Source organism: Arachis hypogaea, chromosome 11 (genome assembly GCF_003086295.3).
Source record: "Arachis hypogaea cultivar Tifrunner chromosome 11, arahy.Tifrunner.gnm2.J5K5, whole genome shotgun sequence".
In the NCBI taxonomy this organism is placed as follows: Eukaryota; Viridiplantae; Streptophyta; class Magnoliopsida; order Fabales; family Fabaceae; genus Arachis; species Arachis hypogaea.
Genome location: NC_092046.1, coordinates 135,984,012 through 136,056,100, shown reverse-complemented (window position 1 = coordinate 136,056,100; position 72,089 = coordinate 135,984,012). Strand labels below are relative to the sequence as shown.

Genomic DNA, 72,089 nt, shown 5'->3' with positions numbered 1-72,089 from the left:
GAAACTATGTGATAAAATACAATATTCATGCAATAGAGAGGACTTACTAGTGGTCGCACTTCTCTTGTGCCACTGTCGAAACCGCCATTGCTGCCTCCATTATCAGGTGCGTGCTCCATATGAACCCTAAGAGGTTTCAGATTTTCTGGTGTTTTGTTAAATTAGTCATTAATATAATTTTAATTGGCCCAATAAAAAAAATAGGGATATGATGGTAAATGATTAATATTGGGTTATTCTTGTAATAAATAAGAGATATAGTACTGATGTTATAATAATTGACTAAGGGTGTTTTTGCAAAAAAAAAAAAATAATTGTGTTAGACAAACATTAAGAGGGACCAACGTAAATGCCTCCCAGTTTAGGAGGTATTTATTACCTCTTATTTAGTTAAAATAAAACAAAATTTTAAATCTACTATCATAAAGTCAAATCTAGTAACTAAATAAACAAAATTAAAATACATTAAATTAAAACCAACTTGAGTTGGCCTAATAATTAGCTCATTAGTTTGCTTAAGATTCGAATCTTATACATGCAGCAACCCATTAGTTAGCAATAAATTCTTAAATGAAGTTCAATTCCACAACGGATTAGTACTTGACTTGCTAGGCAGAGAATACTATGGAAAACAACAAAAAATATATGAAATTAAATTGAAGATTCTAATTCTTAAAAATATAAACTCACAATCCCACTAGGTGAACAATGAAAAATGCAAACAACATGAACAACATGCTCCATTTTAGACCCACTACCTATCCAATTTCACTTTCACCTTACACCCACTACTTTTACCTAATTATACCCCCCTTTTAACCCAAACTCCCTTCTTACCGCAGCCAGCCGTTCGTCACCTACCCCAACATGCACGCAGTCGTCCCCCTCACCGGTGAGATGGAGGTGCGACGAGGCTGGACTACATGTGGTGGTTGGGGAAACGCGACAAAGCACGGATGCCTGTGGAAGTTGCGGATGCCGAGGAAGCCAGAATGCGTGCGATGGTTCGCGAGAGACGGCGGGAACCGGGGAGTTGTGGAGAGCAAGGGTGGGGCGCGGTGCAGGTGGAGAGAAAGATTTGTTGTTATTGAAAGTTAAATTCAAAACAAAGATTATATCTAATTAATTCAAAATTTAATTTTTAAAATTAAAATTAATTTTCCGAATTTAACATTATATTACAAACAGTTGAAGCAAGTTGAAGCACGTATCACACTTCGATTGACAAAGGCATTCCGAATAACATGCTCAATCACCGATTAAAAGGACCATATAACCAATGAAAACGTATTCTCGGTCGATATCGGCTACAATGTAAAACTGATTTTCCAAGTTCCAACTACGTGTTCGTGTTCGTGGTCGTGGATATAAGAATAAATTAAAGAACATGTAATAAATTATTTTCATTCTTTTTTAATCGCAACAAAAATTCTTAGAGAAACGCATCACCATCACCATATATGTAAGGATGCGGATTTAAATAGTCTGACAAATCACCATCAAGCAACTGCATAATATGTGATACAATATCTACATTCTTATATTGGCCCTTATCGAGGACAAAGCATTTCTCTTTTATAGGTGTATGATACTTTACTTTAAGCTTCTATTGAAGACTATGCTCCATGTCATTCATGTTTTACCTCTGCAGAGACTTGTACAGCACCACAGTGACGTACTTGGCAAGAAACCGATGCGTTGTGCCAAGCGCAACCACTGAAGGAGTGCTCTTTCTTTTCTGCATGTAAAGATGATTGAGCACTCCATGTTGAGGTCTTGACATAGGAGGTTGCGTTTCCATATTTGTCACTGGAACATTTAGCAATGTCATTTGCAAGTGTGGGGGAACCAATGGTGGTTCCTTTGCATAATCATCAGAACTAAGATGTAAACTGCTATAACTTGAGTCTGGTGATTGAGGAGGTTCAAAACTAGAGATGCTTTCAATGTCCTCAGGAACATAATCCTGCATATATCAAACAAAATAATGTGTCTTGATTTAGACATACCACTGCCAGAAATTGTAAACCTTTACTGCAACCATTTCTGAGTTACTACTATAGTGCCATGAAAATAATTGAAAAATATGGAGCTGCATAAAACTGGAATAACAACAATTTGTGTAACCACAGAAAGTCAGAAACTATAACAGAAACCATTCCATCCACATTAAAAGGTTAGCTAGCCAGTGATCATAACTTATGCTTAGTTACATTTTAAAAAGAAAAATACGAAGCAACATGTTATTGATATAAGATAATTAACCGATTCTTAGTCATAGGTAGTGACTACTGTTTGTGGTATAGCATCATAAATCATGTATTCTGTTCAAGGCCGTTCAATGTTAAATACAATGCTGTTATGTATTATTGAGGGGGGAAAAAAAGGTAAATGAACAAATGATTCATAATCCCTCATGGAACAAAATTGCACAAATCCTAGGTTACTGAATCTGAAAAATGAAAAGGCTAGCCCTTTTACAACTTGATCGCAAGGCATTTACTTTGTGAAATGTGCACATGCCATTAATTATCATGTTATCGAAGCAAAGCTCCACTTTACCATAAATTTGATATTAACAATGTTTTCTATGCAGATGGTGATCGTTATATACCAAGTTTGACTGCAATTTAACACTGTCAATAATAATACCTGCAAGTCTAAGATATTGTAAGCATTCCCTGCATCATCTTGTGTCCATGGCGAGTCCGGAGTGTACCTCCACCGTCCATCCACAATAAATCTATATTGGTAAACACCAGAAGGCAGTACCTTCATTATTGTGAAGTCTTTCCCTGACCTCTGCAATGGTATTCTGATCAACAAGGAACATCAGAATCTGACTAAGTTACAACAGCCTTTGAAGAAAAACATGATGATACCAGAGTTTCCAAACCTTGTTTTCCAACTATCCCAAGACCCTTCCACAGCTACTTCTTTCCCACCATAACTCCAGGTAATCATTGTTGGAATTCCGAGTTCACTGTACATGTCTTCATACCCTGAGGTAGATTGCAACCAGGATTGACTTGGAATATGCATCTCATCTGGTCTCTGTAGTGGAACCACCGGAGCCTATGAAAAGAAAGGGAAATGATTGTCAATTGATGAAAACGTAGATTCTCAAGAACAATATATAAAACAAGGACCACACCAATAACATGAACCTGTACTCAAAAGGAACAAAATCAAGAACAAAGTTTAGAAGAGGGTAGAAACCAAATGGTACAACAGCATAAATTACAGATAATGAAAACTGCGAAAGCTCAAGTATCACAATCAGTACTGTCCCCAACTTGGGCAAGGAAGGGACAGCACAATTTATTCTTGATTCGGACAAGAATCTAGAAAGCTGTTTATAACACTGTCCTTAAAAAAACAATTCCAATAGACCAATACCATAAGCAACTTGCTTCCCACTCAGCAAATTTTAATTTGGTTCCATACAGTGATATTGGCTGATTGCCAATACCAAGTCTTAGGTCCATAGGTTAGCATGTCATGGACCTCACCTCCTCTCTTGTTCCAGTGACCAAATTACCCAAAAATCACAACCACATGGTGAAGGAATTAGTGGAACTGTAAAGTATTAAATGAAATAACCAAATAAAAAGAGCTTTAGAAGTTAGAAACTTGGTTATCGACATCAGGACTTGCATCAAACAGGTGGTATGCGCAGAAAACAAAGTCTGTCTGAGCTTAGTGCAAAATTTAGGTCCCAAATTGTAACGAGTGGGAAGGAAAACATTGAATGAAAACCTGTGTGAATTGCTAATAAATGATATGGATAATCTACATGATTTGAAAAAGGGTTTTAGATAAATCCCAATAATAAAGAATTAAAGGGAGAAAAAGGGAACTTACTTGAGGAGCGAAGATGAAGGGAGAATGGGTAGCTCTGGGGCTTGTAGGTGGAGATTGACCTATCAATTCGGTGGGAGGTGTGGGAAGAGTACCCGAAGAAGAAGCTTCATCGTCTTCGTCGTCTTCTTCTGAATGAGTAGCACCGTTATTATTATGATTATTGACATTCACATTCCCCATGGTGGGAAGAGAAGAATCGATGTGATGAGTGATGAGTAATATACTAATACGAGAATGTGATTATTATTCTGCGAATAAAAATGGAACTTTAAAAGAAGCACTTGGAGAGTGGGAAAAAAGGAGTAATAATTAGAAAAATTCTCCGACGAGTTAGGAACATGGCGATGATTGTGGTGACGTCATCACATCATGTACTGGTATGGTATACTATGCATCTGTTGGTGTCGGGATCCATGGGAGCCACTGCTAAGGGGGCAGCTGGTAGTTTTCCCTCTCCTCCCTCGCATCACCATTCACCACACCTCCTTTCTTTTTATAGCAATTTTCCTCCAATAATTTCATCTTTCACAAATTTAATTATCAAATTTATTTTTAAATTTTTATTTTATTATACAAATTATCACATCAAATTGTTTGTTTACATAGAGTGATTTATCTAAAAATTTTAAAAATTATTATATCTTTTATTAAATGGTATGTATTTAATATTTTATTAAAATCTAACGTTAAAATTGATATGTCTAACTAAATAAAAAATTAAATATTAATTTGGTGATTAAAATTTTTTGAAAATTAAGTTATCTGACTACAAATTTTTTAAGAATCGATTTGGAATATTATTTTTTTATTTTATATATAAAAAGTAATTTTTCATTTTTAATAAAAATATACAAAAAATAATATCTATATATATATACAACGTTATTTATTTTAATTTAAATTTCCATCTTTATACTTGAATCGTTATTTTGATTATACATATTCTTTTTTTTTTGGGTAAGATTATACATATTCTTTTGAAGAAGAAAGATCTATCTCTAGTGTTGTATTGTATTCATCACCAAAATATATAAATGATCAACTTTACTTATTCTTCGTTCTAATGTGAAATAAAATAAAAAATAAAAGGTGTTTTTTTGGACATGAATAAAAGGGGTTAATAAGATGTGTTGTCCTCAATTTAGAAAAGGCTATATTCATGGGGCGAGGCAGCAGTCCAGAATCCAAATCCTGTAGGTCCATGGGATGATGATTGGATCTATATTGGGCTATGCTTATAGATCCATGCTTTCTTCCTTGCTTCCTTTGTTTCATTACTTTTTTATGCAAATATGCTTACTTTATTGACTCTTAATTGATCGCAACGTCACCTCACATGACATTCTTCTTCAAATAAATCGCTTCACGGACGGAAACTGTCCAGAAATCAATTTCTATATAGAAACGAAATTGATATAATCCACTAATATTGGCCATTGGTAGGAGATATGTGTCTGTCCTAGCAGCAGTTTTTTTGCCATTTGTTGAAAAACGAACTGATAGAAAGTTTTTCTCAATTTGTAAAATGGGTTTAAAAAAATAATTATACTTTTCACAATTTGAAAAAAAAAAAAACTTCTAGATCAATAGTTACTTTTCACCATCTGCGAATTGTGTTAGCTATGTTTGCAAGTTGCGAAAAGAAATATATCATATGCAGATATTTCACTTAACAGATCCATTTTAGTAAAAATATATCAATTTTAAATTCATATTAAATTTTTTTTACCCGGTATGCACATCCATTGTATTGCACAAGGATTTCTACAATAAAGGAAATTGTCCTAATCTTATGGTATTTATAGAGCGATAAAAAAATACATGAAACTTTAAGATAGACAAATATACATTCTAATCAATAGAAATATTTATTGTATTCCCAACCGATGAGTAAGGATAGAAAAAAAATAACATATTATTAGTGGGCTCCTTGTCGTTAAATTTAGTGTCTACCAAACTAGATAGGATGAGTAGGTGACAAAATGGATCTTTAGTGAGGTTCAAGTGAAAATAATCTCATTTAACAAATTGAAAAAAAAAAAAAAAGTTCCAAATAAAATTGGGTATTCCAATTTCTAAATGAACTCTATCTCTTATTCCAATTGTAGTGGTTTGCAAAATCGAGAGATTAGAGATGAAACTCAGTCCAAATTTAAAAATTAAATAAAAACTAATATGTGAGTAGAACAAAAAGAAACATCCTTTTAATAGTGATAAATGTTACCATGACATATATGATATACTACTAAAGTCACGAACAGTTAAAAATTCAGATAGATGGTTCTTACGATACTCGCATTATAAGATATATATATACACTAATTGTTGTGCTTCATTGTTAATAAAAATTTTGGTTGATGCTGATTCATTCTCTACAGAAAGACAATGCAAATATCAATGAAGAGAGGAATAGGAATGACACCAATATAAAGGTGATGTTGAAGTTGATTGTTAGAATAAATTTAGAAATTAGTAACCAAAAGACATTGATAATTAGTTTGTACATTGATTTGGAATGTTGGGTTTGATGAGTTTGTATAAGTTGTTAAAGTGATGTATATAATTAGGGCACCCAATTTTATTTAGAATTTTATTTAATTTGTTAAATTTGGTTATTTTCACATAAAACTCACTAAAGAGTCTATTTTGTCACGCTACACAGTCACGTAGGCACTAAACTTAATAGAAATAGAACTTCACTAATGATGTGTCACTTTTGTCCATTGTTACCAATTTTTTGGGCAGTATATTGAGTATTTTGATTGATTAGAATGTATATTTGTCCATCTTAAAATCTTTCATATATACTTTTGTCCATTTATTTGATATTTATGACATAAAAATAATGTAATGTAATTTATAAAGAAGATGCTCTGCTAGGGTTATATTGCACCTCTTAGAATTACTGCTACACGACAAATTCACACCAAGTCAATCACCAATCATTGATATGCAACATGGATGACCTGCGAAGAGACCCTGATGTAGAGAACAATGACAGTGGAGGAGATGAGGTAGATATCGTAGTGCTAGAAGAGACGGATATCTCTTATGGTGTAAAGGCATGCACAAAGAGCTTAATAGGTCGAATTTTTTCGGCACAAAAATTCTCGGCAGGTACTATGGAGAATGCTCTGTCCGCAATCTGGGATAAACCAACAGGGTTCAGAGTAGTCAATCAGGGAAATAACCAGTTTCAGTTCTTCTTTGATGAAGAGAAAGATATGCGGCGTATTGAGAAAGGATCCCCCTGGATATTCAAGAATTACATCCTCCATGTGTGATAATGGACTGACACAAGAAATTCTGAAGATAATACAGATTCAAAATTTTTCATTTGGGTAAAATTTTGGGGTGTTCCTGAATGCTATAAGACATTGGAAGCTGGGCGAAAACTTGGAGAAAAATTGGGAGAACTCATGGAGATAGGAATGTTTGAAGTCAGAGGTAAAGAATCTCGGATACTTAAAGCTAAAATCATGCTTGATGGGGATAAGGCAGTGAAGGATAGTCTCAGGATGAAATGGTCAAACCAATGACTGGTGGAGGTGGGGCTGAGGTATGAACGCATCGGGATCTTTTGTACGTACTGTGCCCACATTGGGCATAGTATGAAGGTGTGCAATATTCTATTAGAGGATGCAGCCACAAACAAATTGAACCAAGACTTGGTGGGAGAATGGTTGAAAGCTGATCAAGTTGGAAGAATGGTGAATGTACGGGAGAAAGATCATCAGGGCAATGATAAACAACATATGCATTCAGCACCAAAACTAGCAAAGAAACCAGTCCCATCATGGCTACTTGATGGCTTTGCAAAACTTGAAGTTAATAACCAGGAGCAGCAAAGCAGTAGTCTTAATACAAGTAGCAGCACTAATCTAATGGGAGAAATTAGGGGCAACCGAGAGACTATAGTGGAGAGCGTACGCGTGGATCCACTGGTTCTTGAAGACATTACCTCTGCTACAAACATGGAACTAAGGAGCCCAAATTTCCCTGTTCAAATGGCAGAACCAAAGAAGCCAATGAAATTGAAACAAAAGGCCCGTCAGGGCAACAGCGAAGTAATACCGATCATTGGAGGTAAACAGAATCTGGAAAGGAAAGAAAATGATGGGAGCCATAAGCGAATATGTATAAAGGACATGCTCATAGAGAATGCAAAGGTGGGGGATGCCAGCCTCAAAATGGCACCCGAGAAGCTATGAAAATCCTAATGTGAAACTGTCGGGGTTTGGAGAGACCCCTGACAATCCACAATCTTAAAGGGATCATTCGATCTCACTCCCCCGAGATTGTATTTTTGTGCAAGACAAAAATTCCTTCTCGAAGTGTGGAGCAAAAAGTTGAGAGGATGTGGATTCAAAGACTGGAGTCTAGTCAACTCGGAAGGAACAGCAGGAGGATTGGTAATAGCATGGAAGGAAGGTTTGGAGGTAACGGTTATCAATTCTACTCATTTTTTCATTGCTGTCACCGTTAAAGATGAGGTTACAAATCATTATTGGTGTTTGCTTGGCGTTCATTTAAGTATTAACGACCATATTCGATCACAGCAGTTTGTGGAGTTATCATTAATATTGCATCATGTTCATGGGGAAGTTGCAATCATCGGAGACTTCAATGCCATCACAAACCAGCGTGAAAAAGAGGGCGGAAATGAGAAATCCCCAGCTTCCATGGCATGTTTTAATAACTTCCTTAATGACTGTGAACTGGTGGACATTGGTATGATTGGTAGGCCGTTTACATGGACAAACAGAAGAACAAGATGAGACCTTATCCAGGAGAGACTTGATAGAGTGCTCGCTGGAAGTGGGTGGTTGCAGAAATACCAAAACTCAACTGTTCTGAGACTTTCTGAATCTGGTTTGGATCATGCACCACTACTCCTAGACACAAACCCGAGGTATGAACAGTCTAAACGACGATTCAAATCCATGAGCGATGGTGTATGGTTTTGGATGTTAGGAATATTATTCAGGATACGTGGAAAGACGAAGTGGGGGTTCATCTATATATGGCTTGGCCCAAAAAGTCAAGAAATGCAGGCACAGGCTCGTAGCATGGCATACCAGGAGCAGGTCAAATTCTAAAGTGAAAATTGATGAGCTTCTTCAGTAAATTGAGGGTTCGCGAGCCATAGAGACACACAGTGGTGAGGAGATGGTCGAGTTAGAGCGTAGTTTGGAGATAGCTTACCACGATGAGGAAATGTATTGGAAGAAAAAGTCTAAAGTTGAATGGCTTCAGGCAGGGGATCAAAACACGAAATTTTTTCACCAGAAGTTTAAGACTCGAGCTCGCCGGAATCGTATATGGAGATTGTTTGGTGAGAATGGGGATGTTGCGACCACAAACACTGACATTGCAAAAGTGGCTGAACAATATTTCAAGAATATGTATTCACCTCCACTTGCCATATAGATCCAACACCATTCTTTACTGATTTTGAGCCTAAGGTCACAGCTGCCATGAAACGACGGCTCTGTAGACCAGTTTCTAGGGAGGAAGTCAAGAGAGCAACATTCAGCATCCACCCTCAGAGTGTCCTAGGTGAAGATAGCATGACGGAGAAATTCTTTCAATCTTACTAGGATATTGTTAATGAAGATGTCTGTCGAGCTGTGCAGAGTTTCTTCACAGGGGGAGGATTCTTAAGAGATTTAACCACACTCGGATATGCCTTATTCTGAAGGTTCTAGATGCTAGCAGTATGACTTAAAATTCAACCTATCAGTCTATCCATGGTTATCTATAAAATCGTGTCAAAGGTAATTGTTCACAAACTCCAACCTACTATGAACAGCTTGATTAGTCAGTCTCAGAGTGAATTCATTAAAGGGAGGCTTATTTCGGATAATATCCTTATTGCTCATGAGTACATGCATTATCTTAAGAATAAGAGGCAAGGGCTTGAGTATGAAATGGCGGTTAAGCTGGACATGAGTAAGACTTATGATAGAGTTGAGTGGGCCTATTTGTGGTTCATCATGGAAAAACTGGGCTTTGAAGAGATATGGATATGATGGATCTGGGAGTTAGTCACTACTGTTTCTTATTCCATTAATGTGGAAGGTCAACATTTTGGTTATTTCAAACCAAATAGAGGTATCCGACAAGGAGATCCTCTATTGCCATACCTATTTCTTTTTTGCGCTAAAGGATTATCCTTTACGCTACACAAGGCGGAGCAAAATAGACTAATTCAAGGAGTTCAAATTAACAGGAGGTGCCCTCGCGTCAGCCATTTATTATTCGTAGACGATTCGTTACTCTTTAGCAAGGCTACAATTCCAAACTCTGAGAGAATTTTGGATATTTTGGAGCATTACCGAAGTTGCAGCAGCCAGCAGGTCAACTTGAGTAAGTTAGCAATCTTTTTCAGTCACAACACCCCAATGGAGACTCGGTGCCAGCTGGCTAATGCTCTCCAGATTGACCACATTGGGACGCAAAATAAATATCTTGGGCTTCCAGCTGTGGTTAATAAATCCAAGTGGTCTACATTCAACTTGATTAAAGAAAAAGTTCGGAAAAAAACCCAGCATTGGAAGCGCAACCTCCTCTTGGCGGGTGGAAGACATGTTTTAATTAAGGCTATAGGAGAGGCTATACCAATTTATTCTCTGTCCTATTTTCGATTGTCGGATTCTCTGATTATGGAGATTCATTATATCCTAGCTCAATTTTGGTGGGGTCAAAAGGGGGAAGAATGTAAGTTGCAATGGGTTAGTTGGGATATTATGACATGACCTAAGAGTGAGGGAGGACTGGTACTAAAAGACCTCAGAGCCCAAAATCTTGCTCTCCTATGAAAACAATGCTGGCGATTAATTACTCATCCTAATTCACTCCTAGCTAGAATCCTCAAAAGTAGGTACTTTAAATACTCTGATGTAATGAAAGTAGATGTTGGAGTATTACCTTCTTGGGGATGAAGAAGTGTCATCGAAGGCAAAAAAGTGGTGGAGAAAGGGTTGCAATGGAGAATTGGCACTGGAGAGGACATCCAGATTGTTGGCGAGCCATGGCTTCCTCTACCATACCCCTGTATATTACCTCTGGCAGTGTACCTACAAAACACAACATTACTAGTGTTCAAAGTGAAGGATTTAATAAACTAAGATCATAAAAGTTGGAACCAACAACTCATCCAAGAGATTTTTCCTGTGGACATCAGTAATCGAATACTAACAATCCAATTGGAGAAAAATGAAGACAAGCTACACTGGGCTCTATGTAATACGCACCAATATTCTGTTGCATCAGGGTACAAAGTCGCCTATTATTTCTTCCACAGCCTAATCGAAAGCTGCCTAGACTACTTCAGACAAAGATCCATGTGGAAAGGACTATGGAAACTCCTAATCCCTCACAAGAGAAAGATTTTTCTCTGGAAGCCGCTGCATGACCGCCTCCCAGTTCTACAAAATATCCACCGCAGGTTTCCAGACACATCGAGGGAGTGCCCCCACTGCCTAATCTACTATACCGAGGCTCAAGAAGTGTGGAAGAGAACGCCTATTAACTACTTATTACCGCTGCAAAGAATGACGACCTTCCGGGAATGGTGGACACAAATGAAAGAAAAGATAGCACAACAATACCATAGCGAATTTGAGCTTATTATTCTGGCTATCACCTATTGGAGTGTCTGGAAAAGCAGGAACCTGAGAGTCTTTGAACAAACCAACAACCCAGCCACTGCAGTGGTGGAATCGGTAGTGAAACTATGCAACGAACTTCAATGCCACCCACAGAGGAGTTTTGAGCCCTAATCTTTAAAAGATCTTCTTTAATTTTTTGTTCCCCTTTCAATTATTCCAATGCTACGCTATTGTTGCTTTTCACTATTGCTAAACAATCTATGAGAGATCTCCAAATTCTGATTGTAAGTCCAATTTGGACATTTCAATTATTTTAGTAATAAAATAATATATGACATTGTCTTTTGAAAAAAAAATTAATTTATAAAGTAACCTCGCTCATTTATCTCTCTCATATGTTGACCTTACTTAGTTACAATCTTTTTTCAAGTAATCAAATAATGCAAAGCATAATCAGCAGAATAATTGGATTAATTAACAAGTATGATATAAAACTGCGTTTAGAAGAGAGATTGAAAGTGAGAGACGGAGATCAGAAGATAGAGATTGTGAGACTAAAACTGAATTAAGTTTCTATAGTGTGTTTGGTGTAAAATGTATTAGACTGAGTTATGTCTAAGTATCATATTTAGTTTAAAATAAATATAAAGATTGAGAGTTAGATTTGACTCTATCTTCATTTTTTGGAGGGTAATAAAAAAATTAAAATTTGTGTATCGATATTAAAACTTGTTTCAAACCACCAATTTTAATTTCAATATCTAAAAATAAATACTCCTTAAAAGTATTTGTAACCCACCTTACTATGATATATGACTATTATATAACACAGAATTCTTCAATGTTTACAAAAATCTTGTCGAATTTATCGAAATCTGAGTTGATTGAGGTGGGATCTATTCTTTTATATTTGATTTTAACAAGTGAAATATAGACTAACATACCTATATATTATAGTAAAGTGTCTCTGATCTGTTGCTGACTATAAGACTTTGAAAAATCTCTCTGACTTTTCAGTTGTTAGTTTTTTTTTAATTGGTTGAGCTGTGCTCTGCCGTAATAATGTTAGTTGAACTTCTTGTTGCTTCATTAAGGTGAATACTCCATTAACTAGTTTATCTTTGTTGAACAATTTTAGGACACTATAATTTTCTTCAAGACCAAAATATTTTTAAAAAAAAATCTCAAATATGAGGCAGGCACGTATATATATTTTACAAATACAAGAAGAAGAAGAAGAAGAAGGGTGCCATTTTTGTACCATGTATGGGAGGGTTTTGTAAAAGACAAGCAATGCAACCCAATAACTGTGACTAAAGCGCCATCCTATAGGGTGCTCTCTCTTAGCTTTCTAGTTACTAATATAACAATACAAATAATAAATGTGAATGATTATAATATAAGTAAGTAATAACGAAGGCTTCAATTGCTGTGTTTGAATGGTGCATGATGGAGCCTAATGTCTCCGGCAGAGTAGGTACGGATGCCATTCCCAAAGGAAGTGAGGCTGAGTTGCTGCTTCTTCTTCTGTCTCTTGTTCATCACACCACACATTGATCCCTTTGGAATCTCATTTATTTTCACTCTACATATCTTTTCCAAGTTAGGAATTGCGTGCAAGTAGGAAGGCAGCTCCACCATGAAATCTCCAAACTCATCCGTCACGCCTATTGCTACCGCCGCCGTTCTGCCTCTCCGCTTCCTCCCATTGCTGTGGCAGTTCACAGCCACAGAAGCCCCTGCATATATATGAATCTTACAATTAGCATTAAAAAATTATAGATATCTACTTACTTAAAGATGTATGTTTTCGTGTAAAGTTATACAGGTGATCGCCAAAGTATGAATAAATACACATTATATTAAATAATTCAATCAAAATATCAAATTGAGTTATGGGTGAGAAAGATGATACCATGTCCGTACAAGATTAGTGAACCACTGAAGTATTGAAAAATGAGAAATTTTTGGAGCAAGTAATATTTATTAATTTTGATTATTATTTAATCAGATTAAATATTAAATTATTTTTAAAAAATAAAATTTATTAATTTATGTATATAAATTTTAAAAATATATAAATATAAATTATATTAATTTATTTATGTAAAATTTTAATAAATATAAATATAAATTATATATTCTTTTATAAGTAAAATTACAAAATACTGAATAAAAATAATAATATTTACTATTTATGTAAGATTATTTTTAAAAAAAATTTTAGGAGCCTTATTATCAGCTATTACCATCCTTGTCAACTTAAAAGTCATATGGCTGGCTTGCAATATATAACTTGATTTTGACCTCTTTTATGAGGTATTAATATATGATAATTCATATTTTATATATATTCAACAATATAATAATGTGCTATGGGTCCATGACATTGATCAAAATCAAATATATAGCCGAAGGTGTTCTTTTCTCCTCAATGCAAAACATGCATGTGTTGTTGTTCATATATTATTATTTTTTATCCATTGTATGTCTTTGACGAATTATCTTTTTTAATTATATATTTTACTTACTGCTGGCATGTATGATTATCTTATGAAGATCGAGATGAAAGCTTCTCAATTTTAAAGATTATATATCCCTATATTTGATGATATATCTTGGCACGCTATTATTTAATTAATTTGAGATTGAGTGCAATATCATTTTTCGTTATTAAACATGGTAGACATAACATAGTTGGCAAAATGTAGCATTCAGTAAATATAAAGGAAAACGAAAATACAAATAGACATACGACGTATAAAATGTAAATATATATGCAAGGTGCATATTAAAGCTTTATTTTTTAAAAATAACTTATAAAAATTAATTTTAAAAGAAAACTTTTTTATAATAAATTACAGTATTTATATTTAGTAAATTAAATTAAAAATATTTTCAATAAACATAAATAATAATAAATATATTTTATAAAATAACTTTTAAAATTTAAAAATACTATAATAAATATTAATATAAAAATTAAATTTAGATATTAATTAATATATGAAATTATATTAAACATTTTAATTTTAATAAGCATAAGTTAATTTTAAAAAATCAATTCTTAAATACTTTTAAAACCACCCATGTATTTGAAAAATTATAAACATAAACATAAGTGTATTATCTTTTCGATTTATCAAACATAAAATAAAAGAAAAAATTTTACCAAATCGGACCAAAAAGTAATGGATTATTGTAACAAGACTCTCCCTTGATCATTACTATTTCACTTCTTTCTCTTACCACTTAGCAGCAAGCATGTTAATAATAACTTAATAGTCAATACTATCTATGTTATAACATATAACATACTATATACGTACAAATACTTATTTTTTTCGTTAGAGACATCAATACATACTATATTATTACATTATTTAATTAGTTAAATTATAGAAATTTAACAACTATATCTAGCACACCTGAACCTATCATGAAAAGCAATCAACTACTAAAATGACCACACATGAAATAATAATCTATATTTTACAAAATCATAAACTATTCATTCTTTATCTGATGGTTAAAACGTAAAAGTATACCATTAACATTTTGAATGTATAGCACCACACTTTATTGGGAGTGAAATTTATCATCATTTTAAAATAACCTTTATTTTTTATTATATATCTGTTTCTCATTAGTTATAATTAACTAATTAATTATATCCCTTGATGCCACTATCATGATAATATAATAATAGAGAATTTTCCCTTAGATTGTTGGCTTTTCATGCATTATTCAAAATTAAATGGCACCATATATCTTTATTTCTTTTTCATTTGTATTGCAATCAATCATAGACATCTCAGCAGCCAGCAATAATAATAATAATAATATTCTCCAATGCGATTCATCAGTAAACATACATGAAACAAAAAGCTTTATCTTTAAATCTTTAATTTCCCGAAGTAGAAATTTTACCAACTTGGCGGTAAATCAAGACCTTTATTTTGTTTGTCACCAAACAATGGAACACCAACTGCCGAATTCGTCTATCATGGAAAATAATAGTATAACAGTCCTTCTTCTTCAATTCTTCTTATTCTTTTTCTTTTCGATTTTCAATTTTTTAAACCGTAGATAGCAAGCTAAGAAGAACCTTACCCGCCCTATATATCTATGTATTACTTATTCTTTCAATCTTAATTTGATTCAATCAATATATATAATAATGAAAAGGTGATGAAAACTTACGTACAATTATTTATTTTTATGTAAAGTTGATAATTGAAAATTGTTAAATTGACAATTTGTCAAATTATCTAATAATTTTCGACTATTAACGAAGAGAACTGCATATAAATTTTCACTTAATGAAAAACATATGTACGGACCGGAGGATCCTAATATATAACCTTATTTATTTGATATATAATGTATGTATTAATGTGGAATATAAAATAAGAAACAAACTTGATTAATTAAAAGTAAAGGGTACCTGGTATTGGCCATGCATGAGGTTGGTCTTGATCTGGAATAGTGGCCTGATGACAATTAAGGGAACCAGTGATGAGGACAGTGGAAAGCTTCTCCTCTCCATAGCCATTCATTTGCACTACTTCATCTCTGCTTGAAAACTCAAACAAAGGGTTGTTATTAATATCTTCTCCATTAGATGATCCAACCATGAAGAGGAACAGGATCAACATAGAAATAAGGGTGTGGCAGCAGCACCGAAGAATAATATCAATGCAGCAGCTCATCGTCTTCAATTTGCGCTTCTTGTTTTGTGTTTACGTAAAGATATATAGGAATATGGAGATCCAACACACATTTGAAATGAGGCACTTCTTCCTTCGCTTTTAAATAACACACCTCATTCCACCTATGCCCTCTCTAGTTTCCTAAAATTTCACTTTTGCCTTCTTTTATAGGTTTGACCCTTTTTTTTATTATTATTATAATAATAAATTTAATTTGTGCTACTATATGTGAAATGACAAGTTTATTTTGGAGGAGGGGCTACAGGATGCACGATGATAGGAGATAAGAGAGTAAGTTTTTTTTTCTTTTATCGAGCTAAATTTAAAATTTATTGTTCACATTGTTAAGATTTTTTATTATTTGTCTAACGGAATTGATTTATTATTTATACACTATATAATATGCCAATCAAAACTAAAACAAATCATGGTTCTGAAAATCTAACCAATAATTAAATTTATAAAACTAAAATTTAAAGAATTAAAAATTTAACTCAATCTGAGATAATAATATAATATATTTATATATAAATATATTTTTTATTTTTTTATATTTTATTATTTTAAACTAATTAATTATTAAAAAATTAAATCAATTTAATCGATTAAATGATATTTTGATTGATTTTTTCAATGTTTAATTAATTTATTACGATTCATTTTTATTTTAAAATAAATTGGTTTGATGGCTGATTTTCAATTAATCTAGTCAAATCGATTTGATCTAACTCTCAAAATTATGCTGGAAATCAATAAAACCTAATTTATCTACAAATTCGACTTGGTTGTAGGATAATTAATAGGAGGAAGAAGACAAATAATTATGGCGATTGTTGATGTACTAGAGTTATTACAAATTATATATTTCTTGTCATTTTTTATCCTTCATTAATTTCCCGTTCGATCAATAATAATAGTATAATTTACCATGTTCACTCTGTATAGTACTGCTGATAGTTATAGCTAATTACGAAATTCATTGATGTTTGTTCTTGAAGGGCAACATAGGCACATAAAAAATCCAAATTAAATTTGAGAGGGTAAATTGGGTATTTCAGACAAAGGAATGCAAGCAACAGAAGTAAAAGAAGTTGGGAGTTAGAAAGGGAAGTTAAGGTATATTAGGTTGGTAGCCTACTCTTATCGTCTACGTATTCATCAGCTCTAAATTTCTTAATAATTTAATATAAATTAAGTTTAAGAGAAGCAAGACACTAAAAATCGTTTACAGAAAAGCTTTAAGAAGGGACAAGTGTCACATTCACAAAACAATAATATAATAATATTACTGGTTGCTAATCTTAGAGGTTCTCTCCACTTTTGATGTGTTATTTTTTCAAGCCTGTCCCAACGGTTTTTTCTCCATATATGCAACACAATTCTTGTGTAACTACTTTCCCTAAGTTAGTCCCCAACCCCAACTTCCATTTTCAAAACGAAACTAGAACCCTCGTTTAACTTTCCAAAATGTCAAAACTCCTTAAAACGCCTCCTTTTTAGAGTTCAACTTACTTGTTCAATCTGAAAGATAAAAATTGGTTTTTTCAATCGGTAATTTCAAACATTTGGGAAAACATAGCATTATTATTAATGTTTAAGCCCGTCAGCAACGCTTAAAATTCAATATATATTGTAATGATTGATATTCACATGATAACGCTCTTGTTAAGATAGACATATTTGCGCCACGTCAAATATTTAAAGACATATAATTGCGGCCTTTATTTTTTGAATCCCTTCACTTTCATGTTGCCTTCGTAAGTCGTAACTAAATGAGTCCTTTTATTGTCACAACGATAATAACTTCAGAGCAGAATAATGCTTCATATTAAGGGGTAAATGTGGATGAAACAGGGGCTTTATGTATAATTTTCGGGGTTACAAATTTCACATATGGGCCTCGTATTGCAGTCTTTTTCCTCTTTCTTTCTTTCGGCCATGAATGCGAGTTCTATCCAAATTTCAAATCATTTTGTTGGTCAAGAAAAGAAGAAAAAGATATTGGGTGGACGGGAAATTGAACCCGACGTGAATCGAACACGCAACCTTCTGATCTGGAGTCAGACGCGCTACCATTGCGCCACGGATCCACCGGTTGCAAAGATATGCATGCTTAAAAATGAGCCCGTCATTACAATTAATTAGAGCAAATTTATGGGAGGTTAATGTATTCTGTTCTAAATTAATTAGTGGTTGTACATACATTGAAATTGCAATCATTTTTTAAATAAGGGTTTAGTTAATATTTAGTGGAAGGTTCTAAATTTTTTTATTTAATAGATATAAAATAAATGTATTAAAAATTTAAATTTTTTTATATTTTTAATAAAAGAAATTTAATTTATAATTTTAACCTATGTCCTTAGGGCACGAGATAAATAAATCTTTTAAATAAAAGTTTGAAATTGACATGAGTTATTATATGAAAGGAATTATAGATAGCATAGTTACAAATCAAAGAGCATACCATTTGAATTTGGCCATTTGCTATGCAAGTATATTATCCTGTCCCAAAAAGAAATTTTGAATATGATTGATAAAAACTAAAAAATAAAAGACGAAGAGGAATACTGAGGACAGTATAATTTATTATTTTTAACTAGTAATTAATTATTTATATTTAAAGTATAAATTAATAAATAAAAATAACTAATTCTATTAATTTTTTAGTATTTTTAAAAAATGAGCCTATCCTTACCATTAAGAATTCATCATTGTTTTCTTATCACATATAATGCTTTAATAATTGGCTTGACATTAATATGAACTATGAATAACGGATACTTCGATGACTTATTGTATCGGATACGATATATATTGATATTTGTCAAACAAATATGTTTTATAAGAGTGGTAAAGCAGGCCGACTTGTCTCGTCTAGACTCGCATCATACATGGGGAGGGCTGTTCGTCCCACCAATTAAGGTGGATTTAAAATGTTAGTCCGTCTCGCTTTTATGATGGATTGGCGGGACGGCGGGTTAGTCCGCTTGACTTTTTTTTTAAATAAAATTTATTAAAATTAAACAAAAATAATAATTAAAAAAATTAAAAATTAATTTTTAACTTCAATAAAATTGTTCAAAATAATATTTATCAATAAAATAATCTTTATTTTAAAAAATAAATCACATAATTTGAGCATATATATAAAATTATAAAATAAATAAATAAAGTTAATAACAAAAAAAGGAATAAAAACACAAAATGAAAAAAAAGTGTTTGAGAATTATATAATTATTAATTTTGTAGTAGTAATCACTCTTTTATTTAATAAAAAAAATAAAAATAAAAATCTTTAGTCCGGCGGTGCGGATTTGGCGGATATTTTTAGTTTGACAGGTTCCAAATCCGAGCTCGACCTGCATTTTTTAGCGAATTCGGCGGGTCGGCCCGACGGGTTCGACCTTTTTGTTACCTCTAGTATCTTACTATATCTAATCGTATCTTAATAAAAAAATAAAAAAAAATTTGAATACGTTTAGACACACTTAAATATCATTACGTGTCAGCGTATCCAACCATATTCTTAATATGTATTTTTAAAATAAATTTAAAAATAATATATATTATTATTTATTAAAATAAAAACATTTTAAAATATTTTATATAATTAATATAAAATTTTAAAATAATTAAAAATTAATTTATATTTTGGGCAATTTACCTAAATAAAATGGTTGGGAGAAATCTTTACTCAAATACAACAATTGCAATTCCTTTACTTGCGTGTCCTGATTCATTATTATGTAAACTGTGGTAAGTTACCACGTTTTACAATTTACACATAAACCATGGCAGGTAAGCACGGTTTATGAAGTGACCAAGATGAGCATAAACCGTGGTAAATAAGCACGGTTTATGAAGAGAGAACTTTGATCATAAGACCTTGTTAGTTCCCACGATTATGAAGGGATATGTAAATGCAAAAATCTTTGTTGCTTGCCACGGTTTATGAAGAGAAAAATTCTATATATATGAGTGAGATTTAACCTGTTGAAGAGAAGTATTTTCACAATGACAAGTGAGGAAGAGAGTTTTCTTGTCTTAGTGCATTGCTCTAGAAAAATTCAAAGAAGCAAAAAATACGGTGTGAAGTTCATTGACAGAGAATCGTTGAGTGTATTTATCAGTTCATCAAGCACATTGTCAGATGTAAAGAACAGTATCTTGCAGAAGTTTGGAGTATTTGGGAACAAGTGGGTGAAGAAGCTATTCTATAAGATTCCCATCGCAGTTGTGTCGACCGGTGTTAAGTATGATACGTTTGTGATAGCGGCCGATGAAGATATTCGGGTTCTGTTTTATTGTGTTAGGAGTTTTTCAAAGGTCAGAATACACAAGCTGTATGCAAAGTTAGAGGTTGGTGTTGATAGTTCTGGGGCATCAGGTCCGGTTCATAGCTCGACTGCGGTGGGCGGTGCGTCTAGTTCGATGCCTGCGGCCGCACCAACTGTTTCGCAGGTAGAATTCCCATCCTTTGCGGCTGATTTAGATCGAACGGAGGTAGTTACTTTGTACCGTTCAAGAATCGTAGAGTCCGACAGCAAACATTTGAGGTGGATACTGGTCATGGCATTATTCACGATGTTCAAGTGTTCGGGGAACCTGATCGAGTTGAGAATGCAATGCAGGACAATGACTCAGACCAAGAGCCTGTTGATATAATTGGGGAAAGCGACGATGACACAGATGCCAATCCATATACACAGCATGGCCCTTCAAGTTCCGGCACACAGCAGTACCCTCCGCACTTCTCCACTCTAAACTTGGAGGCTTTGGGGCAACAAGCAGACGGAGGTGCTACTATTGGGGGTTCTTCTACAGAGTTTCAGATTGGACAATCATTCCAGAATAAAGATGAAGCTGTTTTGAGTGTGAAGGACTATAGCATCTGTCGAGGTGTTGAGTACAGAGTCTTAGAGTCGAATCATTTGAAGTATCGTGGGAAATGCAAGGAGTTCGGTAAGGGTTGTAGTTGGTTGATTCGCATGTCGCTTCGTGCACGAAAGGGCACTTGGGAGGTTAGGAGATACAATGGTCCGCACACTTGCTTGGCCACCTCCATTTCCAATGATCATCGGCAGCTTGATGACCACGTTATCTGTGCGAGGATTTATCTGTTGGTTAGGGTGGATGCTGCGGTACCAGTAAAGGTCTTGCAACAAGCAACGGAAGCCGATTATGGGTTCAAGCCTAGTTACAGGAAGGTTTGGATGGCAAAACAGAAGGCAATAGCACAAATATATGGAGATTGACTTTATTCGGCGACGGTATCTCGCCAAACAATTTCCGAAACCACTCCCATGCTGGTCTTCCGTTGTCCATCAGATTCTCAAAATCAGTCAGGCACCCACTAACGGCCTCTCCATCAATGGGCAAACCCAGCTGATATGCCACATCTTGCAAAGTGACAGTGCACTCCCAAAACGGCATGTGAAAGCTGTGGGTCTCAGGGCGCCACCTCTCAACGAATGCGCTAACTAGAGGCTCATCAACCCAGAACCACTGACTGTTTAGCCTAGCCAAGTGATACAAGCCCGCGGTCTCCAGATACGGTATAATCCGTTCGTGTAGAGGCATATTCTGTTGTCTCCTAACACAGGTAATAACCCTAGTAGGTTGCAACATGTGGATAAGAAATTATTTCAACACTCAAAAAATCTAAAAAATTTACGATTCATTAATGACAAAACTAATTTGCCATATATCAAAACATAAAACAAAGTGGTTCACATATATCATGTAATCCTCATCATACTTGCAATAATAATAAGAGTAAATATAATTTAAAAAAAATAGTATAAACATACAACTTGAGCATACATATTCTTTATCCATAAAAGAAACACGACATTTTTTATTTCTCATATTGGTTTCCTATTTTCTCTAATAATAACAATAATAATAATAATAACAACAATAATAATAATAATAAAAATAATAATAAGGTAGTATAACTAACTTCTTGGTCGATGTTTTCAGCCACGTGCGCAACACCATTTAATCGGTACATGCGAGCTGCGTCTTCCATGGCTCCACCACCCAAAGGCTTCACCACCCCCAGTGACGGATCCAGAAAATTTTAGAAGTGGGGGCAAAATAATATAATAAAATACATAAAAAAATATATATTAATATTAATATATTTAGATATTTAAATTTGGAGTATATTAGCTAATCAAATTTTTAATAAATAAATATAATTAATACATTTAAAAGTATAGTAATTTAATTTAAAAATATTTTTTCATTTCAATATTTCAATAATATTGCACGAAAAACATTTATTATTAATACTTGCGCTTAGTCAAGCATCTAATATCCGTCAAATTACATTTAAATTAATTATTTTTTATATGATACAAAAAAATTATAATTCAATAGCTAAAAAATCTATAAGGAATATAATTCGAATGAACTAATTTAAAATTTTAACTATTTTTTATTTTGATGTCTAATTTTTTTCTAAAATTATGTGAAAAAGACAAAAAAAATTATAAAAAAAATAAAATTTTAAATTAAACAATTACAATTATCTTTAGAGAAAATAATATATTTTTTCTATTAAAAAAATATCAAATAATTTTTTGATATTTAATTGCAAAGTTGACATTTTATAATATTATAATATTTTTTTAACGAAAACAATATTATATGTATGTATAAACAAAATTAAATTAAACAAAACAATAAAAAGTAAATAAATGATACATATTATAAAAAAGTATTAAACACTCATAACCTCATTTATATTTAAAAAATTAAGCTTAACTTTAGGTAATTAAATAATTAGATTATTATTAGTTATTATTAATATTTGTTTTGAATTTATATAATACAATAATTTTTATTATCGTATTAATATCTAATAATATAAATGTTTCTTACATATAATTTTTTTTGAAGTGTGGGGCAAATAAATTATTGTAATGGAGACAATGCTCCACACATATATATACTTACTATTAATTTTTTGAAAGTTCAACGGGCAATTGCCCCCACACCTCTACATATAAATCCTGACCACTCCCAAAGACTTCTCTGGATTCTCTCTCAAACTCCCAGAGTTTCAAAAATTTTGGCCCACCACATATGAAATCCGTCAAAACTTAACGCAGATTATGTATTTATATTACTCTACCCATAAACTGTAGTAACTTAGGGAGTTTTATGATCACACGGACTACTCATAAACCGTGGAAATCTAGTACGATTTCTACCCACGTTATTCATGCATAATCCGTGGTTACTTCCCTTTATGCTCATTTTGTCTCATTCATAAACCGTGTTTACCTGTCACGGTTTATGAGTAAAAAATAAAAGGTGGTAATTTACTACGGTTTACATAATGAATGAGAATACGCAAGTAAAGAAATTGTAATGGTTGCATTTGAATAACTAAATCTCCCACTAAAATATTAAAATATTATTAAAAAATACTTTATATTTTTTATATATATTTGGCTGTATTTGTGTTACTGTGTACGCAGGATATTAAAATGAAAATTGTACTATAGATTTTCTCACACACATTATTATTATTTTTTTTTATCAAAGATAGAAGACTCGAACCCATAATTTTTTAACTGAATATGAAAAGACTATGCCATTTGAACTATTACTCCTTAGCTTCTCACACACATTATTGCTGGTTGAGAAATGCAACGGATTTACCAAGGCTATTGTTTTACTAAAGCATATTTAAATCTCACAGTAATTATTTCAGTAATATATATTTACGTTTGGGCCTATTGGAAAACAAAGACAAAATGCTCTGCAAGTGGGTTATCCAACATACGTCATCAAAACACCAACCAATTAGTGTGTAATTAATGACTAATGACACATGTAATTATCGTACCCACGAGTGAAGTGTTCGGTGTTCCATTAGTATTATCCATGTTAAAAATAAATGAAAAATTCATGATGTGTATCCAGCATTTGATATGAGTGGCACTTAGCATTTAGCAAGGTGGCAATCATATATTGCTTATTGGGCCAAGAGAAAATCTTCGTAGTCATGGTGTACTTGAGTAGTAGATTATATTCCACTTAAAGATGGATACAATGACACGTCCAAAAAAAAAAAAAGATGGATACAATGAAATTTTAATATTAATTAAACCAAAATGACTTTTCATCATAAATAAATGTTATTTTGTGAAAGCATAAATATTTCTAAAATTTAATTGAGAAATCAATTATTCTTAAGTTAATATTAATCAATCTTTTAATTTTAAATTTTAAATATTAAATTATAATTTTTAATTAAAAATATTAAATTTTAGAAAATAAAATATAATTTTATAATAAAAATTAATTAAAAATATTTAATAAAAAATAATTCTTATAATTATTCATAATTCTTTGGGCCATTCTTTATTAATAGCAATCAAGCGAATTAATAGGTATGATTTATCATATCAATTTTATGCAAGGTATATATTTAGTGATTAATTTATTAGTCTACTAAAATATATATTGGAGATTTAAATTCTATTTGTTGTATGCAAAAACTCATCAGGTGAAGAAATTCTGTGGCACATATATATATGTTGTCCACACACTTTTTAAGTTTTTATCACTATTATTACTATTTAATTTTGGTTTGATAAAATTTTTATTTTTTAAAAATAATCTATAAAATTTAGTTTTTAAAATATAATTTTTTAAAAGATATACTATCTATCTATACTTGGTAAATTAAAATATTAAATTAAAATAATTTTTAATAAACACAAATAATAATTAATATATTTGATAAAATAATTTTTAAAATTTAAAATTATTATAATAGACATTAATATAAAAATTAAATTTAGATATTAATTAATGTATGATGTTATATTAAATTCTTTAATTTTGATAAATATAAGACAATTTTAAAAAAATTTACTTATATATTTTTAAAAACATTCATAACTTTAAAAAACAGGTCAATAGTCAAATTAGTCTCTAAAAAATAAAATATTTTTTAAATTCGTTTTTGAAAAATTTTTAACAATTAAATTGATAAATTTTTATAAACATATTTAATTATCATTTAATTGGATATGTTAAGTATTATATATACTATTACTTAATATTTTATGTCATCAATTATTAACAAAAAGTATGAGTGCTTTGATAAAAAAAAAAAAGAAAGAAAGTGTGGGTGGAATAATTGAAAAACAAATTTAATTAATTTGTAATATTTAAAAGATCAATTTAATTAAAAAATATATTAAAAATAAATTTAAAAAATATTTTATTTTTTAAAAATTAATTTAACTATTAATTATTTTAAAATTATTAACAAAAATATATAAACTTTTAATTTTATCAAACCAACCCTTATTACTTGCCAAGCCCAGCCAATTGAGAAGCATGTAGAACTTTAGGCTATTTGTTGTGTGATTTTATCGATGAATGTGGATCACAATACTTCTCTATCTAATACACGCACCATTAGCTTAATTAGTTACAACAAAAACCGAGATATGTTAGCCATCTAGTAACAGAGTTACAAATATTACGGTTAAGAGATAAACATAATTGACCTATTCAATCAAAGTATTGAACTGCTGTTATAATATTTATATATACACTCGTAAGCACTTAAAAATATAATATTGCACCCAACAGCAATGGCCTCAAATCCTCCACACGTGTCACAATTAACCAAAGCAGAAAACCAAACAATCCAAATGTGTAACGAAACCTTAATGAACCCGATTTAATAAACAAGTCACATTATCTTAATTAACAAATAGCGATATATAATTAGGCAAAAGTTTTCACTTTTTAAAAATATAATTAAACCCCACACACTTCTCTCCAACCAAACAATATTGCTTTTTCTGCCTTTCTAAAGCCCTATATTCTCCTCTAATTGATCTATCCCACTCACCATCATCATATATATATATATATGAGGAGCGCAGAGCAGCTGTTTTTGTATTTTGTAATTATTAATTAATTATTAATAATATTTTTAATAATATAAAATTATATTTAATAATAAAAAAATTATTTTTTTAATAATTAAATATTAGTTAAATTTTAATAAAAATCCTATCCTTTAAATTTTTTCTATATATATATAATTAAGCTAATTAATTGTCACTAAGAACAACAAACGGCTAGCACTAGCCATATGAAACCAATCAAGAAAAATAAAAATAAAAACAAAAAAAAATCTAATTCTAATCTAAACTTAATTAAATCATTATATATATAAAGAATTGAATTTTAATATACATGTAAAGTAATTTTACTTATATAACATTATATAAATAAAAATAACTCTTTTTTAGTGGTCATATAATGTTCATTTAAAATAATAAATATAATTAAATAATTATATAAAATATTTTTAAATATGAATATATTGATATTAAATTTTTAAAACATTTTAAATATTTTAATAATATCAAAATTATAATAATATTAACCGTTAATTTTAATTATAAAATATTTATAATTTAGATCAACCATCGCAGAATTACTGGAATACAATATTCCTGCAATATTTTAAAATTTTGTTCTTTTTTTTTTTGGTGACTGGTTGTTAAATTTTGTTCTAAAGTTTCGTATAAAATACAAAATAGTACTAGTGTATTAATTAAATAGCATATTATAACAACCTCTCTACAGAAGCGCAGTACGATTTTTCCTACTGGCTAGCCGCTAGCAAGTTAAATAATTAGGGTTGCAAGTTGCAAAGTAAGTAAGAAAAGAGGTTGAGAGAGAAGAGAAGAGAAATTTGAAGCGAGTTTGAATGATGGGTGAGTCAGATAACGAGTCAGGAGGTCAAGGAGGGAACGAGTTCTCATCATCATCAGGAGGTAGTGGACTATGCAGAGAACAGGACCGCCTTCTTCCGATTGCCAACGTCGGCAGAATCATGAAGAAGGCACTTCCGGCGAACGCCAAGATCTCAAAGGAGGCCAAAGAGACGGTGCAAGAGTGCGTTTCTGAGTTCATAAGCTTCATAACAGGGGAAGCTTCTGACAAGTGCCAGAAGGAGAAGAGGAAGACCATCAACGGTGATGATCTCTTGTGGGCCATGACTACGCTCGGATTCGAGGATTATGTGGAGCCTCTCAAGATTTATCTCCATAAGTACAGGGAGATGGAAGGTGACAAGACTCCCATCGTTGGTGGCGGCAGACAGCACCACTCTGATGATCACGCCGGTGATGACGCTGCCACCGCCGGAGCCCTTTATGGTGGTGTGCCTTCTACTATGATGATGATGATGGGGGGACACGTGTATGGATCTGCGAATAATGGATCAGCATCTTCTGGAAGAACTACTAGGTAGCACTTGTTCGTTACCTCTTTAATTATTATTATTTTTTGTTTTTTATGACTCTAGATTACACTACTTTCTTGCTTGTAATCTTGTTCTTAATTAATTAAGATATATATAGACATTATTGTGGATTATTCTGGATGGCGATTTAGTTTGGAATACATATATACATTAGGCTTGTATAGTTGTATTTCTTTATTCACTCATTTTTCTTTCTGCAGTAAGAGTAAGTGAGAAGAGTAGTTAAGCTGTTAAGAAAATTGGAAATTCTGAAATTATTGAATATATTTATCGAATTACGAAGCTAGTTAGCTAGGCAGGCTCTTTTTTCTGTGTAACTGCTGATAACTGCTGCATCTTTGTTTTGTTTGTTTGTTTTCTCCATTTCTAGTAGTTTTGAACTTTGGATGTGGGATGCATCTCTGCTTTGTATAAAAAGTATTATGTGTATATTAAAATTAATTGTTATAAATTGTGTATATATATATAGTTATTTAATTTATTTTTAGTATTATTTTATATTATAATATATATTTTATACTAATAATTAATTTTAGTATATATGTGTCCTGTATTCATAATTGCTGGCATGTTTCCCTTAATTGGCAACTTGGTTATGACCATGAATGAATAAGCCCAGATAATGAATGAGGTGGATCAATTTTGTCATGAGACAGCATCCCCCTTTCAGTGTACACTTGGCGTTAATGTTCTAGACTTCTAGTGCCCCATGTGTTGCTTGAAATGTTTGCTTTCTAACTCAAGCTCAAGAATGGTTGTTTTATGGAGAATAATAATATTTGAGTTGTTATTTGTATTTAGCTTGTTTTATGTATTGTATTGACACATTCTTTTTAGTTTTATATTAATGTGTAGTAAGAAATAAATACAATAAGTAATATTTTTATAATACTTTTGAAACTTTTATACTTTTAAAAGGTAGATTTTTAAACATAAAAAGATAAGGTATGGTCTTTACACGGTGAGTCTAGCCTTCTTATCTTCTTGGCGAAAGGGTGATTAAAATAGATTATGTTTCGCCAAAATTAGTTATTAATATAAAATATATGTTAAAATATAAATATATATTAAAAATAAATTAAACCATATATATATTTATACATAAATATGTTAGTGACTAATTTTAGTAGTTAATTTTAGTGTATAAATAATATTTTTAGTTCAAAATCAAATCAACTTTAACAAAATCGGCGAACCAAATATAAAAAAATTTAACAACCTAAAAAATTAAAAATAAAAAAAATCAAATTTTTACTTATTTTAATCGGTGCGATTTAATTTTTATTTTTACGGTAAAAATTAAAATCAAACTACACTAAACCAGTCTTCTTTATATATAGTTATCTTTACATATAGTTCTTTCATAAATTTTTAAAAATATCTTTATGCTCGTTAATAAATTAATATATATATAAAATAAGATTTAAATTCTTAATATTTATTTAAATTAAGATAGAATAATAAATTAATTATTTAACCAATTTAAATTAATTAGCGGGATAGAAGTATTTGAAGTAATTAAGACTCTCTTGAAGACACCAAAACAATTATCCAAGTCCAAGACATAGAAGCCATTACATGTTTTCTTATTGGGGCAAAATATCAGTAATCAGTAATGTTACACTAAAACTTGGTTTTTGTATGGATATTTATTCAAATTGTACCATTGCTGTCTACCCTATTGATCCTTCGGTTTTTATTTTATTCTTTTGGGTTTAATTTATTGTTGGAAGAAAGGACAAAAGTACATTTGAAAATTTGTACGCTGGACATAATTATACTTCAACTATTTAATGAGTCACGCGTACATACCATTTATACACTCTGACGGATACAATATTTTTTATGTTTATTTTGTTTAGAAAGAAGGGACAAAAATACATCTAAAAGTTCACACAATGAACACAATAACACTTCAATCATTTAAAGTTGTCACACACCGATGATCAGAAAGATAAATGTGTCTGTTAAAATGTATAAATAATGTGCACGCGTGACTCATTAAATAATTAAAGTGTAATCGTATCCCGTGTGTGAATTTTTAGGTGTATTTTTGTCCCTTCTTCCTTTATTGCTCTACACATACACCATCATTGTAATTCTGTATGAAAAAATGTCCAAAATTATTATTTAAATGTATTTTTGTGAAAAGTTTTAAAATATCTAATAATTAATAACTTTAGTTAAGCCCTCCCTTTTTTGATTAAAAGAATTGGATGGTTCAGTAGTCGAGAGATCCATAAAAGAAACGAGAATTCATTTTTCATTTATAATGCCAGATTTTGATATCTGATCAAGATTCAGTAATGATTAATTAAAAATTTTAAAAGTATCAATTTATAAATTTATTTAATTTAGTAATAAATTATCTTTTAAAGATATAAAATTGATTTATTAGATCTTAACTACACATGAAATTGCTTATAGAAAATTTTATAATTGGATGGAAGAAGGTGGAACAATGACATGTCAATTTTTTTGCTATGTGAATATTGTCTTCCTCCAAATTAAGATCAATCGACCCCTTCTAATTTTAGAAATGGCATGTCAAAACTGTTTTAAATTTTCATAAAACCCCATTCTTCTTTGTCATTTATACTTTACCCTAAATCAGATAAATTCTTCATCTTCATTCCTTCAAAAAACTATACCTAACGTTGACGACCTGTGAGTTAAGGTATGTACTCATAAACTTTCAGGGACGATGAGTTTGCGACGACGGTAATGCATTACAAAGTAGTCGGACACGGTGAGTGGCATTTCTGTTCTTCTTTCTTTTTCTTCATGTTTCACTTAATGTGAGTGAAGAACATCAGATAGGTCGTATTCTGTAATAGGATGATATAATGAAAAATTTGTACTGGATGAGAAATCAATTTGGTTAGGGTTAAATTTTTTGTAATTATTTATCTGCAAATCAGGAAAATCACAATTTTTTATCCTTGTTACGTTTAAATTTTGTAGATTGAAGTTCCAAAATTTATGTTGGTCGATATTTTAAGGTGTATATAATGTTATTTTTTAATGTGATGCAGATGTTTGTTTTTTGTTATGCTTGTATTTTTATTATGGTAATAGATTTATTAGAGATGAAAGTGAAATTGTACGTTATAGAGATGGGAAGGTGATAAGATTTCTTTCCATGAATGTAAATCTTGTGAATAAGAAAAACTTGGAAGAAGTGCTTAAGAGCTTAGGGTATCTGGAGTACAAGACAATGTATTGTGGTCTCAATTTGGAGGAACCACGTGGCGAAAACCAGAAACTGACATGTTATTACTACACCTTTTTAAATTTGGTTGCATGGTCCGCTATAAGTAATTTCGTGTGTGGTTGGAATTCGATAGATCAATTTTACATCTTCAAAAAACACTTTGTACATTATTCAAATAATTAGGATAACACATGATATAATTGTCCAATTTTAATAACACATATTCATCAAGTAATGGTACAATTTAACTTTTAAAATTGTAAGTATGATTAATTAGGATTATTTTATAAAATTTTAAAAGCATCAATATAATTTTAAAAATTTACATTTGGTAAGTATTCTTTTTATCATTGACTCATCAATAGATAATCAACCGTTATATTTTGTTGCATGGTATATGTAGTAGTGATATAATATAATTAGTAGGTTATTTTTTAAAATTTAAATAATTAACATAAAATATAATAATACAAAATTAATATTTATTTAATTAATAAAAAACTACATCAATTTTTGTTTCATATTTTGGATATGAAAAGAAATTATTTTTAAAATGAGTTTAATTTTAATACATTAACAGTATAAAGCGTTCTATACTGTCGTACAATCACATCTGTTCTTTTAGATGATTATTCACGTGGTTAATGTAAAAGATAAAAAATAGTTATTTTTATTGATATGACGTTATGTAATTAGATGCATATATAAAATTATTTTACACTAATAGTACATCAAAATTAATTTTTTTAAATAACATTTCAAAAACTAATTAAGTCAAAGATTACCTCAATATTCTTCATCTTTTAAGGAGTTACAATTTGAAAAGACATTGTCTTAGACTTTTAGGCTCCATGTAGAAAGAAAATTAAGATTAAAAGACAGACACAGATTGATAATGAGTTAAATTTTTATATTGTGTTTGGTGTAAAATATACTAAATTGAGTTATGTTTTAGTATTATGTTTAATTTAAAATAATATAAAAATTAAAAGATAAATTTAAAAATATTATTAAAATTTTAGTCTCTGTCTCTAAAATTTTAATCTTCTATATCTCTATTTTTTAAAAATACTGAAAGACTAAAATTTTGTAAATAAAAACTGAAATTTTAATTTTAATTTCTAACCACTAAATACAATATTAAATCTCAATTTTCTAATTTCAATTTCAGTTTATGTGACCAAACGCTACCTTATAGTACACAGACTTCCAATCCTATATAAGTTGAGGTCTCTGATTGAAGTTAGTAAATTCATATAGAGTCTCATCCGAACGAAAGAGGTGGGCAAGATTTCTCCATAAACTTAAGAGCAACAATAACTTAAGAAGTTGAATTGTGGTAAAAGCTACCGAAACAAAGCAATGTATTTTGATAGGTGAAAACTTAATTATTGTGCAGATAATTTTATGTGAATTTAATAAATAAAAATTATTAAATAATTTGATAAATTTAAAAAAAGTAAATAAATGACTCTTAATGATTAATTTTATATAAAATTAACTACACCTAAATTTTTATCATTTTGATAAGTTTTTAAGTGACATGCCTAATTCTATATGGTCATATTGTATATTATGTAAAAGAGATAAAACCGCTATTAAATGAGTAAATATTATTATTTTAGATTAATATTTAGTTATCTATATTTATAAAAATTTATACACATAAAAATACATAATTTTTATATATATTTATTAGAATTTATAACATAAATTAATATCATTTATATTTATTAAAATTTATACACATAAATTAATAATAATAAAATTTATTTAATAAAAAGTAATTTAATTTTTGTATCGGCTAAAATTATCAAAATATATATCGGACTCAAGATTTTGAATTTATTTGGGTGGATTTTAAAAAAAAATATTTTTTTTGTGTTATCTTTTTTTAAAAGATTTTATAAAAAAATTAAAGTAATTTTATATTTGAACATATTGTGTAAAAATATTTTTATTAATTATATTTAGATATAATAATATAAACATTTTTTTTAATTATTTATCATGCAAAAAATATCTATTTTGAAAAAAAATCTTTTAAAAAATATAAATTATAACTTTTATAAAACATATTTTTTTATTTTTTAATATTTTTATTTTTATTTTAAAAAATTTAGTAAATATACTAAAAAATAAAAAAAAGTTTTTATTAAAAAAATATATATTTTTTTTATCAATGACGCCTACACAAACACTTTAACATATAAAAATGAGTAGTTTTGGTTTCATGTAGATTCATGTTTCTGACACAGCTATTAATTTTTGTTTTGTTTCGTAACTTGCCTCCACGCTTCTTGATCTCATCTATCTCTATGTGTGCAAGTGTAGAAGATCTAAGGAGGAGAGAGAAATCTAGAGACAGCGACATCAGATCACCATCAATGACTATTAGGGAGTGGTCTTTGGTCAAAGCTAAGTAATAGATTTGCATTCGGTGTAGCATTCTCTAAAGTAATTATAATTTATAAATTGAACCCAAAATTCATAACCGTTAAATCATAAAAGTTTCTCTGCATTTTTTTTTTTACGTTTGAACCCTCTTTCGTTTGTTCTCTTCTCTTGTTCGAGGTCGGGGCTTATCCAGTTACCCTCAACACAGTGAATGACGCTTCAACGCAATGTGAGGGCACGCAAAACTCCAAATTCCAAATCACCATTTCAACAACGGGATCGATTTTGTTGAATATTGTCAAACAAGCAATGGAAGATACCTTTGAAAAAAGTACATATTAGTTTATGAATTTATATATTATATTACAATCAGGATAATACGCCAAAGAGTGAAAAAAATTTCTTTAGTCGCCATTATGTTTGGATAAAGTTCATCTCTTTTATTGTAAGTGAATATAAATAAATAATAAAATTGTATTCATCTGTGAATTTTTAAAAACTTTTCACTACTTGAGAAAGGATAAATAATAGATAATTAAAATTTAGTATAAAATACTGTCATTATGCATCTAGAAGAACCTAGATGAGTGGGACTGCAACACTGCTACTTTAATAACTTTATGCATGTACATTGTTTATTGAATCATGGTGCAGAAGGCCGAGAGGCCAATAGTTTTGACTTTTGGTACAATTTTGTAGTGCAGTGGGTATATACAGTTGATTGATAATTCAACATCAATCTTTTTGTTTAAAAGTTTATTTTTTCAAGTATAGGAATTACCCGAACGAAATTATAGAAAATAGGTTGGAAACATGAGGTTGTTGTCAACTCATCATCCTCCAATTCTAAGTTTTTAATGTCCCAATGATAAGGAGTGTTCTTACAAATATTCCAATGCTCAAGTTAGCATGGTTTGGAAGAGAAACTAAATTAGAAATCATACCTTAATGCAAATATTTAAAATAATACATATATTGTGAGGTTGTAATGTCATGAACTCCTCTCTTTATGTTCTTAGGCTACGGAGTTGATTTTCAAATTAAATTGATTTAGAAGAATGAGTTATTATTCTCGTAAATTGTTTGATACTTTGTTATAGTATCACATGTTCATATGATACTTAGGTTTATTTGTAGCTGATGTTGTTAACAATCTTTTTAATAGTAGAATGATGATTACAATACGGAAAAGCTCTGCATACAAGCCATTAGGACTTGTATGCTTTACAAGTTCATTAAACAATAAAACCAAAATACGCGCTCCTCCACATACGTTGATTACACGCGCTATATAAGATCCCGCGTATATCTAACTACCAAATTTAAAATATTTGTTTCCTTCTTCGTTTTCGTTATTTTGAGATTTGGTTGTTCTTCTTCTCGCGCGTCTTCCCTGCTTCTTCTCCATCGTTTTTTTCCTCTCCTTTTCTCACTGGTATGTTCTTCGTTTACGTTACCTTTTTCTCTCTCTGCAACTCGAGCTTCGTTTTCTATTTTGATTTGTTGTTTTCTGAAATCAAAGTTTGAACTCGTTTTGAAGATAATGGATCATTCAACCTCAGATTGTCAGCTGAATCCAGGCGAAGTGGATTATGAATTTGAATCTAACGAAGTTCCTAAGATTTGATTTACATAATGAATTTTCTTTCAGTAATTTGTATAGCATTGTGTAGTTGAAAAATTGCTGAACATTGACTGTGAAACTAACACGTTAACATGAATCTGTCGATTCAATGTATTAGTTGTGATTAATTACCTGGAATTTATAGCAGACGCTCGGGTGTAGATCAGGTCTTTTTTTGGGTGTATTCTTCCTTGAAGTGTGGGTGTATCTACAGTACTGGTTTTGTTATTTTAATTGAGTTGTTGTTGTTCAGGTGTATTATATCAGACATGATTGGGTGTGTTTTTAGTTTTTGACATGGTGTATTATGCAGCCTGTGTATTTACAGTTTATGGCTTTAAAGGTCATTGTGTAGTTGAGTTGTTGCGGTTCGGGTGTATCATATTAGACATGATTGGGTGTATTTGAATCATATCTATGGGTGTATTCACAGTTCTGACACGGTGTATTGTGCAGCCTCTCTCGGTTGTTGATGACGAGCTTGTTCCGAAGGTCGGAATGACCTTTACCACCCTTGAAGATGCTGGAAAATTTTACAGGAACTACGCCAAGGCTGCAGGTTTCTCTACAAGAGTTCGGTGCACAAATAGGAAGGGAAACGAGATTAAGAATCAACTGATTACATGTAGCAGAGAGGAAAAATGGAAATCTAAAATATCTCCGACCGAGAAGACCAATCCGACAGCCGGTCTAAACTGTCCTGCAAGAATTTATATACACACATTGAAGGATGTCGGTGCTTGGATCATTTCAAAGGTTGTGCTGGATCATTCACACCCCCTGCTGTCCAAGGAAAGCAGAGATGCTCAAACAGCACAGGGAACTAAGCATGTCCATTCGTCGTACGATAGAGAATAACGAGGAGGCCGGTATCAGACCAAGCAAAACCTACCAATCATTTGTTGCGGCTGCCGGGGGTCACCGCGAGTTAAATTTTATCGAAAAGGACGTGAGGAATTACATTACCAGGGAAGTGCAGAATGTTTCCGAACAAGAAGATACAAAGGAATTCGGGAAATATTTGTTAAGAATGAAAGAGAAGAATCAGAATTTCTTTTTTGAGCTCCAACTCGAAGAGGATCAATCGATTAAGCTGGCTTTTTGGGCCGATGCAAGAAGCAGAGCTGCCTTTGAGTATTTCGGAGACGTTATTTCATTCGACACCACCTACAATACAAACAGGTAACAAACTGTCCCTGTTTATGATGCTAAATTAATTTATTTTTACGAATCCGCAGCAGAGGTGTATATTGGCTGTTTCATTGGGTGTATGCGAAGCATTTGTTAGGGTGTACCTAATGATTTTGCATTCTGGACCATGGTAATTTGTTTCAGGTATAATTTGGTCTGTGGTTCTTTTGTCGGGGTGAATCACCACGGTCAGTCAACACTTCTCGGATGCTCTTTGATGAAGAACGAAGAAATTGAATCATTCAAATGGTTATTTCAATGCTGGCTTCGTTGCATGGGAGGAAACGCTCCGAAAGGGTTTCTCACCGATCAGTGCGCATCAATGAAAAGGGCTTTAGAGGCCTGTATGCCAACGACAATTCACCGTTGGTGTATTTGGCACATCATGAAGAAGATTCCAAGCAAATTAAACGGGTACAAGGGACATGCCGATATCGAACAAGAAATTAGCCAAGTTATTTGGAACTCTCATAGCAAAGACTCATTTGATAGGAATTGGAATGATTTTCTGCTGAATTTTGGTCTTGTGGACAACAAGTGGCTTTCAGGTAATGTCTTTTTAAAATCTGCAGCAGAGGTGTAAATTGCATGTTCCCTCGGGTGTATTTATAGTCTGTGTTTGGGTGTATTATGCAGATCTGTACGAAGACCGTCACATATGGGTTCCTATCTATCTGGATCACCACTTCTGGGCAGGGATGAGAAGCACACAAAGGAGCGAGAGCATGCATTCATTTTTTAACAAGTATATCACCCAGAACAGCTCGCTTATTCAGTTTGTCAAACAATACGATAATTGCCTCGGAAGCAGGGAGCAAGCAGAGAGAGAATCAGATGCTGCAGATTTTCATACGGTCATACCGTGTGCAACCAAATCCTCCATTGAAGCTCAGTTTCAAGATGCGTACACTCACGCAAAGTTTAGGGAAGTCCAAGCGCAATTCAGAGGAAAGGCGAATTGCATCACCAGATTAAAGAATTCTGCTCTAGGCTATTCAGTATACGAAGTCGGAGAACAAGTTTCCAGCTCAATATTCAACAAGTTCGTGGTTACTTACGACTCAGTTGCAGCCGAGGTAAAATGCCAATGCTTATTATTCGAGTCGAGAGGGATACTGTGCCGTCACGCACTAAGCGTGTTAAGCTTCGAACAAGTAAGCCAAGTGTCCCCTAGATACATACTGGAACGATGGAGCAAGAAGGTAAAGAGGCGACACACACACATCAAGAGCAGCCACGACGAGCCACTAATGGAGCCAAGAAGCAAGAGGTTCGACCAATTGGTTTTTCGTTCGCAAAATATTTGCGAATTTGCCTCCGAATCGGAGGAACTGACTGCAATTCTGCACCGTGCGTACGATAACGTCATGGCCGAGATGGAAGCCTTAAAAGCCAAAAGGAAGGGGACATCTTCTTTATCCCACGAAGAAGCCAACTTGGAATCCGTTAACGAGCTTCAAAGCCCGCCAAGGATTCGAACAAGAGGACGTCCAAAAAACAGGCTAGGTTCAAAGCTGGAGAAACAGATCGCAAATGCCACAAAGAAGAAGAAGACGAAAGTTTTAAGCGAGGTAAAAGTAATGTTCTTTAAATTTGTGGCGATTGAGTTTATTTTTCTCGTTAATAGGTTAGCTAATGTGTGAGTGTTATATTCAGATAAACCTGTTTGATGCTGCATCAGCGGCGCATTCAAATTCTAGCCAATATCAAGGACACGTTATGAATTATCAGTTCAGGGTACCAGCAGCAGGGGATAACTCTTTGGGTGTATAATTTTATAGAATATGGGTGTAAAAGCACTGTTTTTTTGGGTGTATTTTTGTTAATTCACAGTTTACATATAGACACATATATAGATACATATAGAACAAAAGCTGTAAAAATTCGCAGGTTATGGGTGTATATTTGATTTGATGTTTTTCTTCATATTTTAGTACATGTAATTCATACATTTTGAATACAGCACAGACAGTTTGGGTGTATATTTTATGCAATCTTGGGTGTATTATTAGACTTGCGTTGGGTGTAACAGTTTATAATTTGCGTTTATATATGCCTTAATTTTTTCCTTCATATTTTACCACCTGTAATACAGCTTTTGAATACATCACAGACAGTTTACCAGCACAGATAGTTTAACTATGGGAAAAAATATACATGGAATAGAAGTTGTTGATAAATGGCAAATATTTACATCATTTGTTCAATTTACAAACTACCCAGCAGTTGGATTACGCAGTTTCTATATCAGCAGAATTAATCTGACAAAACGGACTCAATAATACAGAGGATGGCTTCGACAGCCTTATAGCACTACTCTCTCTAATTGCCCGATCTCTTTCTTTATTCATCTCACTGAATAGTATCCGGGAAGCATACTCCACTCTATAATGGTCCACCTCCTCCTACAATTAAAAAGTATATTCTGTTTAAACAGTAATATTAATTCAGTAAAGTAATACAGAGTTATATAGTTCTAAAGACAGTTACCTGTGGCCAATTATCCCATTCATACTTCCCCTTATTGATGTTTTCCGGCTCAATTAACTCCATCCACTTCATAACGTAGATAGCGCAGTCATAGCTGAAAACGAAGAAAATAAATTACAAATCTCATTTACGAAAGTTTAATGTTCAAACTCACAAATTTATACCTTGTTTTTTAGCCTGATATTTTAACATATGATGCTTTAATTTTCTTCTCGTTCTCCCCTTTCTGCAGAGGTTCCCCGCCGACATATGTTATCAATCTTGAAAATACACATCCCTTAAATAGCAAAACAAATCAGTAATACACCCGAATAAATGCACAAGATACACCCAACTGAATGGACAATATACACCCAACACAACTAACGAAATAGACCTAAATATTAAAGTAAAGAAGACAGAGGCAACTTACAGTGAATTTATTAACCTTCTTTCTCTCATCGCTTGGAGTTTTTTTGTGTAGCGGGTCAAGTATATGACATTTCCGCTTTGTTGTATTTATCAGCCATAACCACCAATGCCCCAAGTGGCAAACAAGAGCAAAAATCTGGAGGATTGCCACATTTCAACAGTGTGTTATTTTATTTGGCATATAAGTAAATAAGCGTACTAACAAATTTAGCAAACGAAAACTTACATATGGATGCGAAGTTAATTTTTTTCTATCTATGAAGGGAATGAAACTCGGGTAGGCTTCCACCCTGAATTCCTTTTTCGTTTTCGGTGATATGAATTCCCCCTTTGGGTGATCCGAAAGTGCCATGCTCTGCAAGAATTGCGAAACAAGAAATGAAATACTAAACTTACACCCAATTGAACGTAAAAAATACACCCAAATCAATACAGAAAATACACCCAAAGTTCGTAGAAGTAACACTTACCACAATATCGGGGGGGGGGGGGAGACAGTATATTTGTTCTTGAAACCTCTTTTCATTTTTCTGGTTGAGGATGAGGCAGATGGCAGATACAATCTAGAAATATATGCCGAAATCAATTTTACATTAATAAGCATTGCAATTGACTTTGGTGTAAAAACATTAATGTTATTCTAATATTGCCTGAGATTCTATATCACTTTTTGCCTGGAGGGATACAAGGTGCATTCTCATCAAAATGTATTCTCCTTGGCCAATCAGAGTGCACATCTCCTCATACTCGTTAGTATTGCCATCTGCATCTTCCTTCAGTCTCGTCCCCCACATGTAGCACTTTTGTTTCATATCATCCGTAATCTGATATAATCCCCCAGGAGTTTGAAACTTTGCAAAACTTTCTCCCCCAGTCTCCCTCTGAATTTGTGGACTTTTGTTTTTTCCCTTCGCCGCACTGCTTGCTATTTTTTGGACCAAATCGTCCAATTGTTCTATCAAATTTGCAGATTCTGGAGATTTTGCCCTTTTTGTCTCCTGCGTTGACGCCCCCTCCTGGCTTGAATAAGTCAATCCAAGGCTGAATGATGGCACCCCTGGATCTATTTTAGGAACATAGGATGCTGTCCGTGCCATCATCAACAGGGCAGCAGCGTCTTCTGCGTCTGGATGACTGCGTCATCATGTATAAGAATAAGAATAAGAATAAGAATATACGGATGATAAGCAAAGATTGATTTTAGTCTGATGAACTTACATTTTAGTTGGAGCTGGGGGAAGCGTGGATGTGGTCTCTTGAAGTTGTTTGGGGGTTTCAGGAGTGCTGCACAGTTTCAAAAAATTAATCACGGCGTAAAAAAACTAATCAGGAACAATATACACCCAAACTGGTAGCAAATATACACACAAACTCTAAACAAATATACACTCAATACTATTTCTTACGTTTCTGTAGTCCCTTCAATCTGTAGCATAGGGGTTGGTTCAAAATCTGTCTCAGTGGTTGTTTGGGATGCCAGCACAAAAACCTGATTCGGGACTCTAAACAAGAAGAAAAATGAAAGGTTAACAACGCCTTTGAAAATAATAAGCTTATAAGGTTGAAATATTCTTGCAAAACTCACACTGCAAGTGCACCCGGCGGTGTCTGTTCCCTCACAACCATCATATTCAAATCAGCCGGACTCAACCTAAAATACACCCAAAGAAATTCAAGAAATACACCCGAACAATTCAAAAAGAAGACAGGCTTTTTTTTTTGAGAACTTACATACTTGCAGTTTTTGCTTTTTTTTCCTGCCTTTTTTTTTCTTAAATAAAATAATAAAGGGCTTTTTTTTCTAAAAAAAATATATACAGAATTAGAAGTAGAAGGGTAATAGAAGAACAAAAGTAACGATTATTTGAAAGAGAAATTACATGCTCTGTGACGGCTGGTTTACACTACTCTGTTCTGTGCGCCCTTGAGAGGAAGGACCATCACTTCCCAAGTTCACAGCCGGTATTCTAAAACAGATTTCATGTTATTCAGACAAAATAAGATACAGGTATAAAATACACCCAAATGAATGCACAAGATACAACCAACCGAATGGACAATATACACCCAACACAACAAACTTAATATCCCAACTTAGTAAACAACATACACCCAACTTGATCCACAAAATACACCCAAATGTTTCCACAAAATACACCCAAATCATGATAACAAGATTTTATTAAATAATAAAGCTTCTTACGTTTCAGATGACACATAGCGACCTTCTGTCGATCGCAGGTCAGGTTGGTTCTCCCTGCGAAACAAGAAACAATTATTAGCAAACAAAACACAGCAAAATCTGAAATACACAGCCCAGCAAGACATACCCCTCTGCAGCAGATTTATCAACATTTTCCCTTAGCCATTCATCTAGTTCGTCACTTGATATTTCATATGTCTCACTACATTCATAAAAGAAGATGTTAACAAAAATAATTACAATGATAGATGGTAATATAGCTTACAAGGTACTGTACCCGTCAAAGTATTGATCTTCTTTAGGAGGTGAATCCTCCACAACAACTTTTTTCTTTTTTGGTTGTGTTCTGGGTGGAAAAAAAAGAGTAACAATCAGAAATAAAAAATTAATTTTATCACAGAATATTATGCAAAGAAGTGCTTACTTTTTTGGTGTTGTTTTTGTTTTTTTCTTTTTCTTCTCCTTCTCTGCAGGTGATGATTCTTCGCTCCTATAAGTTAATAATAGACACTTCAGTTAATACATGAAATCTTTATAATGAAGCCAAAAGAAATGAGTAATAATTTCAGGACATTACTCATCACTTGGTTCAGATTCAGATTCTGAATCAGAATCTGACTCCTCTTGCCTCTGCTTTCTTTTTCTGGAGTCCATTCTGGAAGGCAAACAATCATTATTTAGAACAAACTAAAAATACACCCAAATGAATTCACAAGATACACCCAACTGAATATACAATATACACCCAACGCAGAAAACGAACACACCCAGCTTAATAAACTACACACACCCAACGTGATCAACAAAATACACCCAACTCGAAAAAGAAATTACACCCAAGTATGGTACTTACTTTTTCCCCTTTTTACTGGAGTGTTTTCTTCCTGAATCCTCTGAGTCTTCTTGAGTCTCAGACTCAGAGGTAGAAGTGTCACTGTCAGTAGTTGTTTCTGTCTCCGAAGACGATGTTGGACTCGTCTTCCTTTTTTTTGTTTTTTTTATTTCTTGTTTTTTTTCTTTTTTTTTTTTCATTTTTTCTCTTGCTCTTGTCTCCACCATCTTCACAATCCCCTGAAACATTAGATATTTTAGCTAGCAGCATTCAGGTAAATAAAATACAAGCAACATATTATGTTTACTTACCAAAATTTTCTCTCTTTCTGCAGTCATTCTTTCCACCAACTGCTCCTTAGTCCAGTTGGCAATCCAGGGCTTTGGTGGTCTTTCAGCCCTCTTCTTGCCTTTGTTTTCTGAAAGATGAAAGTATATTATCATCAGGGCGAAGAGACAGCCATCAATTGCCTTCTTCTTCTTCTCCTGGTAGTCTGTGATGCCCTTGATCATGAAGGTCAAAACATGCCCCCTCAGTTTCTCTCCGATATGCCGTCCATCTTAAAAATTGGGGTCAGGTGCACGGGTGATATTTTGTTTATCGTCGTTGGCAAAAGGAACACCATCTGTATGTAGAGGATGAATATCCTCTTGAACATCAGGCGTTCCTCTTCGTTGCCAACGCCGATTTCCATCATTTCATCGGTAAGACTTTTGAGGGTCTTACCCTGGAATCTTCTATAAATTATTTTGTCATCATCAGAAAGTTGCTTATACTCAACTTTCTCAGGAAACAGATTTCCTACAAAAAGGAAAACAACAAAGTATCAAAGTCGGTTCAAATACACTCAAGCATCAACCTTAAATACACCCAAGCATCAACTTAATATACACCTATAATTTTGAGCTAGTTACCTGTTGCATTGATGCCAAGCGCATGACCTATTGTTTTTGGTGTTATTTGGAAAGAACCATATCCTGTCTTCAGTCTGTTCTCCCCAAGTTTGAAGTTGTTTGCCAGTTCCCTTAAGAGTTGGTGATCCACCCTTAGTGGTGGGATGTGCATCAACCCACCGAATCCGAGATCCCTCACAATTGCCTTCTTCTCCTCAGTCATGTTTCTGAACTTATCACTCAGGAGATGTGTGGCACACTTAAGGTCTTTTGTTTGGTTTCTTGCTGCCATTTTCTCTGAAACGAAAAATACACCCAAAGATATCAGTAAGATACACCCATATATATGAGTCAGATACACCCATTAATAACAGTAAGATACACCCATAGATATGATTCAGATACACTCATTGATAACAGTGAGATACACCCATAGATATGATTCAGATAAATCCATATATATCAGTCAGGTATCACTCAAACATGCTTCAATATCAAATTAATTGAGATATCAGTAAGATGCACGCATATATGAGTCAGATACACCCATTGATAACAGTAAGATACACCCATATGTAAGAATCAGATACACCCATTGATAACAGTGAGATACACCCATAGATATTATTCAGATACATCCATATAGATATCAGTAAGATATCACTCAACCATGCTTCAATGTCAAGCCACATTACAAGGTTAAGCAGTATACACCCCCCAATCTACGGAATAAACCCCCAAAAATCAACAACAATAGCAGGAGAACTTAGAACAAGAACGTAGAACGACGTAGAACTTAGAAGAACGACGTAGAACTTAGAACAGTGTAACAAAAAAGCAAGAATAATAGTAAACCCTAGAAGAACGACGTAGAAGAAAAGTAAAATATACAGGAATCTTAATGAACTTACGTTGAGTATTGTTGCTTTGTTTTCTCTTCAGATTCTTCACGGAGAGTTTGATGGTGTTTTGATGGAGGTTTCGAACAACGATTTGTATATTTTGAACTTTGATTTTCGCTCGAAAATGGGAGGGTTTCCTTGTTTTCGAAGCGCTTTGAGAAGTGGAAGAAGTGGAAGAAGAAGAAGAGTATGGCTAAGTGGAAGAAGAAGAAGAGTCTGCCATACGTAACGGTTGTAGTGTTGAGCGCGTGATTTTGACGCGCCATGTTATCTCTCTTTATGCGCGTGAGTTCTATTTGGGCTGGGCCAACTTGTAAGCTTGTAAACTTGTATGTGTAGCAGGCCCGATTACAATATAGTAGTTAACTTCATAAAATTGAGTTATTAAGTATTATAGTGAGTCTTTAGAATCTGAAAGAATACTTAATCATCAAACTGATTTATTGAAATTTCTCATACTCTTAAATCCAGTTCTTTGTATTGAACTTATAGAAATATTCTAGAACAGTCTCGAAAATCGAAAATAAGGAAATACGAAAACTTCTGAGTACAAGCTAAATGAAGAAAACACCATTCTAAAGATATACAAATAGTAATGTTCCAATGTTATGAAATTATCATCTTAGCACAACAAGAACATGAACCTGTACACAATATTCAGCACTAACATAGATAGCACTATGACTCTACAGAGTCATGGGTGATGTCATAAGGCAAGTTCGCTTCTGATGCTTCCAAAGAAATCACATCATATCAGTTATTTATAACGTACAAGTTCACATTTTTTCGGGTATTTTGGTCAATGGCCTAGCATAGCCTTTCAACCAACCATAGTATAGATAATTTGAGATGAAGTATGAAACTAACTTCAGGATCAATATTCACATATACAATTATTTAAAGTTACTTTAATTAACCTTAGGAAGCTAAGACCTGCATTTGTTCACCTTTAATGAATCAAATGATAGTAAATAAGATGGCAAAGACAGAAACCATTCCAGCATTATATTCCTAACTGAGTAAAAACATTTGCTGATGATGCTTACAAAGAATTGCACCTCTTGAGGCCCTTGGCATTCAGGTAGAGATAACTGATTTTGTCATCAGATGGCAGTGATGTTGTAGATACAGGAGTTAATCCAGAATACCAACCATTCATCTTTGCCAAGTATATTTTATTTACATGTTTCATAAGTTCATACTTCTCCATCCAAGCCTGAGCTGCATATTCATCAAATGGCATCCACTGCAGCAGAGAATAATAGCAACAATGGATAGGATAAGATAACATACTTAGCTAGTAGCGGTATGCATCAATTAAATTAAATAGTAGGTACCTTTGCAGCATCTATCTCAACCTCCTGTATTTTTATGTCAGAAGTAAGAGGCCGCAACAAGCACACAAAAAATAGATCTGACTTCTCAAAGAATGTCTTGTGACTTTGTCTGTCCATCAGATATTCAGGTTAAATAAGAGAGCAATACATATTTTCACCCATAAACCATTTTATCAATAGTAGTGTGTATGGAAAAGGAAACACTAGCAAGTTTAGAACTTTCAAATGAACCATGCAAGACCAAAGGTGGAGCCAACATTATCTGAATAAGGTGCTAATAAGGTGCTAAGAATTTCCTATTGTTCTTCAATTGTTTTGAACCTTGCAGCTAATGCAGCCTCCAACCTGAAGTCGCCATATTCAACCATTCCTTTTCAAACACGTTACAAGAATGAAGTTTATGTAAAAATGCTACCTGAATGCCAATACTTCCACAAACTCTGAGTCAATCTGAGAAATTGAGAGAACTCGGAGTCAATAAGCTTAGATTGACGATGTTAGACCTGATTAAATAGCCAAATTTAAAATGATACCACATTTAAAAGGTTCCACAAAGAGATTACTTACTCCTGTTTCTTCTTTGACCTCTCTTACCACCGCTGCATTAATATCTTCCCCCTGTTAGGTTGAATGAGTAGATTATATATGCACAGAATAACTTGTCAAATATGAAGAAAGATATCCAATCCTTTTCACCTCATCAACAACTCCAGTAGGGAGTTTCCAGTATCCAGTTCCTTGAAAATGTCCAGTCTTTTCTTGAACCACAAGGATCTACCAAACAGTTGATAATTCATAAATGAGACATTAACACTGAATGCTAATAGAGCTGGATTCCCAAGAATTATTGGCAGTAAGATACAGATTAGTCACCATTTTTCACAAAAACTGAAATATAGCGTTCTTCACAGGAACTGGAATGAAGTGGCAAATTTTATAATTTCTGTTCCCTCCCATTTTAGAACATGAACATTTTATAACAAATAATGTGGATATACCTCTCCTTTTTCATTCGAAACAAGTGCACCAACCCCTACTCGATGTGTGGCATTTGCTGGAATAGTGTTTACACTTTCAGCTATCCAATGTACAAGCATCAAATAATTTGGTTCTGCATGGTGATACCAAAATCCTTCCTGCATTTAATCCCCTCATAAATAATGGTTCATACAAAAAGTTAGAACCGAATGAAACAAGGTAGGTCCATTAGCTGAACACAATTTTCCATAATCATTGATCAAACTCACCTTAACTAGAGCTTCAACAAGATTGACTAAATGAATAGGCACTTTTACCCACAGGCCTCTCTTACCCTGCAAGATAATGATGATAAAACAACTCAAAACAAACATAGCAGTAGATTCTAGATAGCAGCAAGCATTTTATCAAATCAAGAATTGTACCAACCATGCATCCATCATCAGATGATATCAATTTCAACATGCAAGCTGAAGGTAAAGAATACCTGCTGTTTCCAGTGTGAAATTGAAGCCCTGAGAATGGGGACAAAGGTTGTGGAGTCCATAGGCTTATCCAATTCAACAATAACACCACCATGATCGTCATCGGTCGATGTTAGTAGTTCAATTTGTTGCTCTTGATTCCCAGCTGTCATTGGTGCTACAACAAGGAGTGTATTTGTTAAGATTAATATGCAATGAATGCATTAAAAACCAGGTTTATCACTTATTACTATAGTCACTGCCTAAGAAACAGGACAGAAATTTAACTTAGATGCCAAAAAATGTTAGTTTATAATGAATGAATGAACTCCTCGTGGATTAAAAATTACAGGAGATAGCAATTAGCATTTGTAGATTGTAGTAATAGTTCTGCATGGATGCACAGATTTTCTCTTTGAAACACAACCTTACCACAGTTAAAAAGAAAAGAAAAGTTGAAGAGGACGTGAGAGCTTTTATAAAATGCAAAAATGAGAAGATTCTGATGGAAAGGAAAGCAAAATCATTCTTTTATCTAGACATGACAGCAGATAAAAGATAAAACGATGCCGAGAAAGTAAGAAGCCGAATAAGTGCGGGGATTAACGGGGTAAAGAGAACAAACATGCAATACAACACATTCAAATTCACCACACATAGATAGAGTACCTGTGGCGGTGATGGTGGTGGCGAGGGCGGAGATAACGAATGAATGAATGAATGGAATATCAATGATTAATGAATCAGTATCACACTATATTTAAAATTAATAAATGATTTGTCCCTTTTTATTATTACTAAGTGAAATTATTGCCTTTGATTTGGATTCCTTTGGAAATTTGAATTTGGCTAATAGGCCAAAACAGCAACCGTTTCTTGGTGGCTGAGCAATAAACATGGTGGAGTTCAACCGACTTCAATCGAGATCTGATGTTGAATATAAAAATAAATTGGGCGCACGATAATGACAGGGATCGCCACCACAAATGGCAAGTTGCACCACGCAATTCCCATTATAGGAGACAGTGGGCTCGACACGTAATCTGTAGGGACAAGTTCGTCATTACACATACAATATCTGCTTCTCCCTTAGTTGCAGCTTGCAGGGTATTTGTGGTTGTTATATTACCACCGCGCAAAGTTTTTAACATGCATGTAGGACCGGCCAGCTGCTTCACGCGCCGCCGCAGTAGCTCTTCGGTTTAGAGTTTAGACTTAAAAGTTAAAAATCATTTCACGAACTTGTTATTTTTGTTGTGAATTAGAATTTATTTAAAATTATTTAATATAAAAAAAAATTTTATTTTTATGGATAGTACTAAATAAATAATGATTATCTACCAATTAAATAAAAATATATTACATTTTTAAATTAATCATCTAAGTCTTAATATTAAAATAATTATCTGTACATCTAGTGAAATGAATATCTGATATATTTATTATTTATTTTTTTTAATATTTTCATTGTTTACTTATATTTTTTTATTTTTATTTAAAATTTAATTTTAATTATTATAATATAATATATAATCATAAAAAAATATATTAATAGAATAAAATTTAAATTTGAAGAATTTGTGAGTAGATTTAGAAATCAAACATTTTTTAATCTGATTTATAAAGAAGATAAAATAAAAATTAAAATTTTCAAAAAAAAATTCTGATACGATAATTGCATTCACTATTCAGAGTTGCAGCATCAGACCGAGTTTTTTTTTGTGTGGATAAATTGGACGGCCTTTAATCTTAAGCATTGTTTCAAACCGAGTTTGAGGAGAGCGACATGACTCATAGAGCATACATTTTTTTGGGTTTGACTCATGGGGCATACATAGGTAGCACAAGAGGGGATACATTTTTTTGGTCCTTCATTTGGTCCTTTAACTAGACTGTATTGTGTAAGTGGAAAATTTTTGGACCCTTTCTGTTTTGAGGCCCTTTGTTCTTTTCTCACAAAATTTGTATGTGCCTATTCTTCTTTGTGTTTTTAATAACGGGTGGCCATGAGCCCATGACCAACAAAAAAAAAGTGCAGTTATTTTCAAAGGCTTTAATGATTTAATTGTAGTGACGTGATAAATTTAAAAATATGGTACCACAATAAAATATCAAATAAATAATGATAATAACAATTCATTTTTCTAGATCAACTTAACTTAAAAAATAATTCATAGCCTCTAAAAAACATAAGAGAAGTTCATGACATCACAACCTCACAATATATGTACTATTCTAAATATGTGTACTAAAGTATGATCTCTAACTTAATTTTTCTTGCAATTTATGCTAACTTGAGTGTCAGAGTCTTTGCAGAAACATCCCACTATTGGAAATGACGAACTCGAGACATTAAGAATTCGGAAGAAGAGGTTGATGACAACATCGTGTCTTCAACCTACTCTCTACAATTTTGTTCAGATAACTTTTAAATTTAGAAGAGCAAAAACACTTCAAAACAATTTATTTAGACATCAAAATGTGATTGCAAGTACTAACCCTGACTCGTAAATTTAGACGAGGCGAGATTCCGAACTTTCTTGAAGGTGAGTTCTAAAACCTTTGAACACGTATAAACTTGCACAAAACAAACTTGATCAATCGATATAGAATAACTAAAATTTTCAAAATACTTATCATATAAACGTGTTATTGTTTGTGCCTTTTGATGAGGTTACGAACTAAGAGGATTCGAAGATCTTAATCTGACAGCGTTGAAATCAAGTTGAGAAGGTAACCTGCAAGATACTCCGATACTTAAGTCAATAGTGTTTTAGGTGATAAAGTGAATAGTTCGTTATCTGCTAAGTTTTTCTTTTCTCTTTTATTACATCTCTTCCATATAACCGCTATTAGACCTTCACTGCCTTTAATGTACACATTTAATGTCATGATTTGATAGTTTGTAAGTTAATGACTTTATTAATTTTAATGATTTAGTCATTATCTAGTAACGTGATTTTCTCATTTATTTGTATTCTTGTTATGTATTATTGTCCAGAATAACTATATATATAAATTAAGATATATAACTATTTGTATCTTGAGCTAATGATACGAGCTTGAGAGTTCAAGGGGTTTGGAAATCCTACTCCGCGTAATGTCAGAACCAGGTTGGGAGAGCAACTTAAAAGACACTCCGATGATTAAGTCAGTAGTATTTACTAGTGTTGGGGTTGTGTTCAAATTTACCTACTGAGCTCCCTTTCTCTTTATTCCCTTTTTCCAGTGTAACGGCTTTCCAGACATTTACTGCCTTCAATATCCGTTTTGAATGCTGTAATTTGGCAGTTTCATGAGATCACGGCTTCAGTAGTCTTAATGGCATATCCATTTGTTTATAACATGATATTTTCTCTTTACTATGATGTCGGACACCTGATCTTGTCCAGAACAGTGCCCCAACTCAAATTTCTTAACTCAATGACTTTGTTGAGAGGACCCGAGTTTATGGGATCAGGCTTAAATAAATAAATTTTATTTATAAGTTTTTTAAGTGCAAAAAATCTTTAAGAGATTTTTCAGTTTCCTTCGTGCAGGGGGTAACTCTCCCCGGTTTACGAACTGTCGGGTTATCACCTCTTTTTTTTCCCATCAATCAATGCCTCATTAAGTGTCAATTAAATAACTCCACTTTTAACTTCCACTTTCATGTTTCTTCGAAACATTTCTTTTCCTCAAAAAAGAAAAGAAAATTCCTAAAAGATTTCCTTCTTCCTTCCTCTCGGTCTTCCTTCCGAGTGAAGAGTTACCAGCTTCTCGCAAATACTAATAGTTAAGTTTCTCAATAGTGAACTAAGTAAGGTTTTTTCTTTTATTTTTTGAAATTTCATCCGTCGATATGTGTATCTTGTTTGAAAATTTTCTTCATGAACCCTTTGCTTGTCATTGTCACATGCATTTTCCCCGTGTTGATATAGTAGGGATACCACTATTTTAGTTTTTTTCTAATCCTAGTAGTATTGATTTTAGGTTTTATTTACCCTATTTCTGAGTTTTGTGCACCTTTCTGGGTTTTCAAGAATTTGGTGTATTTTCTTTGAATTTTCTAGGTAAACTTCGAAGCTTCCTCTTTGTAACATAGTGGTGGTGCCCCTATAGGTTTTTCTAAGATATCAAGAAAAAAGGTAGTTGCAACTCGTAAACATGTTGGCACCTCAACTAATTTGGACACTGAGCTTGAAGTGGATATTTATACTTTCTTGGTACTTGCCAAGATGCCCTTGGAGGACACTTTTTCTCGAGTTCGGAGATTGCTCCTTCGCTCGACAACTTATGTCTGAGATGTTGAGGTGGAGATCTCGAATCTTCGGGCCGAGTTCACAGTGAAGGATAAAGAAATTTCTAATGCCAATTCTCATGTTAAGAGCCTGAGTGCTGCACTTGCTGTTCTACAAGAGGAGTAGATCACCCTCCGAGGTGAAATAGACAACTTGAAAGGGGCGAAGTCCTCTTTATATTTGAAAGTAGAGAATATGAAGAAACAAGTTTCCGAGTTCATGACTCAGATTGAGACCCTAGATACATCAGTCAAGCGAGATGACCGCGCTGCTGTGGATGGGATTTTTGATGCTGAGCAAAACATCCGCGACCAGATCAGTCTTATAGCTCCCGACTTGGACGTCTCCAAAGTCAACGCTTTCAAGAAAGTGGTGGGTGAAAAAGTTGTAGTCATTATGTAATTTCTTTTTGAATTTTATAAGTGTTTTGAGTTAGGAAATTCATATTACCTTGAACAATTTCCTATTTTCCCGGAGTTTGATTAGCTCTTTTGTGAACTTTCTAAACTCTAGCTAAGTTGTTATAACTTGTGATGTTATTAAATTTCGTAATTGAACTTGTTATTTCTTACCATTTTTTCGATATCGACATTAAATGCTTTTAGTTGTTACTTAGCTATTTTTATCATTAAATGCGCTTTATTGCTTTACTTAGCTATTAATTCGGCTTTAGCACTTGATCGCATTAAGAAATATCAGATAAGGCCGTTAATTCGGCTTCATCACTTGATTTCATAAAGAAATATCAGATAACATACGTATGTAATTAAATAACAATTAGCCAAGTATCAAAACATGTCGTATTATTGATGAAATTTGAATACAAAATTTTCGAAAATAAAAGAGGCCTCATTAAAAACCTACATTCTTAGGAAAAGAGTGCCTTTATTCTGTTCACGGGAAGCCTTAAGAATAATACCTTTTTCAGATGAGTTGCATTCCATATTTTCGGTACTTTGGAACCATCTAAATTCTCTAGTTTGTAAGCCTCTTTGCCCATATTCTCTCGAACCCGGTAAGGCCCTTTCAAAGTTGGAGCCAACTTCCCCTGGGATTCCGAGGTTTTGGTGTTGGATTTTTTAGTACTAAGTCTCCTGTTTCCAAACTCCTTGGCCATTACATCTTTTGGTGACTCTTTGCTTTAATGCTTGTTTAGCTAGATTAACTGCTGCCCTTACTTCATCAATTTGGTCAAGTCCTTCATGATGTTCTAATCTCTCAAGTAGCATTTTTGGACTGGGCTCTCTAACTTCCACTGGAATTACTACTTCTTCTCCATAGGTAACTCTGAATGGCATTCCTCCAGTAGAAGATTGGGGCGTGGTGCGATTGGACCATAACACTGACCACAACTCGTCAGCCCATGACCTTGAAGCATCATCTAACCATTTTTTCAAGCCCTTTAGAATTATCTTGTTTGCAGCTTCAGCCTGTCCATTTGCTTGTAGATGCTCCACTGAGGCAAAGATTTGCCAAACACCCAAACCACTTAGTAATTCCCCCAATTTACAATCTGTAAATTGCGTTTGTTATCCGTGATAATCGCTTATGGAATTCCAAATCTTGTGATGACCTCCCTTCATACAAACTTCCAATATTGAGCTGAGGTAATGCTTGTTAGTGGCATGCTTCAATCTATTTTGTGAAATAATCTATGGCCACTATCAAGTATTTTACCTGTCCAGGCCCTTGAGGAAATGGGCCTAACAAATCTAACCCCGATTTTGAGAATGGTCTTATCGGAATGACGAATACGAGTTCATGAGGTGGAGCCTGATGGAGATTCTCATAGAGCTGGCATTTTTAACATTTCTTTACATACTTCATAACATCCTTAATGATAGTGGGCCAAAAGTATCTGGCTCTAACGACCTTTTGAGCCAATGACCTTCCACCCAAATGATGTCTACAACATCCCTCATGGATCTCCTGCAACACATAAAGTGTTTGTTGAGAATTCAAACATTTCAGCAAGGGTTGTGATACGTCTGTTTTGTACAACTGCCCATTTATTATGGTATACTTAATTATTTTTAACTGCAGCCTTTTAGCTTCTTTAGCATTATTAGGCAAGATTCCATGTTCTAAATACATGTATATAGGATTCATCCAAGTACTAACGTTGCTAGAATGTGAAATCGTAACCTTAGCAATACTAACGGAAGGCTTTGTGAGCACTTCCTATATCAAGCTTTGATTCCCACCTCCAGGCTTAGTACTTGCTAATAATTTAGACAACACATCAACTCATGTGTTTTGTTCTCTTGGCACATGCTTAATACAAACAGAATCAAATAATTTTACCTCCTCTTGTACTTTTTTGAAGTACTGTTGTAACTGTGGATCCCTTGGTTGGTATTCGCCATTGACCTGGGACGTTACAATCTGTGAATCACTGAATACAGTGATTTCCATTGCTCTGACGTCCCTAGCTAACAACAATCCTACAAGCAAAGCTTCGTACTCAGTTTGATTGTTAGAAATGGGAAAAATCGAATTTAATGGACGCTTCAATCGCCATGTCATCTCCTTTAACTAGGATGAGACTGGCCTCACCATTTTTAATGTTAGATGCCACATCTACATGAATTTTCCATCCCAAGTTCTCAAAATCGGGTGAGTCATTTCCATAGTTCTTAGAATCGAACCGGTGATCGAATCGATCAGGCTACTGGGTCACTGGTTCAACCGGCTAACCCGGTCCCACATAAGTAAAACATATAAACTAGCCAAAAATTTAAAACTTAAAATTCATGTCTTCAATAACATTTTAATAAATATTAAGTCTCAAATTCTAAAAATAAGTAATACGAAAATAAACATAAAATTTGTTAGTACTATTACATTAGTATCTCAATTTAACATAATAAAAATAACAATTCATGGATTATATCCAAGGAGTAATTTCAATGGCCCCATTCAGGATCAATTTTTCCTCTATTGCTATTTTTTGGATTCTAATTATTGCATCAGGAGTTGATCCTTGTTCTTGAAAAGTTGGTATTTCTAATGGTGTATTTGATGAAGTCATCCTAAATTCCTAATCAACTAGGACTAAATGACTAATCTACCAGCAATAATAATCTACTAAGAATAATATACAACAGCAACCAAATATAACAACAATATATTACATATAACAAGAATATATTATAGCAACAACATAAAACAAAAAATTAAATAATCTAACAGAAATCAACAAGTTATAAACTTATAATCAACTAAATATACTCAATATAGATAATCAACATCATTAATCAATTAATTCTAACTGAAGTACTAAATTATTGAAAATTTGAAAGACTGAATAACTTAAAAAAAAATTACATACCTTATGGTTGATGCACCACCGTCAGAGAAGGGAGACCAGAGAAGAAGCATGGCGTCGACGATGATGACAGGGACAATTAGACGATCGGATCGGCAAAAGGAGGATGACGACGGACACACACCAGCACAAGATAAGAGGCAACAAGCCGAGCTACATAGGGGCCACCGAGATGACGATTCTGAGTAGCAGTAGCCGATGACGTCGCACCGTTTAGTGGAGGTGGCGCTGGCTGTGGTCGGGACCGTCAGATGGTGCAAGAAAGGCTGAACCTGAACGGGTCTCTCTCAGTCTCATCCGTTTAGAGTTTGGGACTTTGGGTGTGGGAACTGGGAATTGAGTTAGGGTTTCAGGCTTTCAGCCTTTCATTTTTTTAAAAAAATGGAAACGACGCCGTTTCACTTGAAGAAAAAAAATTAGTCTGAACCGGTCTGGTTTTATCAAACCTGTTGGTTGTCGGTTTTTGTCAAACCCTGATGGTTCAAACTGGATCTTGCCGGTTTTTTCTTTGTCCGGTCAGCTAGCTCATCCAGATCAGCTTTGTTACCGGTTCAACGGGTTTTCGGTCCGACCGAACGTGGCTCATACTGTACATCAAATTGAGACAAATCTATAGACGAACTTACCATCCGACCTGCCAAGTCGGGTTTTGCAAAACTTTTTTAATCCGCTGGTCGGTTCATACAATAATTAAATAACTTTGAAAGTACTGACATAACCAACATGCTGATGTGAGCAGAGCAAAAGCTAACTTTTCTAGTTTCAAATATCTTAGCTCAGGACCTTGAAGAACCTTACTAAAAAAATAAACAGGTCGTTGGCTTTTACTTTCATCCTCTAGGATTAAAGCTGAAGCTATAATCTCCTCAGTTACAGCAAGTATAATTATAAGGGTTTTCCAAGTTCCGGCTTTGCCAGTATGGGAGGTGATGATAACAAGTTTTTAAAATGTTTGAAAGCTATCTCACACTCTTCTGTCCATGAAAAATCCTTACCTTTTTTCATTCAATTAAAAATCGGCTTCACCTTTTCAACTGAAGCACTCAAAAATCTTGACAACGCGGCTAACCGACCTGTGAGCCTTTGCACCTCTTTGAGATTTTGAGGACTCGACATATCTAGTATAGCTTTACATTTTTCAAGCTTAGCTTCTATACCCCCTTTGTGTTACCATAAAGCCAAGAAACTTATCTCTCCAGACTCCAAAAGCACATTTCACTGGATTTAATCTCATTTGATGAAGTCGGAGGCTACTGGATATCTCCTTCAGGTCGGCAATCAAGTCGAAATCTCTTTTAGTCTTTATCAGCATATTGTTAATCTAGACTTACATTCTTTTTTATTTGTGTCTTAAATACCTTATCCATCAGTCTTTGATAAGTGCTCCCTGCATTTTTCAATCCAAAAGGCATTATAGTATAACAATAAATCCCTTAAGGGGTAATAAAAGTGGTTTTGTCCTCGTCGGGCCTTTGCATGGGTATTTGGTTATAACTACTATAAGTATCTAAGAAACTTAGAATCCGATATCCCGAGACTGAATCAATCATGTTATCGATGTTAGGTAAGTGAAAACAATCCTTTGGACAGGCTTTGTTTAAATCTGTGTAATCCACACACATACGCCACTTCCTATTATATTTTTTCACCATTACCACATTAGATAACCACATTGGATACGTTAATTCTCTAATGAATCTAGTATCCAGCAACCCTTGAACCTGCTTCTTGGCCTCGGCAGTTCGGTCGGACGACATCTTCTGACGTCGTTGTGCAACCAGTTTAAAAGTAAGGTCAATAGCAAGTTGGTGAGACATGAATGTGGGGTCAATTCCGGGCATTTGGAAGGTTTCCAAGCAAATAAATCCATATTACCTTTCAAGAAGTCCTGAAGCTCCGACTTCAAGGGGTAAGGCAAATCCTTGTAGATCATAATGTATTTTTCTAAAATGTCATCAATTTGAAAATTTTTCAAATTCCCATTAGGTTCCGGCCTCAGTTTCTCTTGAACTCGAGAGTCTAAGTCGACCAAAAATATTCTAGTAGAATCTTTGGCTTTATCCCTTAAAGTTAAACTTGCTTTGTTATATTTAACGGCAGTTGCCCGATCTTCCCGGGTTGTGGTGGCCCAACCTTCGGAGGTAAAAAACTTTATAACTGAGAATTTGGTTGAAAAGAATGCACGGAGGTCATTTATTGTTTTCCTCCCAAGGATCACTTTATCAGCCGTTGAATCCTTTAGGACGACAAACTCGGCTTGTACCACCCATACGTCTGGACCTTCTCCAACTGTAAACAGGAGGTCGATAGCTCCATCGGGCTTAATGTAGTGATCTCCTAGACCTAATACACCAGGAACATGTGACTTCAGGTGCTGATCTTTTAATCCTAGCACGTCAAAAGCATTTCTGAAAAGTAGATTTGAGTCTGCTCTTGTGTCAACCAAAATTCTCTTTACACTTCCATTTCTCAATTTTGCAGTGATTACTAATGGCTCATCATCTTCTGTTGTGTCATACTGAAATACTTCCGCAGTGAATTGCATGGTTGGGACGATGGTGACCTTCAGTGTCTCCGAGTTCACAACTTTTACATCTTTCTTGATGGCATTCCTGCACTTCGAGAATCCATTTTTGCCTACAACCACGTTTACTATGACTTGAGTAGTATCATCTTGGACTTCTATAGTCCTGATATTTCGAGAATTCCTAGTCCCGATCTTCATTGTCATTTTGTCGTCTAGACAACTTGACATGCTGAACAAACTCAGGGAGCTTCCCATCTTGAATTGCTTGCTCCAATGTATCCTTTAAATCAATACAATCCTCCGTCCTGTAACCATAGGACTCATGATAGTCACAGTATTGTGACTTATTCAAAGAAGCCCTTGGCCGAATTTGCCTTGCTCTTGAAAGGATACTCTTGTGAGACACTTGCTGGTACACCTTTGTTAACGACGCCACCAGGGGTGTGTATGTAGAGAACTTGCCAACCCGGGGTGTAGATGTCTTCGAGGTTGAGGATTGACCCGAGCTCCCAGCCTTATTAGATGATGGGGCTAGGTTTTTCCTTTTTATAGAGACTACCCTCGAGACATCCTCATCTTGCATATACTCCAGGGTGATTTGATGGATCTCTTTCATGGATTTTATATCCTTGGAGGTTAAGTGTCTCCTGAAATCTCCTTCTAACAGACCAACAATGAGGCATAGACACACGACTTCGAGAGTTCGTATGTTTACCTCCAACAAAGCTTTATTAAAACAATCCAAGTAATCCTTGATTCTCTCCCCCATTCTCTGTTCCACGCCAAGTAGTGAGATCGAATGCTTGGCTTGAATTTTTCTTGTGGTAAAGTGTGCCAAGAACTTGGTTTTAATACCGGTGATGAAGAGATTAAACCAAAAGGCAGTATATTAAACCAAGCCATTGCTGGGGCTGACAACGTCACCGGAAAAACCTTACATTAGATAACATCTCCCACTCCTTCAAGGTTCATCCTAGTCTCAAAGGCATCAATGTGCTCCTGAGGATCCAACTTCCCTTCATACTTTAAATCTGTTAGCTTGTCAAAGTGCTTAGGCAGACGAACCTGGAGGACATGGGAAGAAAATGGAGTCTGGCCCATAATTAAATACTCCTGGGTATCCCTATGCCTTTTAGGATTCGGTCTCCTTTGCGGAGTTTATAACGTGGGTGATCGAGATTCGTCCCTCTCCCGTCTTTCACCTTCTCGACGCTCGTCATCGCATCGTGGTGACCTTGTGTGCCTTTGAAGTGAATGGGATCGCTGCCGATTGTTATCCTGTTGCTGATCAATGACCTTCCGTAGGGTTTCCTTATCATGACTATGATCTCCATGTCCTATGGTAACACGACTCCGAGACCTGGACTGTCTCATTTGTGATCGCTCTGCCAGTCGACGTTCCAACTCTGCCAGGTAGCGCTCTAACTCCTGCATTCTGTGGCGCATTTCTTGCATAGCGTGAACGTAATCATCCCCTAAGCCAGCGAAGTGATGAGTCCCTGCGTTTTGAGTTTCAATGTTATGCGCTTTAGCATTGTGGATTTCTGGTTCTCAAATCCCGGGATTTGATGTTCCTCATTGGTAGGAGGAGTGACATGTATTTTATGCCCATCCTCATGGAATTGCTCCTTGAAAGGAGTGTTCGGATTTATTACTTAGTGATATTTTGATCAGCTGTGGTTCTAATTTTGTAAGATCTCCACAATAGCATCAAATATTCGTATCTTGAGCTAAGGATATGAGTTTGAGAGTTTAAGGACTTTGGAAATCTTACTGTGCATAATATTAGAATCAGACTGAGAGGACAATTTGTAAAAGACTCTTTATACTTAAGTCAATAGTATTTATTGGTTTTGGGGTTGTAGTTCGAATCTATCTGTTGAACTCCCTTTCTTTTTATTCCCTTTTTCCAGGATAACGGCTTTTCAGGCAGTTATTGCCTTCAATATCCATTTTCAATGCTTTAATTCGGCATTTTCATAAGATCACGACATAGTTAGTTTTAATGGCATATCCATTTGTTTATAACGTCATATTCTCTCTTTATTATGATGTCGGATGCCTAATCTTGTCAAGATTAATAATTTAAATAGTATCCTTCAAACACTTATTTGCGTAATTTTTACTCTTTATATTCAAGTGCTTTTAGTGGAATTTAACTACACTTATGATTCAAGTGTCTTTCAAGCCACAAAGGTTATTAATTAGTCAATCACATATCACAAGGAATTGAATGGCTTGGCAGCATGAGTTTCATACTTTCATGTAGTCATCGGATATTCTCCTTGCAATATGAAATGGTTTCAAATGTCTACGCTTGGGAAAGATTAGGAAGTTACTATAATTAATAAGTTGGTTTAATTGCTTTGTTATTTATTATGATTTCGTTAAATTTATAATTAAATTTTTATATTTTTAATTGAATTTTTATGTTATTTTTATATTCGTAATTAAGAATTTAATTAAATCTTTAACTATATATTTTTTAAAAAAATATTCTATTAATTTTAATATTTTTTATAAAAATATTTAATTACAAAATAAAAAATATGTCTTTCGGGATCACCTTTCTTTACTAAAAGATCATTCCCTCAATTCTTTAATACACATAAGATGGTTATTATAATGCTTAATGTGTATGTAATAGAGTGACATTATACCATGGCATACAAATTCTAGCATCTATATTAAAAATATTTAAAATATGACACATAAAAATAGTATAAAACCCTACCTCCAGTGGAGTTCCTATATATATTCTAATGCAAATAGACACGATTTGTTAGCGAAGAGAGACTTGTTCCATGGCTAGACTTTGTGTATGTTTTCATGTAGGTAAAAACTCAGGTGAAGTTGACTTCACGTGAAGTTAATACCTGAGAACTGTTAGATGAAAATTTAGTCAAATCAGTCAAATCATTTAACAGCTCTCAAGTATCAACTTCACGTGAAGTCTACCGCATCTGAGTTTCCACCTTTCATGTAGATATGAATCTTTGACTGAATAGAAGAAAAATCTCAATACTCCGTAGTTTGCATAATTTAGAGAGGATATCTTTTCGAACAATATATAAGTAAAATCTGTTAATAGTTTGGCAAAAGATTTAAAGTGATAGTATAAAAGTGAAAAAGGATAAGGATTTTTTTTCTATAATGAAATGGAGAAAGTATATGAATAGCAATAATAGAAGATAGAGGAAATAGATTATCTAGAATTTTTGTATATAAAAAAAGGAGAATAGAATGAGAAAGGAAGAGCTTAAATGATTATTAAGTATGTGCCTCCGTTTAGGTGAAATCTTCAATCTGAATCGTCACTTTGCGACCTATAACATGTTGTAAGTTTGGAATTTGAAAATAGTTATTAGAGACAAATTTATAGAGAATTGAGTCAGCTTTAAAATGAGCTTTGAATGAAGTCAATCAAATAACCACAGATTGAAATATTTACGAAATACTGTTAGTATATCAGGCTGGTTGGTTAAAACGTGATTTTCTACTATGAATTTGTAACAAATTTATCTACCTAATTTAATTTGAATTTAGTTTTACACTGAATTTAAAGAATGAAGCTAGTTTTCTTATCTTTTTATGTAACTAAAGATTATTCAAATCTAATAAATATAGAATTAATTATGATGATATCTTAAAAGGTTATTTATTGTTGGTTAGAAATTCACTAAAATTAGTATTTTTAATATTCAAATTTTAAATTAGATATGATAATTTTTCAAATACATTATTTTCTAATTTTTTATTATAAATTTAAAATTTAAATTATTATCATTTTAATCAATTAATTATTGAATAATGAACATGATTCAAAAAGTTGGGATATTGCACTTGCTGTGAATCTTCTCATTCACAAACTGAATATATAGTTGGAAGTGCTTCGTTTTATCATGTAGGATAGGATTAGCAGTCAACAAAACTGTACTTAAGTTATCATAATATATGGTTGGAGTAGTATGAAGCTTGCTGTTTAATTTTTGAAGTAGATTCTAAATCCATGTGATCTCTGCTTCACAAGCTGTCAAGCTTTAGAATTCAGCTTTAGTAGACGATATGGAGATTGTGGTTTGCTTCCTATACGACTAAGAGATTAAATTAATACCAAGATAAACACAATAATCTAAAACAAACATCCTGTTTTTCAAATCAGCAGCCAAGTCTGAATTAGAGAAACCATACAACCTCATGTCTGAACAATTGTGTATAATTAAACCATCATCCTTGGTGCCCTGCAAATAACTTACAATACGTTTTATAGCTTTCTAATGAACTAAAAGTGGACTATGCATGAACTGGCTAACTTTCATTACTACAAAACTTAAATCAGGTCTGGTAATTATAACATATTGCAATGTGCCAATAATAGACCTGAACAATTTTGGATCATCAAACTTCTTTGATCCGATTGATAGTAATTGTAGGGATGAAATCATTGAGATAGGCATTGGACTAGCTTCATTCATTCCCAATTTTGATAGAAGGTCTATTATATATTTTGTTTGGGACAAACTGCCCAGAATTTGTTCTATGAACTTCAATTCCAAGAAAATATGATAAGGAATCAAGATCCTTTAATGTGAAGATTTTGTGCAATGGCTAAATCATTAGAGTAATTTGTGTAGAGTCATTTTCTGTAATAATAATGTCATATACATAACAAAGTATATATAAAATAGAATTGGTGCCTTGCTTAACAAACAGTGAGGTATCTGATTTCATACTACGAAAGCCAAAAAATTGTAAAGTGCTACTTAATTTTAAAAATCATTCTCTAGGAGCCTGTTTTAGGCCATATAGTGATTTATTTAACCTGCACACATGTGGTTCTGCATCTTTAGTGAAGCCAGTAGGTTGATGCATGTAGATTGTTTCATTTAAATTGCCATTTAAAAAGACATTGTTAAAATCAAACTGCCTAATGTCTCAATTTTGTGATAATGTTATACTAAGGATGATTCTAATAGTGATAGATCTAATAACAGGTGAGAAAACTTGTTCAAAATCAAAGCCTTTAAATTGGTGAAAGCCTTGAGCTACCAATCTGGCATTGTATTTTTGAACCTTACCATTTGGTAGTCTTTTAATGGTAAAGATTCACTTGCACCCAATAATTTTTGTATTTTCTAGTTTAGGTACAAGAGTCCAAGTCAGATTCCTAGTTAAGGCATTGAATTCCTCAATTATTGCTTCTTTCCAAGGAGGAATATTAGTTGATTTGGGAGAATTTTCTAAGGAGGAATCTAATTTCACACAAAAAGTAAGAGCTCTTAGTTTGAGATTACTAGTTTTAGATCTTGTAAGCATAAGATGCTTGTTGATAATCCTAGGTGAGAGGTCAGTATTTGTTATTGATTCAGTATGAGTTGGTAAGTTATGAGGGTGCTATAAAGTGGATGAGGTGGACTTAACTCCAGGAAGGCGAATATCTATGTCACACCTTGGAATATCATTGTTAATATGAGCATTAGCAGAGAAAGGTTGAGGAAAGAGACTAGAAATGTGGTCAGATGTGTTGTGTGGAGGTGGATTAGAGGTACTGCTATTAGAATTAGTTGGTGTGGAATACTAAAAACTGGAGTTAGTAGATAACAATGTTAGCATTGAACCAATGCTGGGACAGAATCTTGAATTTGTAAGGAAGAATTTTGAGGTGTTTTAGATAGAAATAACTCATTAAAGGGGAATGAGGCTTCATCAAATTTAACATGCCTAGTGATAAAAATTTTGCCACAAAGAGATAAGAATTTAAAGCCTTTAGGATTTGTTTGCATACCCTATAAAAATACATTTGTGTGATCTAGAGTCTAGTTTAGTTTTGCTGTAAGGTCGAAGAAAAGGAAAACAACTACTTCCAAAAACTCTAAAGAAGTTGTAATCATGTTTGATACCAAAAAGGACCTCATATGATGACTTATGTTCTAAAACTGAAGATGGAATACGATCTATGAGATAGGTAGTTGTAAGAACAACTTCATCCCAATAAGTTAGTGGCATTGCAGCAGTAGAGAGTATGGCAAGACTCATTTCTATGAGGTGCTTGTGCTTTCTTTCTGTAATGCCATTTTATTCAAGAGTGTAAGGGCAAGAATACCTTTGAATGATACCTTGTTGAGCCAAAAAGGTGGTGAAAAGTTTTGAATTGTATTTTCTTCCATTGTCAGATTGAAACTCTTTGATTTTGTGTCTAGTTAAGTTCTCCATATACAATTTATATTGAGTAAAAGCTGTAAAAACTTGAGATTTGGATTGTAACAAAAACAAGCAAGTATATCTTGAGAAAGTATCGATAAAAATCACACAATATTTAAAATCAAGATGTGAGGTAAAAAGGGCTGAACCCCAAACATCAGATACAACAAGTTGTAAAGGAGTAGTGTATTGAGTAGTTGACTTAGAAAATAGGAGTTTGTGCATTTTAGTCATCATACAATTCGCACATAAGTCTGATTGCAATGTATTAGAATTATTATTATGTGCATTGGCAATATTACAATGAGACAAAATAGAGTGCACTATTTTCATAGAAGTATGACTTAATCTTCTATGCCATAGTTTTAAAGAAACTAAAGAAGTAGTAAAAATACAAGGATTATAAGCATTTAAATGTGAATTAGGTGATGCAACATTAGATAACTTATATATACCTCCACTTCTAAATCCCTGCTATAAAATTTGGTTAGTAATTTTACATTTAACAAGACATACATGTGTATGAAATTGAAAATATACTTAGTTATCTTCTGTAAATTTAGAAGTACTAACCAAGTTTTTTATTATTTTTGTTGATTATATCAAATTCTGTAAAGAAAAATATCTTTTAGAGTCAAGAGAGTATAAGAAAGAATTGCCAATTCTTAAAATCTTTAAACCTGTTCGTCTCCAATCTGAATTTGGTTAGGGCCTGAGTATTTAGATAATGACAAGAATGATGAGGAGTCTGAGGTCACATGATGTGAAGTACCAGTGTTAAGGTACCAGCTTGAGTCTGTTACAGTTGATAGAACAACTATGAATGTTGTAGGATGGTAAAATGCTGGTGTAGGGGTGGAAGTATGCTACTAGAATTGCTATTTGTTAAGGGATTAGAATTGGTAGCTGAATTTTGAAATTGAGATTCTTGTAATCCTTGAGAATTCTGAGATGGTGGAGGGATAGATTGGTTGAACCGATTGAAGCAATACCAAGCAATGTGGCCAAATCGACCACGTACTTGACATTGACGATGATTTGGGGTGTTAAAAGATCTATTTCCACGATTAGATCTTCATGCTCTACCTCTTCTACCAGAAAATCCTCTTCCGAAATTTGAAAATGAAGGAAAAGAACTTTGTGTGAAGTTCGCTTGAATCATGGAGGAATCAGTCTTTCAAAATTTTTCTAGCATATCATCCAAGATCATGATTAGTGTTTCAACCTTACAAAGACTAAATAATTCAGGTTTAGAATTAACCATATGGATGAGAGTTTGACATTCTTCATTTAAATATTCAAGTAGTGCATCAACATGGTCTTCTACTGTAAGTGGTGATCCCAAAACTGCTAAGGAATTTGCCATACCTTTAACTTTTGAGATGTAATCAGATGCTGATAAACCAAGTTTTTTTATTGTCTTGATTTGTTTCTTAAGCGGTTTGACTTGATGTTTTGTTGATTCAGCAAAGTAATAAGCTTCTATTTTGCTCTAGATTTTATAGTTGTACTTGATTCCAACTATCTTATTCTTAAAGTCTGTTTCTATAGAGGCAAGAAACCATGAAGGTAGATTATAATCATCTTGCAACCACTATTTATATATTGAGCATATTCTTGGCCAAGAAGTTGGTCTTCAGCACTATTTTTGAAGGAACACATTCTTGATGAAGATGATCCTCTAAATCTTGATATCAAACGGCTGCTATTGCTTATTGTTGCCATGTCTTGTGATTACGCTCCCCAAGTTTATCACTAATAGGATTGAACGGTTGAGAGTTGAAGAATTGTAATGGAAAGAAAAAATTGTTTGGAGTGATGGGTGTAAGGATGCAAAACTCCTCGAGATGCGGGGATCCCTGCAGGGACTGTCCTGAATTGAGACTCGACTGTGGAAAATTTTTTCTGCGGAGATGGGGATGGGGGACAAAATTCTCCCGAGGCAGGCGCGGGGACCCGAGTGGGATTCCCGCCCCATCTCCGCTAATCTCCAAAATTTATAAATTTACTTAATTGTCCTAAATAGTTTATTTCTCATATATGTTTTTTAGTTATTTCACATACCATATATATATATATATATAGAGAGAGAGAGAGAGAGAGATCCAAAATTCCTAATCCTCATTTGTATAACCCTTCTTCAATTCATAGATCCATAGCATCGTCCATACCCCATCCAACCTCTCTGCAGCCACCCCCTAACCATTCTCTTGTCTCACCACATTGTCACCCCTTACCATTCCATCACCGTCATCGCATCGTTTTCTATATTCGTGACGTTCCTTTCCACAACTCTATCGCCATGTCCATTCTCCTCTTTGCTGCCGCGTCCCCTCTTCATCCATTGGTTTGTGCTCTGGATCGCTGTGGCATCTTCAATGTGTCATTTTGAAAGAAGTCACCATCTTGTCGTTTAGACTTTTTGTATAAAATCTTCTTGTTTTTGTATAGGATAGATACTTTCAGTTCTATTCCTATAGAAATTAATAATTAGTCAGAACTATCATAGAAATGGAGAATGTGATCCCCACGAAAAATGGGGCACTGTGGAGAATGGGGATGGGGAGCAATATTTTTTCACGACGGAAACAGAGAGCAAATCTAGGGGAGGGGATGGAGAGCAGGGAGGCCTTTCACGCCTTGTCCCGCCCTGTTGACATCTCTACATGGGTGCATTCTGGTAAACACCAAAATTTTTAGAATTGAGATTTTCTGGGTTCCAGAATTTGAGTTTTTTTTTTTTAATTTTATTTATGGATTATGAAATTAGAAGTTCTAGATACCATATAAAAATTCTATAAAAATTCTATAAAGATTGTCCACTGAAAAAAAAATGCAAAAGAGATGAATAAGAAGACTAGAAAACAAAAATAGAATTTGTATTAGAGAAAATATTTCAGCTACATATTGCAATAATTACTACTTTTGTAAAAAATAAAAATTGTATATCAAAATTAAAGAAGAAAGAGTAAATAATAAGGATTTCATTGTTTATTGTATTATTTTTTATTAATATTATTTTTTAAAAATTCTCCTTCACTTTGTGTATGTCCCTTCTCTTTTGTTTTATCTTTCTTTAGCAGTCATAGTTATTAACATTAGAATATTATGCATGCTTATCTATATTTGCTTATCTATACTTGTTTGTGTAAACCATTCATGGTGAAAGTATAAATTATATTCATGATAAGACTTTTATTTGTTGTGGTTTCTCATTAAAAGGGAGTTTTTAGGTTTTTTTAATATTATCCTTTTGATATGTAGGAAATTAAAATCATTAATAATGGGAGTTTTTAGGTTTTTTTTTTTTAAATATTATCCCTTTGATATGTAGGAAATTAAAATTAATAACGAAAAACTGGAACCGAAGTTGAATGTATTATAGAACGTATGACCAGAGGCGAGGTCTTAAGTCCAGTTTGTTAAAGGGGTAAATGAATTTGTGGATGTATGTACTAGAACTCATGAATTTCTCGGAGGAGGTTTAGTTAGGTGTCCATGTACCAGATGTTAATGTGGGAGGTTTAAACAGTTGATCGACATTAAGATTGATCTATATACTCATGGGTTTAAACCAAATTATTGGGTTTGGCCAGGACATGGGGAGGAGATAACTACAGAGAATCAGATTATGATAGATGAAGATATTAAAAGTAACTCTGGATTAGGTGGTGTTACATGGAAAAAATTTTTATTCAAAGTAATACATTTGCATCGCTTAGACAAGCACATGACTGTTATTAAATGTGTCATGAGAGCATGGGAATTCTAAATCTGATTTTCTTATTTTTATTTTTTGTTAAATTACTTTTGAATCTAACAACTAGATTGTGATACAGTACCTCTACAATTTACTCCAATTCTATTCTAAATCTGATTTTCTTATTTCTAATTGGTTTTGCACTTTTGTTTAGTTGCATGTAGTCATCATCCTGCAGTGATGTATTATATATAGTTGTTTTTTCTTTCGGATTATTGTAATATTTCAAAAGATTGACTTTGTTGAAATAGTATGTTTTTACTCCAATTCTAAAGTTAAAAACTGTATTTTTTGTTAAATTACCTTTCACGAATAAGTTACTCCAATTTTATTGTGATCCGTTGTTCCCAGCAATGGTGTAGCACCAAGTTGCTAGATTTTATTTTGATTCTGCACCGATTTGCATTGTCATATGGAAGAGTATATGATATTTAATTATGAAACTATTGATGATTCATTCAAAATGCGATGGATCATTCGGAAACACAGCATATGGCATATATAATTAGCCATAGAGTGAAAGCTGACAAGTCTTTTAATAATATTACTGTATCTACTGGTCCTATATAGCTATACTACTAGCTTGGAAGAGTTCTTTAATTCACCTCTCCCTTGCAACTTGCAAATTTTTTTTCGTCCAATTTGCACATGGTATAATGATTCCTTTAATTATAGTCATTTTACAAGTTTAGTTAAAGTATGTATCTGTTCCGAGGGTTACCTGAAACTGTAGGTCGATCTCGGATGAGATCTTCTGTGTTGGTCGGCGCTGATGTGTCCGACTTATGGGTAGTGGCCGGAGCTGTTGCGTCCGACTTGTTGGATTGAGGGTGATGCTGATCCTTCGTCACCGGAGGGTGGTGGTACCTGCAAGAGACTCCGATGCTTAAGTTAGCAAGGCTATTAAGCAGGTTTTTTTGTAGAATCAGAGTATGAGTTATACCTGGGTACTCCAGTGTATTTATAATGGTGTGGAGTGACCTTTCTGGAGATAAGATAGTTATCTTATCTTATCTTTGAGTGAAGTCATCTTATCTTCAAGGGAACCGCCCTTATCACTCAAGGCTTTGGGCTGCTTTTGGATTTTGGGTCGTGTTCCTCTGTTTGGGCCTTTTTTGGGCTTCTTTTTGGTGATTTGGCCGAACTCTTTTGAGAAGAGGTTAGGTAGTTCGGACCTGAAGAGGTCGGTCGACTTGTCGCCAATCAGCCCGGGTCATATAGCTCGACCCAGGGCATGAACAGTGCCCCTGCTCGAGCGTGGTCTTCCTTTTGAGGTCGAGTCCTTTTTTAGGACTTCAATCCTTCTTTTGGGGAAGTCGAGCTCGAGCACTTCGGTTGGTCCTGCTGAGGCTTCTTGAATGTGAAGCGTTTTTCCTTCACTCTTTTTTGTTCGAAACGCACGTTTTTGTGTTTGTTTTCTTCTTGGGAACGTGCGAGGGTTCTTTACTGCCCATTAACTCCTCTTTTTTGCCATTTCCTTCTTTCACATTTCATTTTGAACTTCCAAAAGACTTTGCTTCAGTTTCTTCTTCTCCTTTGCTTACTGTAACTCCATCTTTTACCCTTCTGTTTTTGCATTTTCTGGCTCGCCTGGGACTCTTCGTTTTCGCTTGCTGCCTAGTTTTCATATCTTCACGCTTCTCCTTGTTTTCGGAGGTGACTGTTGGCGCTTCGTTCGTTCGAAAGGTGATCATCTGCCGCGGCTTCGTCGTTGCTTTACTCTCTCAGTGTTTTATCGTCTCATTCTTGCTACCGGTTGGTCTTTCTTCCTTTCTCTTTTCTTTTCCACGTCTTTCTTTTCATATCTGATTTTGAGGAAGTTTTGATTTTTCTTGGAGAAAGTTTGGATCTTTCTTATTTTGCTGTGCCTAATTGCTGTTGTAATGTGTGTTCTGGGAGTTTCTTCGTCTTTTGTATGAACTTTTTTTGCGTTTTCTGATCGTTGATGATGTTAGGGCTTTGCATGTTGTTTCTGTATTCTTTGATTTTGAAGTTTTTGGAATAATGACTTGTTTGATTCTTGAAAAAAGGTTGTGTCTTTAATGATTTCCACTTGGCATGTTTTGATGTTGGTAGTTCCCTTTGCTGATAGACTGTAAAAAGATAGTAGCTTTGATGAAATTTTGTGATTAACTTTCTTTTTTCGAAGTGTTGCTATTTGAAATCTTCTTTTTCTTGTTTGAGAGATGTCGGGACGTAAGCTGTAGATTTTTCGTGAAACCTTGCTCTGTTACTGCCTCCAAAGGATGCCCTTGGACTTTGGTTTGAGTCTTGGGGTTTCCTTTTGCTACCTTTTCTGTCCTGTACGCCTTAGATCGAGTTATATCCGTGTTTGCCCGAGCTGTTTTATTGATTTGCCTGAGCTGATTGATTAGTAACCATTTCTTTTTTCTTACTGTAGGACTAGTTGACCCATGTCTTCTCGCAAAAATATTGTTGAGACCTTCTCCAAAGTTCCTGAGGGCATGTCTGACTGGCTGGACTTCCTCGTCTTGATGTGTGTCTCGGTGGTCAATTCTAAATACTGTGTGGAGCTTAGGAAACATCACCGGATTTGTAGTAGTAGGGATCAAGAGAAGAACTATGAGCTGGTAGCGTCAGACTCTGATGAGAGGGTTTGCTTCCCTTCTCTGACCCAAGGGGAACGCTGCTTCTTTTATGCTTACGATTACTTTTTTAGTCAAATGAACATTACTCTTTCTTTTACCTCTTTTGAGACCGATTTGCTGTGGTCATGTAATGTAGCCCCGTCCCAGCTTCATCCAAACTCCTGGGGCTTTATTAAGATCTTTCAGCTGCTTTGCCAAGAACTAGATGTCAAGCCTTCTCAAACTCTCTTTCTTTATCTCTTTGTCTTGACCAAACCTGGGATGACCAAATAGAAAGCTTCTTGGATTTCTTTCCGATCTGCTCAAGGACATAAAGTGTTTGCTATGTATGATGAGTCTTTTAGTGATTTTAAGAACTACTTCTTTAAGGTCCGAGCTGTTGAGGGAGCTCGACCATTTTTCTTAGAGCCGAACAATGAACCTGCCTTCCCTTTATGTTGGCAAAAGAAAGTGGTGGTGTCTAGATATTTGTGGGAGATGCTTGATGAGGTCGAGCAAGCTTTTGTTAATGTTTTAGAGGAGATTTGGGGGGAACCTCCCCATCTTGACACAAAGAAAGCTTTAGGGGACCCTTCCCTTGTCCGAGCTAAGCTAGGTAGTGGTCGACTTCTTTTTGTTTGTTTACTTGCTTTTTGTTTCTTTTTCTGCCAGTTTTGTAACTTGTTTTTGATGTATTTTTTCAGAGATGGATAAAAATAATGATTCCATGAAGGCCTTTAAAAAGGCAAGGAAAGCTACAGCTGCCCAGAACATCTCGGCTAAGGCCGCTGGGGAAGGGTCTTCTCAGGTTCCTCCTAAGAAGCCGATCTTGAGCACTTCTGGGTCGAGGAGGATGATTCCTACTCCTCAGGTCCATTTGGTTGATCCTCCCCAAACTTCTGCTGCTACCTCTTCTCCCACTGCCGGCCCTCCTCCAAAAAGACAAAGGACTGTTGAGCCTTTTAATTTGGATGCCCCTGACTTTGATGCTGTTGGGTTTGTTGACCAACAAATTGCTCCTTATGGTGTTGTTCCTACGGACGATGTATCCATTCTTCCTTATTTGGACTTCATTACCCGAAGTAGTATTAAGATGGTACACATGAGAGCCGCCTTATTCCGAACTGCTCAGGACCTTCCCATTCATGCAACAAAGGCTTTTATGGAGGAGGCCAAATCGGAATTTGACAGGATCAAGGGGTTGAGGAGGAGCTTGAGGTGAAGGTGGCGAAGCTGGAAAAAGATTTAGAAGGTGAGAAGACTTGAGCTACTGCTGCAGTGGCTTCTGCAAATCTGGTTGAGGAGATGGCGCTGAAGCATAAGGAAAGCTATGTCCTGACTTATGGTGAGATGATGGAGCTTAGAGAGAGGTTAGAATCTGCCCGGGCTGATTATGCCGAGCTCCAGGGTCATCTCGTGGGCAGTGTGACTTCTGCTTGTGAGAATTTGAAAGACCAGGTCCGAGTTCTGGCTCCTGAGCTCGACGTGTCTCTCTTCAGCTTGGACAATATTATGGAAAATGGGAAGATCGTCCCTGCCCCGGATGAAGATGATGATGATGTAGATCCACCTCCTGTGCCATCCACCAAGGCTTCTATTGCCCCGACTTCTTCAACTCCTACAGCCGAGGTCGACCACCCTGATTCGGATCCTGATGTTCAGATAACCGGTCGGATGGGACCGTCGATGCTGTCCCCCTCCAGACTCGTCCTCCTTCTCCTCAAGATGCTGCCACTAGAGAATCTTTGGACCCTTTGTAGTTTTTGTTTTAATGTGTTTGGTATAGCCCGGTCTGTGGGCTTTTGAACTTTTATTTTGATAACTTGTGTTTCTGATTTGGATATTTTAGTTGCTTTTCCTAGCAACTTTATTTAAAAAAAAAAACAAATACTTTTCCAATTCTTGAGGTCAATTTTCTGGTGACCTTTTGATTATATTAGTTTTGTTTCTTCATGATATGATTGTTTGCAATCTTTTGGCGTTTCCAAGAATCTTTAAGAGTGTTGGAGCTTTTTGCTGTCTGACCTCTTTTTTTTTATTTCCTTGGTGTTGGTTTCTTTCTTGTTTTGGTCAAAGCTAGCCTTGCTTGACTGTCCTTTTAGTATTCTCATAGAACACTTGTGAATTGATTTTGGGAGGGGTCGTGGCTTTCTTTAGGTCGAGCTGTGTCCCTTCTAGCGCACGCCTTTTGGTGGTCGACATCTTTCGTTGAGTCTTGCGAGTTATTCTTAATAATCCATTTTTAATTTAGATCTCGCTAGATCTTTTTTATGGATTTACTTTTTATAACTCTGTCGCCTTTGATCGAATTGGGCCGACTTCTTCATATCGGTCCCTTCTAAGTTATTTCTAGTAATCCATTTTTGATAAGGGCTGATCAGGCCTCTTTCTAGGATTACTTTTTATAACTTTTTGTCGTTTTGATCAGATGGTCCAACTTCTTCATGTCAGTCCATCTCAAGTTATAGCAATCCATTTTTTCTCAGACCTCGTCAGGCCTCTTTCTATGGAATGCTTTTTATAACTTTTTTGTTGCTTTGGTAGATTGGTCCGACCTCTTTATGTCGGTCCGTTCTTAAGTTATTTCTAGTAATCTATTTTTTAGTCAGGGCTGGCCAGGCCTCAGCTTATGGATTACTTTTTATAACTTTGTCGATTTTATCGTGATCGGACGGTGAGTTTGATCATCACCTTGCCGACCTGTAGCTTTGTCTTGATCGAGCAGTGAATTTTGGTTTTCACTTTGTCGACCTTTGTTGATATCAAACGATGAATTCAGTTTTCATCATGGTCGGACGATGAATTTGTTTTTTCACCTTGCTGACCTGTAGAGAGGCTTTGTAGAAGAAATCTGAAAAATTTTATTCCAAGTAGAAAGTAGACAAATAGGAGAAATATATACATGCAGGTGTTTTACCCTTCTAAGTCAGGCAGTTTATAGATCTTGGCTTGGTGCCATG

At 33.9% G+C, this 72,089-nt stretch overlaps 6 protein-coding genes, 1 long non-coding RNA gene and 1 other non-coding gene across 9 annotated transcripts in view; 1 reads left to right on the top strand and 7 right to left on the bottom strand.

Annotated features, from left to right (window-relative positions):
• The window catches only part of LOC112724079 (uncharacterized), a 1,732-nt gene extending 1,280 nt beyond the window's left edge, over window positions 1-452 (bottom strand). Inside the window, exon 1 of the mRNA XM_025775359.3 lies at window positions 48-452. Within this exon, the coding sequence (XP_025631144.1) occupies window positions 48-119 (72 nt within the window). The 5' untranslated portion in view covers window positions 120-452. The remainder of the gene's footprint in view (window positions 1-47) is intronic.
• A 926-nt stretch (window positions 453-1,378) lies between these two features.
• Window positions 1,379-4,406, bottom strand: LOC112722810 (SNF1-related protein kinase regulatory subunit beta-2). Its single transcript, XM_025773986.3, has 4 exons — window positions 3,865-4,406; window positions 2,897-3,075; window positions 2,653-2,815; window positions 1,379-1,966 (listed from the first exon to the last, which is right to left on the bottom strand). Exons 1-4 carry the CDS (start codon window positions 4,042-4,044, stop codon window positions 1,640-1,642), a joined length of 849 nt encoding a protein of 282 aa, XP_025629771.1. The 5' UTR covers window positions 4,045-4,406; the 3' UTR covers window positions 1,379-1,639.
• An 8,239-nt stretch (window positions 4,407-12,645) lies between these two features.
• On the bottom strand, window positions 12,646-16,272 carry LOC112722809 (uncharacterized). Its single transcript, XM_025773985.3, has 2 exons — window positions 15,925-16,272; window positions 12,646-13,216 (listed from the first exon to the last, which is right to left on the bottom strand). Exons 1-2 carry the CDS (start codon window positions 16,187-16,189, stop codon window positions 12,900-12,902), a joined length of 582 nt encoding a protein of 193 aa, XP_025629770.1. The 5' UTR covers window positions 16,190-16,272; the 3' UTR covers window positions 12,646-12,899.
• A 1,935-nt stretch (window positions 16,273-18,207) lies between these two features.
• Window positions 18,208-18,279, bottom strand: TRNAW-CCA (transfer RNA tryptophan (anticodon CCA)). Its single transcript has one exon. It is a non-coding gene; the product is annotated as a tRNA-Trp (tRNA).
• An 8,455-nt stretch (window positions 18,280-26,734) lies between these two features.
• On the top strand, window positions 26,735-27,672 carry LOC112722808 (nuclear transcription factor Y subunit B-3). The gene has a single exon (XM_025773984.3). It carries the CDS (start codon window positions 26,952-26,954, stop codon window positions 27,495-27,497), a length of 546 nt encoding a protein of 181 aa, XP_025629769.1. The 5' UTR covers window positions 26,735-26,951; the 3' UTR covers window positions 27,498-27,672.
• A 10,420-nt stretch (window positions 27,673-38,092) lies between these two features.
• On the bottom strand, window positions 38,093-39,192 carry LOC112724078 (uncharacterized). The gene is made up of 5 exons (XR_003163297.3): window positions 39,063-39,192; window positions 38,838-38,972; window positions 38,590-38,702; window positions 38,426-38,519; window positions 38,093-38,340 (listed from the first exon to the last, which is right to left on the bottom strand). It is a non-coding gene; the product is annotated as an uncharacterized lncRNA (long non-coding RNA).
• A 146-nt stretch (window positions 39,193-39,338) lies between these two features.
• Window positions 39,339-44,023, bottom strand: LOC112724077 (uncharacterized). The gene is made up of 14 exons (XM_072207506.1): window positions 43,676-44,023; window positions 42,786-43,061; window positions 42,183-42,672; window positions 41,893-42,110; window positions 41,617-41,694; window positions 41,464-41,529; window positions 41,317-41,385; window positions 41,167-41,241; window positions 41,040-41,093; window positions 40,717-40,803; window positions 40,422-40,487; window positions 40,243-40,338; window positions 40,055-40,120; window positions 39,339-39,970 (listed from the first exon to the last, which is right to left on the bottom strand). Exons 3-14 carry the CDS (start codon window positions 42,381-42,383, stop codon window positions 39,472-39,474), a joined length of 1,575 nt encoding a protein of 524 aa, XP_072063607.1. The 5' UTR covers window positions 42,384-42,672; window positions 42,786-43,061; window positions 43,676-44,023; the 3' UTR covers window positions 39,339-39,471.
• A 202-nt stretch (window positions 44,024-44,225) lies between these two features.
• Window positions 44,226-47,540, bottom strand: LOC112722807 (nudix hydrolase 2). 2 transcript variants are annotated; one of them, XM_072207508.1, is made up of 9 exons: window positions 47,115-47,540; window positions 46,469-46,623; window positions 46,251-46,316; window positions 46,002-46,139; window positions 45,700-45,777; window positions 45,571-45,621; window positions 45,419-45,453; window positions 45,004-45,112; window positions 44,226-44,912 (listed from the first exon to the last, which is right to left on the bottom strand). In XM_072207508.1, the coding sequence occupies exons 2-9, from the start codon at window positions 46,616-46,618 to the stop codon at window positions 44,709-44,711; spliced, it is 831 nt and encodes a 276-aa protein (XP_072063609.1). In that variant the 5' UTR covers window positions 46,619-46,623; window positions 47,115-47,540; the 3' UTR covers window positions 44,226-44,708. The 2 variants fall into 2 exon arrangements, with proteins under 2 accessions (XP_072063609.1, XP_072063610.1); XM_072207509.1 differs by lacking the exon at window positions 47,115-47,540 and adding an exon at window positions 46,878-47,068.
• Window positions 47,541-72,089: the final 24,549 nt, after the last annotated feature.

Coding starts and splice junctions, on each gene's coding strand:
- LOC112722807 (XM_072207508.1), bottom strand. CDS start 46,618: ATGACAGCTGGGAATCAAGAGCAACAAATTGAACTACTAACATCGACC. Junction 45,778..46,001: donor TTTCGAATGAAAAAGGAGAG/GTATATCCACAT, acceptor ACTGTTTGGTAG/ATCCTTGTGGTTCAAGAAAA. Junction 45,113..45,418: donor GTGGAAGTATTGGCATTCAG/GTAGCATTTTTA, acceptor TCTGATGGACAG/ACAAAGTCACAAGACATTCT.
- LOC112722810 (XM_025773986.3), bottom strand. CDS start 4,044: ATGGGGAATGTGAATGTCAATAATCATAATAATAACGGTGCTACTCAT. Junction 3,076..3,864: donor CCTTCATCTTCGCTCCTCAA/GTAAGTTCCCTT, acceptor TTCTTTTCATAG/GCTCCGGTGGTTCCACTACA. Junction 1,967..2,652: donor ACAATATCTTAGACTTGCAG/GTATTATTATTG, acceptor TGATATATGCAG/GATTATGTTCCTGAGGACAT.
- LOC112722808 (XM_025773984.3), top strand. CDS start 26,952: ATGATGGGTGAGTCAGATAACGAGTCAGGAGGTCAAGGAGGGAACGAG.
- LOC112724077 (XM_072207506.1), bottom strand. CDS start 42,383: ATGATCAAGGGCATCACAGACTACCAGGAGAAGAAGAAGAAGGCAATT. Junction 40,804..41,039: donor CGCTATGTGTCATCTGAAAC/GTAAGAAGCTTT, acceptor AATCTGTTTTAG/AATACCGGCTGTGAACTTGG. Junction 40,121..40,242: donor ATTGAAGGGACTACAGAAAC/GTAAGAAATAGT, acceptor GAAACTGTGCAG/CACTCCTGAAACCCCCAAAC.
- LOC112722809 (XM_025773985.3), bottom strand. CDS start 16,189: ATGAGCTGCTGCATTGATATTATTCTTCGGTGCTGCTGCCACACCCTT. Junction 13,217..15,924: donor TCATGCATGGCCAATACCAG/GTACCCTTTACT, acceptor ATATATATGCAG/GGGCTTCTGTGGCTGTGAAC.